The 72089-nt window shown below is 41.2% G+C and overlaps 1 protein-coding gene across 1 annotated transcript; it reads right to left on the bottom strand.

Moving 5' to 3' along the window:
* Window positions 1-46745: 46745 nt before the first annotated feature.
* On the bottom strand, window positions 46746-65101 carry LOC131237486 (protein NRT1/ PTR FAMILY 5.4-like). Its single transcript, XM_058235278.1, has 4 exons — window positions 64875-65101; window positions 64562-64779; window positions 48855-49369; window positions 46746-47737 (listed from the first exon to the last, which is right to left on the bottom strand). Exons 1-4 carry the CDS (start codon window positions 64996-64998, stop codon window positions 46915-46917), a joined length of 1680 nt encoding a protein of 559 aa, XP_058091261.1. The 5' UTR covers window positions 64999-65101; the 3' UTR covers window positions 46746-46914.
* Window positions 65102-72089: the final 6988 nt, after the last annotated feature.

Below are 72089 nucleotides of genomic sequence, written 5' to 3'. Positions count from 1 at the left end.
CCACTTTAAAAGGGTGTTGTAACCAAACCGTCCAGCGTTCAGGGACGCTGGACGTGGCCATAAGTGATGTATGAACTGACAGCGTGGTGCACTGACATGCGAACCAAAGTAAAAATATCAGGTTGAATTGAAACTTTGGGTGGACCGCTCATACAGGCTCCACCCTAATGTATGACTTTAATCCACGTCGTCCATTTCATTCCCTAGCTCATTTTAGGCGTTGAGCCAAAATGTGAGGCCAATCCGATTATCTGGCGGGCCATTTCATAGAAAACAATAGTTTTTACCATTAAAATCTACTCTGATGTTTTTATACACCAAAACACATCAAATATTGGGCTTGTTTGGTCTGTCTTGAGCCATGGAATGCAATGGCTAGACAGGATTCACTTGATGAGGGCCTCACCTAGGAAAAATCGTGAAAGAACAATTTTTCAAAAAAAATAAATAAAGAAATAGCAGCAGGCGCTGCTGCTCGTCCAGAGGACGTTGCAGCAGCGTCCTACGTAGGCAGAAATGGCCAGGGACATGGATCCTAGTTGTGGGCCCCACCGTGATGTGTGAGAACATTCACACCGTGCATTTGATGGGGCCCCTTTTCTAACAGTGGGCCCCCCAAAATCAGTCGTATGTGAAGCTCGGGTGGCCTACATGGCGGGAAACAGTGTTGGATTGATCGTCTGCCATTAAAACCCTTTTGTGGAGTCCAGACGTGCGACAACCCCCACAGCAGCAGTAACGACCACAACACCAGCCTCCTGTACCTCCCCCGCAGCAGTAGAGGTAACAGATCAGGTCGCCACAGTGGCAACATCAGCAGCAGAGACCTTAGAGGGGACCTGTACCTCCCCAACACGCCTAAGGTAGATTTTATGCCATCTAGCAGGACCCTTAGTCATCAAGAGGGGTCGTCGAGGGTACTCTCCCTATTTCTGCATGCATTGCACATGTATTGTTTGATTCTGGTGCATCGCATTCCTTTGTATCCAATGATTTCTGCCGAACGACCGGTTTGCCGATGGAGTCTGCACGTGAAGGTTTGTCGGTGTCGACGCCTTTGAGAAAGACTGCAGTGATAGACTAATTTTACGCATCTTGCCCCATTCTGATTGGGATATCTTTTTACCTGCGGAACTGTTCGTATTGTTGATGTCTGAGTTTGATGTCATCTTGGGCATGGATTGACTCACCAAGTACCACGCCATATTGGACTGCTCCACGAGGATAATCACGTTCTGTATACCCGGCATGCCAGAGTTCCAGTTTGTTGTCGAGCCCAGAGGAGTGTAGCTTTCTTGCTTGTTGTCGTGTGCCGTTGAGGAGTCAGTCGCTTTGAGTTTTGATCAACTGCCGGTCATTTATGGTTTTCCTGATGTGTTTCAGGAGATTCCGGAATTACCACCTCGTCGGCACACTGAGTTCTAGATTGATCTCGTGCCCGGTACCACACCTATTTCGAAGACCCTGTATCGTATGGCACCATTGGAGTTGCGGGAACTGCAAAAGTAGTTGGACGAGTTACGCGAGTTAGGCTCTACCCGTCCGAGCAGTTCGCCATGGGGAGCGTCGATAATCTTCGTGAAGAAGAAGGATGGCTCATTGAGGCTTTGCGTAGATTACCGCGAGCTCAACAAGGTCACGATCAAGAACAAGTACCCACTCCTGAGGATCGATGATTTGTTTGATCAGCTGTGGGACGCGCAGTTCTTTTCGAAGATAGACTTACGATCTGGTTATCATCAGGTTCAGGTCCGAAATGAGGATATCCCAAAGATATCCTTCAGGACGCGCTATGGTCATTTTGAGTTCCAGGTCATGTCCTTTGGACTGACTAATGCGCCCGCAGTATTTCTATAGTTGATGAACAAGGTCTTCCATCCATATCTCGACCAGTTTATTGTGGTGTTCATTGACGACATTCTGATATATTCGAGGACTCGTGAGGAGCATGAGCGGCATCTGAAGATTACCGTATAGACCCTCCGTGCACACTAGCTTTAAGCGAAGCTGGAGAAGTGCGAGTTCTGCCAGGAGGAGGTGAAGTTCCTCAGTCATGTGGTGACAAGGTAGGGCATCACAGTGGACCCCTCAAAGATTGATGCCGTGCGTCAGTGAGACCATCCCACGAACGCATCCGAGATCTGCAGTTTCCTTAGTTTGGCGGGCTACTACCAATGTTTCATTGAGGGATTCTCTCGTATTGCAGCCTCGTTGATCAGGTTGACCTGGAAGGGTGCCGAGTTTGTTTGGAGTGACGCTTGTGAGCAAGTATTTATGGAGCTGAAGGACTACCTCATGTCCGCTCCTGTTCTTACTCTTCCCTCTGGGAGTGATGGATTTGTTGTATTTACCGATGCCTCGCGAGTTGGCTTGGGTGTTGTCCTAATGCTGCACGGGAAGTCGGTGGCTTATGCATCTCGCTAGCTCAAGGTCTATGAGCTGAACTACCCCACACATGATTTAGAGCTGGCAGCAGTTGTCTTCGCACTGAAGGTGTGGAGGTAGTATCTCTATGGGGTGAGGTTAGAGCTCTTCTCTGACCATAAGAGTTTGAAGTATTTGTTCTCTTAGTTTGAGCTAAACATGAGGCAGAGGCGTTGGATGGAACTCCTGAAGGACTATGATTTTGATCTTTAGTACCACCTGGGTAAGGCGAACGTGGTGGCGGATGCCCTTAGCTGTCAGCCATGAGGCCTGGTGGCGCACATGATGATTCAGTAGTGGAAGATGCTTGAGGATGTGTCAACATTTAATTTTCAGATCAGCTTGCAGTCTTCTATCGTTCAGCTATCGAGCCTTGCGATTCAACCCTCTCTTGTCGCAAGAGTGATCGGGGCTCAGTAGACAGATGAGTTAGTGCAGAGTTATCGGGCTGAGACAGCATCTGAGAGTCAGTCAGATTGGTAGATTGGTTCTGATGGTGGACTTCACTTCAGAGGCTAATTATATGTCCCGGATATTCCTGAGTTACGCTGAGATCTTATGACCAAGGCACATCGATCGCGGTTCTTTATCCATCCTAGCTCGACGAAGATGATCACGATATGAGGCGTCAATATTTTTGGGCGGGGATGAAGCTCTAGATAGCCAGTTTTATGTCCGAGTGTGACACATACCAGCGTGTCAAAGTCGATCATTAGAGACCCCCTGGTCTATTACAGCCGTTGAGAGTCCCGATGTGGAAGTGGGAGCACATATCTGCCGATTTTATCATGGGTTTACCGAGGACTCAGCATGGTCATGACTCCATCTGGGTTGTCGTGGATCGCCTGACAAAGTTGGCACATTTTCTTGTGATTCGTGAGACTTGACATGCGGACCGACTCGCCAAGCTGTTTGTTGATGAGATCGTGAGACTGCACGGTGTACCTGTCTCGATTGTTTCAGACCGAGACCCGAAGTTCACATCTTAGTTTTGGGAAAGCTTCCAGCAAGCGATGGGGACTGATTTGCAGCTCAGCACAGCGTACTATCCGCAGATCGATGGCTAGACCGAGAGGGTCAACCAGATCCTTGAGGATATGCTTCGGGCCTGTGCGATTGATTTCTCGGGTAGTTGGGACGATCACTTAAGATTGGCTAAGTTCGCGCACAACAATAGCTATTAGGCGACCATTGACATAGCTCCTTTTAAGGCATTATATGGCAGACCGTGCAGATCTCCGAGTTGTTGGACCGAGGTCGAAGAGCGGCGTCTTCTAGGTCTCGAGCTTGTGCAGCAGACGTCAGAGGTAATCAATATCATCAGGCTGAGGATGCGCATAGCTCAGAGCGGACAAAAGAATTTCGATGATCGTCGGTGTCGTCCCTTTGAGTTCGATGTTGGGGACAGAGTATATCTCAAGGTCTCACCCATGAAGGGCGTGGTTCGATTCGGAGCAAAGGGCAAGCTTGCCTCGAGATTCATAGAACCTTTCGAGATCACTAGGCGCGTTGGTGCCGTGACCTATCGGCTTGCCTTGCCATTTTAGTTGTCTGGTGTCTATAACATTTTTCATGTCTCTATGTTGAAGAAGTGTGGGTCAAATATCATTTCCATTATTGATTGGCAGCCATTGGAGGTTCATAAGGACGCTTCTTACATTGAGCAACCAGTTCATATCCTTAATCGGAAAGAACAGGTCCTACGGACCAAGGTCATTCCCTTGGTGAAGGTACAGTGGGACCATCATAGTGTGGATGAGGCGTCTTGGGAGCGCAAGGCAGAGATTCGAGAGCGTCATCCCCATCTTTTCGATGCTTAATTGTATGTTGTATTGTGTTTTGATTATATATGATGTTATGTTTCCTATTCCCTTTGAGTTATGATTAGCTGCGATGGTAATATAAATTTCGAGGATGAAATTTTTATTAGGTGGGGAGAACTGTAAGGCTCATATCTTAATCCGTACTGTTCCGTCGACTCCCGCGATCCTTTCCGTCGAATTCCGGCAACCTACGACTTATAATCGACGTTTGCGGGCAATCCTAAGTTATATCCTATAGATTTGAGTCGGCTTAATCTGAGACCTGTACCATTGCGACCGCACCGTTGCCGTGGTTCCAACGCTATATCTTGCATACCGATCCGATACCCAGGCCGGGAGATGTGGGCCGCGTTAAGTTCGTGGAAAAACATCGCGCGTTTGCAATCTTAAGAGAATCTCTACAGCATGTACCATCAATCAATCAATCAATAAATAAATTAATCAATCAAAGTACACACCCATGCTTTCTTTCTCCCCAAGTTAAGCAACCACCATAAGTCAACTCTTAAGTTAAGTACACTATCACCTCACATCCATCACTCACACCCATCATGTCATGCCCCAAACCTGAAAATCGGACTCACAAGAACTCCGATCGCTAAATTTGGTGTCGACAGCATCCGTAGTATCCCATTCTTGGCTCCCAGCATCTATACGCTAGATTCCAATCTTGGGATCGTACAAGGAGGAATTTTTTCAATGTACATTTATCTTGTAATAAGCATAACCACAAGTATACCCAAATCATAATGGCAACATCATCATCACATATCTACTAATATAAATAGTTGAGTACAGTATTGAAAGGGAAATACATATGTCAAAAATTAAAGCTCCGTAAATACGCTACACGCTCCAAGCTCAATGCTGCTGCGACCTAACGCCACCTGCACGCATCTATCGTGCATAAGCTTATAGAAAGCTTAGTGGGTGGTGAAAGTGTGTGCACAGGGTAAGTGCCAAGTAAGCAATATCAGAGTAATCAGAGTAAGCGAAAATACTGACAGGCTCATAAATCATACAATATCAGAGTAATGCGAAAACATACTGATAGACCCATAAATACCATCAGCCTTATTAATCTATGAGATGCAGAAATATAATAAAAACAATATCATATACTGATGAAGCAGTGTATATCAGCTATGCAATGCGGAGACAACAAGCCAAATATCAGATGCCGATGATGCAATGCAATATGCAAATCCTGATGAGTCCATGAATACCGTCAGTCGTATCTAGGCCGTATAAATGTAGAAACATAGTAACCCAAAATGTCATATGCTGCGGATGTAATGCAATATGAGGTGCGAATGGAATGACTATGCTGGAGTGTGAAGTCGGGATGATAGTACATAGTATCGCAGGCTATGGGGTCCACACAAGGGACTTCTTTCCAAACCAGTCCCATACCTAAATTTGGATAGTTAGATTCAATGTGGTAAACTCCTGATCTCAGGTTAGTCACGCGTTCCAATCGAAATCCTGGCCATTGTGAAGGTACACGTAACAAATAGTTACGCACCACTAGCACGAGTAGATAGTGAATAAATGAATGAATGAGTACGCAACTCCTGCTCAATAAGTCCATATATCAGTACGGTTCCTCTCTGGGAAATCACTGAGGTCTATTACACCCCAAACCAGATTGCCGCCCCATCGCGTACAACAAGGTGAGTGGAAGAGACCTCACTATCCATCTGCCAATATCAGACCTAGCTCGTCGATAGCGGACCTATTCCTCGAGATGGTTAAACTCAGCCTAGCTTTGCCCACTCCTCTCGGGTAGGTAAGGCTGCACCCCCTTCTAACTGACCACGACACAGTGGGAGTCGCGGCCTAACGGTATACGACCCTCATGCGCTCATGCATCCACTCAGTCTAGATATTGGAGCAACCTCTGGAACCAAGAGGGTTTAGAGACTTTCACTCAGGGATATCTATAGCACCCCATGTAGAGCAGATTTTTGGTGTCCCATTTGGCCATCCATGATATGCTTATGGAGGCTACGGCCGTGATGTCGCTAGGGCGTACAGTAATCATAACACACAATGCAAGATGCATGGGTCAATAGTCCAATCATATATCAATCCTTCGCATACCGAACGCTCATGTGGGGCAACTCTGCCTATTAGGGAGTCTCATGAATAACCTGCCATATACGATGGCCAACCACATCTCATAATCAAACATGCAGATGATGCGGATGGGCATGTATCATGATGCTATGCTGTCACATACTCAGAATCGACCTTGATACTTGAAATCGACTTCGACAATCGGAATCGGCCACAACTATCGAAGTCGGTCACAACGATCGGAATCGGCCTCGACAATCGAAATTAGTCTCGATAATGAGAATCGGCCTCGATAATCAAAATCGGCCTCGATACTCGGAATCAGCCTTGACAATTAGAATCGGCAATTGAAATCGGCCTCGTTAATCAGACTTGGCCTCAAAAATCATAATCGACAATCAGAATCGACCTCGATAATGAGAATCGACCTCGACATACGTAATCGGCCTCGACAATCAGACTCGGCCTCGACAATCGGAATCGACCTCGAAATACGGCCTCGACATTTGGAATCAACATCGTTAATCGGACTCGGCCTCGACAATTGAAATCAGCAATCGGAATCGGCCTCGACAATCGACCTCGACAATCGGAATCGAACTCAATAATGCGAATCGGCCTCAATAATCGGCGTCGACATACGGAATCTACAATCTGTGAGAATGGGCGTAACAAGGCCTAAGAAAAGGTCACAACGTGGACATCCAACCATCATTGCCCATCAATGTGGACCTTCAACCAACATTGCTCCCAAGGAGTGGCCCACATAGGGTTAAACATATAGTGGGCCCGTGGCCTCACATAAAGGCCTAATACACATCACAATAGGCCTCATACAAGGGCTACATATACATCACTATGGGCCACATCACATGGACCTCGAATACATCACAATGGGCCTCATACAAGGGCTACATACCATCACTATGGGCCACATCACATGGACCTCGAATACATCACAATGGGCCTTACTCATGGGCCTCGAATATATCACATTGGGCCTCGCCCATGGACCTTAAATACATCACATTGGGCCTCGCCCATGGGCCTCAAATACATCACATTGGACCTCACCCATGGGCCTCAAATACATCACATTGGGTGTCACGCCCCAAACTCGGAAAACGGGCTCACAAAATTCTCGATCCCCGAAACCGGTGTCGACAGCCTCCGTAGTGCCCCATTCTCAGATCTCGGCACTCACATGCCAGATTTCGATCTTGGGATCCTATAAGGAGGATTTTTAGTGTGATTTTTTTGGTAATGGAGCATAACCACAAGCATATCCAAGTCACAAAACAACATCACCACACATCCACTATATCAAAAACTTTAAGTATAATGTGGAAAGGGAAATACAGGGTGATAAAAAACTCCAAAATGATCAGATGTGCGCTCCTGCCTCAACGCTGCTGCTGTCCAACGACACCTGCAAGCAACGATCGTGCAAAAGCTTACAAAAGCTTAGAGGGTGGTGTAAGTGTGTGCACAAGGCAAGCACCAAGTGTACATTATCAGAGTAATGTGGAAATATGCGGTAAGCCCATGAATACAACCAGCCGTACCAAGGTTGTTATGCAAGGCATGAATGCTATCGGTTATACCAAGACCATGCAATGCGAGGCCTATGTAGCCAAATGTCATATGCAAGATGCAAAGCAAGCATGCCAGTCCTCATCAAGTACACATATCAGTACAGTTCCTCTTTGGATATCACCGGGGTCTAATATACCTCACACTGACTGCCTCCTCCCTAGCTGGACAGTCAAGCAAGTGGAAGAGACCACACTATCCGCTTGACCAGTAGTCTACCAATACCTGCCGGCTCGTCGGTAGCAGACTCATTTGCGAGCTGGTCAAACTCAGCCTAGCTTATAGCCCCCTCACTCGGGCGGATAAGGCCACACCCCCTCCCAACCGACTACGACACAGTGAGAGACGCAGCCTACTGGTATTCGGCACTCGGGCGCTCATGTATCCACTCGGTTTAGACATTGGAGCATCTCCTGGTACCAAAAAAGTTCTGAGATTTTCACCCAAGGACATAACTGCCCACAATGCTAGAACCAATATTTTCGGTATCCGATACGACCATCCACGATGTGTCTGTGGAGGCCACGACCCTGATGTCGCTAGGGCGTGCAGTGATCAAGTCACACATATGCGATATGCATGGGTCACACTGTATAATCATGCAGCAATCCTACACGTACCATGCGATCATGTGGGGCACCCATCTCATAAGGAGTCCTGTAAATGTTTCAGCCTAACGGCTTATGCTATGGTCAAATATTTCTCATATCAAGCATACATATGATGCGTATGGGCATAAATCATGGAATTATACTAAGCATGTTATAAAGTTGTGAACTATCCTTACAATGCAGATGGGCCTAGACGGCCTACACACAACAAGTTTGAGCCTATCAATGGGCCTTAAGGAGAGTTACAATGCGGACATTTAACCAACATTGTACTCACAATGTGGGCGTCAAATCATCATTGTTCCCTAGGCACGGCCCGCCATAAAACATCATTACACAAACCATGGAGGAATTACACATTGCAATAGACCCTAAGGACATCCTGTTGGGCCTCGACCCATGGGCCTTGAATACATCAAATGGGCCGTATCATATGGGCCTTATATAAATCAAGTGGGCCACATCAATGGGCCTTATGTACATTGCAATGGGCCATATCCCATGGGCTTTTGAAAACATCACAATGGGCCTTGTAACATAGGCCTTATGTACATCAAAGTGGGCCTTATGTATATCAGATGGGCCACACCAATTGGGCCCCATATATACATCAAATGGGCCACAACCAAATATAAGTGGTGGTAATTACTTCCACCATTAAATTCCCTAAGGCCCACCATAACATTTATTTCCCATCTAATCTGATCATAAGGTCTCACAGACCTGATTTAAGAGGAAAAACCAATATCATATTTGGCCTAAACCTAGTAGTCCAAGGGTCTTAATGGTGGACGTTCAAACGCACTACTTTCTATAATGTGGTCCACCTAATTCTAGATCTAACTTAATTTTGGTCTCAAGCCCTAAAATAAGCCTTTAAAATGGTTGGACAGATTGGATGTAATACATGCATCATGGTGGGTCCCACCGTCCAGGTGTGGATAGAACACATACATCTCAGGGTCCCATGTGGGGCCCACCATAACGTTTGTTTTCCAACCAATTTGTTGATAAGGTCGTACAGACCTGGATGAAAAGGGGAAACAAATTTCATATTAATCCAAAACTTATGTGACCCAGGAAGGGTTCCAATGGTAGACGTTCAATCCTCACTGTCTTTGTAGTGTGGCCCACTTGATAAATAGATCTGCTGTATTTTTAGACTTAAGCCTTGAAATGAGCTTTAAAAAATGGTTGGACGGCTTGGATGCAACACATGCATCATGGTGGGTCCCATATATGGATAGTACAGGGGGACCCACAGAGCTTAGTGATGCCATCCCTGCTGGAGTGAGGTACACCAGCCATCCCACCCAAGGATGGCATGGGATACAATACATGCACCAGTGGGTCCCACGTGGGACCCACCACAATATTTATCTGGCGTCCAATCTGTCCATAAGGTCACGCAGACCTGGATGCTGAGGAAAAATAAATTTCGTAATGATTCAAAACGTTTGGACATCTAAGGAGTTCCAATGGCAGACGTACAATCACCACTGTTTCCGATGACATGGGCCACCTGAGCTTTGAATGTGGCTGATCTTTGGAGGGGGCCCACTTTTAGGAGTGGCCCACCTAATGAACGGCGTGCATGGTAAACACGCATCATGGTGGGGCCCACGGCTGGGACCGTGGGTCCCTGGCCTGTCCGCCCACAGGTAAGTCACCTGCGCGTCCTCTCCTTGTCAGTAGCAGCAACAACGCTGCTGTTATTTTATTTTATTTTATTTTTTTTTGAAAAATAAAAATTTGAGGTTTTTCATACGTGGGGCCCATTCCAAGTGAATCCACTCCAGCCATTGGATTCTACAGCTCATAACAGATCCAACGAGCCCAATATTGAGTATTTTTAGGTGTATAGAAATATCAGGGAAGATTTCAACAATGAAAACCACCATTTACTATAGTATGGCCTGCCAGAACCTCGGATTGACTCTGTTTTTCGGTTCAACGCCTAAAATGAGGTAGGAAAGGGGATGAACAGCTTGGATGAGATTGATACATCCAGGTGGGGCCTACACAAGTGGTTCACCCCAAAGGCTTGTAGAACCAAGCTAATATTTGTATTTTCTTTCCACGTCCAGCGTCCCTAGACGCTGGACAGTCTTGGCATAACACATGCATAAGGTGGGCCTTGCTCCAGTGGGCCACCAAATGGATGAATGGTATGGATAAAACATACATTAAGGTGGGATCCATCCAAGTGGGCCACACCACTACATCATCACATAACAAGAATAAAAGAAAGAGAGGGAAAGAGAGAGAGAGAAGGAGAGAGGGACACGTGTGATGGAGGGACCCCGGCACTATGGGCCCTCCTTTGCATAATTTAAAACATACATCAAGTGGGTCCCATTGCATGTGGGCCCACCAAATCAAAGATCAACGGTGGAGATCCCTTCTCCACCAAGATGTAAGGTCTAGATGACCCCTTTTTAAGCTAGAAAATAAACATCATGATGGGGTCCATGGAGAATGACCCCATCATGGAATGATCATAAAGATCAAGGTGGGCCATCAGCCACATCTTAGGGTCCAAAGAGAGATCCATACCATCGATCAGTAGGCCTCACTTGGCCCATCATCAAAACAATGAAATCTAGCCTATGGAAGCACCCATCATTCGATCTTCTCGGTCCGTTGGAACGTTGGTCTCCTTGTGCTTCACTTTGATGGAGAGGATGAGAAATGAAGGGTGATGGATTTTTGGGATGAAAATTGGGCCACACAACTCACTTTTCTCTCATGGAAGAGCTTGGATGTGGGCTCATTTTGGTGCTTGAAAAATGTGAAGAGAAAGAGAGAGAGAGAGAGGGTGGTTGAAAGAGAAGTGATGGGAGATGGGTGATGGGTGAGGTGATGGATTGGTTAACTTTTGGGTTTGCTTGACTTATGGAGAAAGAAAGCATGAGTTGCTTTGTACTTGACATGAGGTGATTGATGGGATTGATTTGACATGTTGTAGAGATTCTCTTGGGATTACAAACACGCGGCATTTTCTTTGAAATAAACGCCGGCCCACATCTCCCTGCCAGGGTATCGGATCGGTGCACGAGACGCGGCACCGGAACCAAGGCGACGGTGCGGTCGTAATGGTACAAGTCTTGAATTGAGTCGACGTTGGTATGTGGGACCCGTCTTAGGATTGTGCGCAAACGTCGGATATGGGTCGAGGATTGCCGGAATTCGACAGGAAGGACCGCGGAAGCTTATGGAACGGTACGGACTAGGATACGGGTCTTACAACTGGCCTCACCCATGGGCCTTAAATACATCATATTGGGCCTCGCCCATCGGCCTTAGATTCAAATGGGTGGGCCCTATCACATGGGCCTCAAATACAAGGTAGGTGGGCCCTATCACATGGGCCTCAAATTTAGAATAAGTGGGCCTGCACCTTCGAAATGGACGACCCAAATGATCAGCATAGATGAACAACACATATAACAGTGGGTTGCACGTCCAGCGGACTAGACGGCGTGGTTATAACACATACATCTAGATGGGCCCCATTGCATCTCAAGGTGGGCCCAATGAGGCAACCCATAACACTGGAAATTAGGTGGACAGATTGCCTAAAATGCATGCCTCAAGGTGGGCTATTGCACCACCAAAATGGGCCCAATGGGCAGCATATAATCCAGGAAAAATGGATAGGCAGCTCGGATATACAGCGAATTCATCCAGGTGGACCACTGTCCTGGGCATTGTGTGTATCCAGCACATGGATCATGGTGGCCCTACGTCCCACAGACTGTACAGATGTACATCACGGTGTGGTCCACATCCAGTCCCACAGACTGTACAGATGTACATCACGGTGTGGTCCACATCCAGCTGAACCGCACGGCAAGGATGAAATACATGTAGCATGGTGGCCCATGTCCAACCCAATGGGACAGGTGGTTGGATATACAATCATACATCAAGGTGGGCCGCGGACGGACGACGTGTAAATAAAGTACATATATCAAGATGGGCCACATGCAGATGGAAGGCATGACATACAACACATCATCAAGGTAGGGGACCACATAGCCCAAAATGGGCAGACAGCGTGGATGTAAAACAGATACATCAAGGTGGGGTTCACCTGCCCACACGTGCGGGATGGCCCCTTGTCCCAAAACTGATGGACGGATCGAAAAACACATACATCGTGGTGGAATCCCACCGTCCTTGCATTGGATGGTGAGGATACAACACTTACATAATGGTGTAGTCCACGGATGACGTGGATAGAACACTTACATCGGGTGGGACCCACGCCCATGTATGGACGGGGTGGATTAAAACCCATATATCATGGTGCACGCCACACCAGCAGATGGACGACCTGATGAAAATGAAGGTGGACTCCACACAGCACTGTCCAGTCCTGGATGGGGCGGATACAGAATACATATAACAAGGTGGGCCCCACCCCACACATGCAAGGGGGGGCCACGTCCTCTAGATGGATGGACAGTGTGCTGTAACACATCACGGTGGTCTGCACCGTCCATACAAGGACGGCGTGGATATTAAAACACATACATCACAGGTGGGTATCCACCGTCCAGGCCTGGTGGATGGCTGGGATATATAATAAATCATTAAGGTGGCCCCACCAGAGATTTGAATCTACCTTAGTTTAAGTGAGGTGGGTCCCACGAGGGGCCCACATAATATAATATAATATTATATAATAATATATAATATACATACATATATATTATATAACACAGGGGGTGGTACGTCTAGCATTTGGTGAGTCCCACCGTCCATAATAGTGGATGGTGGGGATGTGTCACACACATCATGGTGCACTACGTGAAAAATGGAAAAAAGGACGGATTTCGAGACGATTCTGGACCGTCTCTAAAATTGCTTGGTTTAAAGACACTTTAGAGACGACCGTAAACCGTCTCTAAAATTTTAGACGGCCCCTGACCGTCCTTAATATTGTCTTAAAAATTTGAACGTCCAAAAATCATTTAAGACGGTCATTGACCGTCTTATATGCGGTCATTTGAGACGGTCATTGGCCGTCCGCATTAGAGACGGTCCTTGACCGTCTTATATGCAGTCATCTGAGAGGGTCATTGGCCGTCTTTTACTTGTAATTTGAGACCGTCAAAGACTGTCTCTATTAGAAACGGTCCTAAACCATCTCTATTAGAGACTCTCAAAGACCGTCTTTATTAGAGATCGTCTCTATTAGAGATTGTCAAAGACCGTCTCTAATGCTCAGATCCACCACCAGCCTCAAAAAACTTTTGAATTTTGAAAAAAAAATAGTTGAGAAGCTTAGAAAAATAATTAACAATGTTTAAGAAAATTTTAAATTTTGAAAAAAAAAACTGTAATTTTATAAAAATCTAGATTTTGAAAAAAAAATTAAGAACTTTGAATAATGTTGATAATTTTGAAAAAAAATTAGATAAAAAATGATATTTTGAAAAAGAAAATTTAAAAAATTAAATAAAATTGTGAAAAAATTGACAAATTGAAAAAAAAAATATATTTTTTAAAAAAGAAAACTAGATTTTGCATTTTGACAAGAAAAATTGAAAAATTATATAACAAAAGTGAGATTAAAAAAATGATATTTTGAAAAAGAAAATTTAAGAAATTAAACAAAATTATGAAAAAATTGACAAATTGTAAAAAAATATATATTTTAAAAAGGAAAACTAGATTTTTTTATTTTGACAAGAAAAATTGAAAAGTTAGATAACAAAAGTGAGATTTTGATGATGTGTTGTATATCCTTGCGGCCCCTATGTTTTTCCAACCCATTTTTGGGCCGGGTATAAAAAATTGTGTAGATTTAATTCTTAAGTGGACCACACCACTAGAAAGAATAATAATATAGTACCTCGCCATTAAAAATTATAAAGAGCCCATCGTAAGGTTTTATTAATGTTTATTTGCAATCTAACTTGTTGATAATGTAAGGAAGATCTAGATGAAGGTAAACTACAAAGATTAAATTGATCCAAAACTTTTGTGGCCTTTAAAAGGTTTTTAATAGTTATTCATCATTATTTTGATTGGTATGGCCTACCTGAGATTATTGAGTTCTTGTGATTTGAAATCACATCCTAAAATATAATGAAAAAAATATATGGACGGTGTCGATATACATAAAATATATCAAGGTGGGCCCTACACGATTAGAGTAACACCCATGAAGGAGTTACTAAATAGTGAAATGGTACTATAAGATCACCTCATGGGAACTTCCCATAAGGTTAATCCGTGTGCGCCCCACCATGATGTGTGTAGAACATCAACACCATGCATTTGAAGTGTCCCCTTTAAGTCCAAAAATCAGTCGTATACAAAACTCAGGTTGGCCATAGCATCTAAAACTATGCGAAGACATCCCTAAAATATATAAAAGCATTTGGTGGGGCCCACATGAGTTTTGGATGTGTATGAAACTTGGTCTGACTCCTCATCTAAGTGGGACACACATAATGAATGGGCTGGATTTATGAACCACATCTAGGTGGGCCCAATAAATGATTATGAATGTTTTAATGGGAGGGTAACCCTCTCAACTATAGTATGTGGTGTGGCCCACCCAAGTCATGGATTGACTTTATTTCTAAGCTCGTGGCCCACCATGGAATGGTGCATCTGATTGACGGGGTAGATCCAAAGTTCAAGTGGACCCACCATAGAAAAGAGTGGGACAGTGACACCCACTATTGAAACCTTCTTAGGGCTCGTCGCGATGTTTATTTGAGATCCAATCTATTTATAAGTTAATATAGATATGGATACAGTTGAAACTTGGTCTGATTCCTCATCCAAGTGGGACACATATAATGAGTTGGTTAGATATTTGAATCACATTTAGGCAGGCCCAATATATGATTATGAATGTTTTAAGGAAACCCTTCTCTACTACATTTAGGTGAGTTACTCATTACTCTTACCAGAGTAAACTCTATGGGGTCCACTGTTATTTATTTATTTTATGCACTCCATTTATCCATGTTAACAAATAATTTGAGGTCTAAAGAACAAAAAGGAAGCATATCCAAAGCTTAAGTGGACCACACCACAGGAAATAGTGTGATTGAACCTCTACCATTTAAAATTTCTTGGAGGCCATAGAAGTTTTGGATCAAGCTGATATTTGTGTTTTTTATTCATTCATATATTTTTGATATTATGAACAACCTTTAACCATTTTTGGACAATCTGATCAGTCCAGATTGAAGAGTAATAACTTCAGATGTTTAAATCAAAATTCACTCAAATTGTTGATTAATCTTGTTTACCCAATATCTTTCTTATATGTAGCATGATCGGGGTGAGTAACTAGTCATATTGAGAGTAATGATCAGTAAAATAGAGTGAGTGGACCAGACATGTAAAATGGGTTAAATATTCTAGTCAAAATTGTGACCCAACTTATTGACACCCTGAGATTTTAAGAATTAATGTTAGTAAGTTTTGTGGGGCCCATCATGATGTGTATCGAACATCAACACTGTGCATTTGATAGAAGTTTTGGATCAAGCTGATGTTTTTGTTTTCCCTTCATTCATATCTTTTTGATATTGTGAACATGTTGGATGGCAAATAAACATTACTGTGGGCCCAAGGAAGGTATCAACGGTGGAAATCATTATTCCACACTATTTTGTGTGGCATGGTCCACTTGAGTTTTGGATTTACCGAAAATTTGGGATCAACACACACCGTTCATCCATTTTTTCGAGATCATTTTATAGAATTATCTAAAAATTGAATCATATTCAAAGATTAAATGGACCACACCACAAATAAGGGAAACAGATTGGCTACTCCCCCTACACCATCCATTGGCTAGTGGTTGGTGCTATGTGGCCCCACCATGATGCATGGCCCCACGATCATTTTTTTTTATTACTTTTGAACCAGTTGGATTTCAAATAAACATTACAATTGGCCTTAGGATAGTTTCAACGGTGGGAATCATCCTCTCATTATTTTCTGTGGTGGGGTCCACTACAGATTTTTATCTGTCTCATTCTTTGGCTCGTGACTTAAAATGATATCTCAAAATGGACGGACGGTGTCGATATAACAAATACATAAAATATTATATATATATATATATATATATATATATATATATATATATATATATATATATATATAGAAAAGGTTCTATACGTCGAGCTCTTGGGAACTCCCCATGAGGTTGAGCAGTGTGGGCCCACCATGACGTGTGTCGTAAATCAACACCGTGCATTTGATGGATCCCCTTTAAATTATGGGATATCCCAAAAATCAGCCGTATACAGAACTCTGGTGGGCAATACCATCTAAAATCATGTGAAGACATGCCTAAAACATATAAAAGCACTTGGTGGGGCCCCACCTGAAATTTGGATGCGTCTGAAACTTGGTATAACCCCTCATCCAAGTGGCACACACATAATGGATGGGCTAGAATTGTGAACCACATCTATGTGAGCCCAAAAAATAATTATGAATGTTTTAATAGAGGGTAACCCCTCTCAACTTTTGTGTTTGGTGGTTTGTGGGCCCCACCATGATGTATGTGTTTCATCCATGCCGTCCATCTATTTTTATAGATCATTTTATAATATTGCAAAAAAAAAAGAGTTATATCTCAATCTCGAGTGGACCACATTATAAGAAAAAGTGTTGAATGAATGTCGACCATTAAAAACTTTTTGGGAGACATAATAGTATTGGATCAAGCTGATCTTTATTTTTTCCCTTCAACTAGGCCTTTATGACCAAATCAACAGATTGGATGTCAGATAAACAGTACAGTGGGCCTTAGGAGGATTTAAATGATGGATATCCAATCACTATTGTTTTCCTGTGGTGTGGTCCACCTAAGATTTATATCCTCTTATTTTTAAGATAAGAGTCTAAAACGATCTTTAAAAATGGATGAACGGATGGGATGAAACACATACATCATGATGGGGCCCACAGCCCACCGAACACCGGCCACGGGTTGGTTTCAGGGAAGCGGATTGCATACCGAGTAACTCAGTACGGTAAGCATATTGAGTAAACTCCGTGGGCCCCTGTGTCATTCATGCATTATATCCACTCCGTCCATCTCTTTAAAGACATAATTTTAGGGCTTTATCTCAAAAATGGAGTATATCCAAACCTCAAATGGACCACACCACCAGAAACTGTGTGAATTGAACATCTACCATTGAAAAATTATTGGGGACAACAGAGGTTTTAGATCAAGCTGATATTTGTGTTTTCCCTTCATCCATGTCCTTCTGATCTTATGAACAGGTTGGATGACAAATAAACATCACTGGGGGCCTTGGAAAAATTTCAACAGTTGAAATCAATAGTTCCACCTTTTCCAGTGGTATGGCCCACTTGAGCTTTGTATATGCATCAAATTTGGGTTGAACCCATAAAATGATCTAGAAAAATGAATGGACGGCGTGGATAAACCACATGCATTCGCGGTGGGCCCAACTGAGTTTACTCAGTACAATAAGAGCGTACTGAGTAACTCAGTACACAATCCGATTTATGGTTTCAGGGGGAGTAGCCAATCCATCCCGCGCACATGACCCCAAATCCCTAAAATCTCTCCCTCCCTCCCTCTCTCTCCCTCTCTGCAATCTGCTCTCTCTCTCTCTCTCATTGGTAGCTAATCCTCGTCCCCTTCTCCTCTCTCTCTCGCCCTCCTCTTCTCCCTCCCTCCCTCTCTCTCTCTCTCAACCTGTCAATAGCTAATCGGCGTCCTCCTCTCTCAACCTGTCAGTAGCTTATCCGCATCCCCCTCTCCTCTCTCTCTCTCTCTCGCCCTCCTCTTTCTACTCCAAACCCTAACCCATCATCCACCGACGATGTCCATTGTCTTCCCCATCGGCGGTAGCAGCGGATCAAGTCCTAACGCATGGCCGCCCAACCTCCATCAACAACAGCTACCGTCAAATCGAAGGCACTCTCTCTCGATCTCTCTTCCTTCATCTCTGTGTATGTCACTTCCCCTTTCGATTTGGGGATTTTAAGTCCTAGAGATTTGGGGATTTTAGGGCTTACAGATTTGGGGATTTTAGGGCTTACAAATTTGGGGATTTTAGGGCTTACAGATTTGGAGATTTTAGGGCTTATAGATTTGGGGATTTTAGGGCTTATAGATTTGGAGATTTTAGGGATTTTAGGGCTTACAGATTTGGGGATTTGAGAATCAGAGTTGTTGGCCTGATGAAAAGCTTGGATCTAATCAGGGCAAAACTCAGTTGGTGATTATTATGAAACTTTAATTGGGTTTCATATTTTCCTGGTGACATGCATAGTTTTGAATTGGGGATGGTGTTGCCTATGTGATTTGTGAGAGGCCGTCGATTTGTTTGAGTGTTTTGCTGCTGATTTTGCAATGGGTTTTGGTGATTTTCAATGATTTTGGTCTCTAATGATTTTTCCTTTGATTCTCATGGTAAAGTTGTATTTTGATTTGGGAACCAGACCATGGATGAAGCATATTCATAAATCACACTTACCAGATAATCCTAACTGTCAAATGCCATTAAATGGGCTGTTGAAAGAACACATTTAGCAGTCCAAATTCATCATGTGAAATCAGGTGGTTAAGATCATCAGATCAGTGTGATTTTTGAACTGCTTCCATGCATGCCATGTTATGTTGAATGAGCAACAGCTTACCATGTTCTAGCTCTTTGCTTTTGAATAATGCTTGTGTATAAACCTTTTCGAAGGGCTTCGTGTCCAGCAATGGAATGTCCTAGTACTGACTAGCTCCTGTATGCAAAATCTGCAAAATATGGGAAATTTTCATTGTAATGATGATGATTATGATGATTTATTTGCTATTGCACCTGGTTATGACAATTGGTTTGGGTGTTTATATAGAAAGTAATGAGAGTTTTTTTTTTTTTATGAGTTTTGTTAATAATAAAGCTAGAAAATGTAGCTTTTTTTTGTTTTTTTAGTAAAAACTTTGATACTCTGGCAGAGTGTGATGGTTGATATGCAGGCACTAGGAAATTCCATACATAGTCAAATTAAACCGTTCAAATTGTGTAATCCGGTGTAGATTTATAATCGCACGAAAAATAAAACTTCTTTATTTATCTGAATATTGGATTGGTAGACATTTATTGGATGGCTAAAAGTGAAAAAAAAATACAATGCTCCTATTGCCACATATTGAGCTGTATGATTGTTCATTTCAATATATTGATTGATTTCCACCCTTTCTTAGTCCTTTCATTTGTGGTCTTCTCTCATTTTATGGGCTACAGGTCAGGTAGATTTTCTATGCTTCAAGGGATTCAATGCTCATCAGGCCCATGACCAGCCTTATACAAACCAAACATAACCAATTGTGCAACAATCATTTAGTTGTTACCATCCATCTATAACACCAACCCAATTTGAAATCGTGTTGGGTTCATGTTGAGCAACTTTCTGTCATGTTAGGTCCGTTTTTGAACAATCCCTTGTATTTGGGTTGAGTATCAAGGAATTCAGGTTGGCTCGGGTTATGGGTTGGATCCTCTTGATGTTGGGTTAGGCCTGTGAAAATAAAAATAGATGAATGGACCTACATTCACACGCCAAAATTGTTACAAAAAGTACTAAATGGTGTTTGATCAGCTCACTGTTTTCTATGGTTGTATCTTTTTCTGTTGATCCTTTTGGCATGGATTGAAAATTTGATGTGTTGGCATGTCTGCCACCTATTTATGTCAGAATCAAAAAGAAATTTTGACTTCTTTTACACAAACATGCCGTAAATGAAGGTTCTTTTTACTTAAATTTTTTTTATTGGTGTACAAAACTTAAATGGCTGCATCTCACTTGATGAAAGTGCCTTGTTAAAAATTAAAATGCTTCAATCTAAAAAGGATTTTCATTTATTTCTTTATCATTTGGTACTTACTAGACACATTTAAGGTCTTTTCAATTTCTTTGTATTTTCAGTTGATGTATTGCCTGTGAAAATTGAACCATACCCATTTTTCAGAAAAAAGTAAAAAAAAAAAAGAAAGTAGAAATGTCCTTTCTTAAAAAAAAAACAAACTTTCTAGGGTAATTTAAAGTTAGTGATTGGTTGTCATAATCCAATATTGATAGAAATATGTGGAAAGTGAGAAAATCGTGCTAAGGATCTGATCACTTTGATTGGGAACTCTGGGCGCATATGGGGAGTGGTAAGAGAATTCAACTTAGGCTAGTTACCTCTACATCATATGGTTTTGTTTTGAATTACAAAATTTTGTGCAGGCAATGCGATTTACTCAAGGTTCTTCAAAACCAATATTCATATCGTTTGGACATCGCATATCTCTCGATGCATCTGTCAAGGTTAATAAAATGTGTTGTAAATACTGTGTACTAGAGCAAATCTGGCAAGTACAATTTATTGCTTTGTTTTGTGCTCACATAACACAAGAGTCTGTCTTATTTCAGTTTGAACTTTTTCAAATTTTATTCTAGTGATTTACTTATTTTAATCGCCTCATTTAATGTGAAATTTGAGGATTTGATTTTCCAGGAGGCATATGAAGTAGCCAAAACTCTTCATAAAGACGGAGTGACTAGAGCATCAGTCATTGCCTGCTCTTAGTATTCAAAAGGTTTGTGAGTACTATTTTCCAACAGTTTCCTATATAATGCTCTCCATGAATCAGAGGTTAGGATTGCTCAACCAATTTGATTTTGGGACTGTGACTTAGCGATAGTAGATTCCATGATTTAGTTGGTTTAACTTGAGTTAATGTAAGACGTGTACAATTTTTGAGTGCCTGTGTCTCTAGCACCATGCCTTGTCTGAGTATTCCCAAAAACAAAAGAAGTAGACGTTGCAAAACTGATGATATTACAAGTACCTTAATTTTCTAAGTCTGCGTTTGGTAGAAGAACATATGAATTCAATTATGAATTCAATTCAATCAAGGAAATGACAAAAGTTAATGGTATTCACTTGAAATCAAGAAAAAAAAACCTGGGTATGATGAAATTACAAGTACCTTTATTTACTAAGTTTGTGTTTGGATGAACAAATGAATTTATTATTTACTTGAAATCACAGCGAGGAAGTACCTTTCAAACTATGGTTTTGCTTTGATCTTTCAATCATTCTCTAATTTAATTTTCAATATCTTGCTAACCTTCATTTGTGGATGATCTTAGCTTCTGCTTAGATGATTTTTGTGCATATTCAGCATTCCATCTGGAGCTGGAATGGAATGTGATTGGTAAGTATTTATATGTGTTCTTCATCCTTTTGGCACTAACATGTACACTTCTTTTCTTTTTACAGGTGGTCACTTGGTCATCATATTTGTAGTGTAAGAGTTCCTATTGTACCTTTTAGTGTTATAAGTCTTAGGCTCCATTGGGTCATCACATCAATTTTTATGAATATATATTTTTTTTCTTAAACCAAATGGAGCTTAAGCCCTTTTTTAACTTCGCCAATGTAACTTCTTGCATTGCCGATCCCAAGCTTAGGTAAAGGAGGAGGGAGAAAGGCGTCAAGGTGAGTTGTGTCCTTTTCTTCCATATTTCTTTAATACAACAGTGCTAGCAACAATTTGATTGGCCCACTTCTTATTCTCTGTTGTAGGTGTCAATGTTGAACCCTGGGCTTGAATGGGATGCATCAATTTTTGATGAACCGCTTTAACACCAATCTTTGCAGCTCCTTTTAGAGCTCTGAATTGCATTCTCATATACGAATGTTATCTTTTCACTTTTTGTCCATGTTTATGAAGCATTTGAATCATATCAGTTCCATTGTTAAAATAATTCTGCTGAAACATTCATCATATGTTACATCATGGCTATAGAGTTGTTATCTTTTCTTATTCCTTATATTGTTTTCCAGTTATATTTGTGTTGGTTTTAGAGTACAGGTACCAATAGAAAGTGTTGGTCGATTGTGGCTTATAGACAAAGGGATGAGTAACCAACAATACGAATATGGGAGGCCTTCCCCAGGTACCCAGATACTTTTAGATATAATTATGTTGTTTTTAAATGTATTAGCTCGAAATTGATGGAGCAAACCCGGATGTGCATCGGAGCTATCTGGATGTTGAGCGGGGATCCCTGGAAGGTGGGAACCGCTGTTATGACCATGATGAAGCTGTCCATTTCCTATGGACAGTATTAGAGTGGCCTGACCATTTGCACAGGCCATGTTTATGTATTTAATCGAAATTGATGGAGTAGACCTGGATGCGCGTCGGAGCTATCCGGATATTGAGCGGGGATCCCTGGAAGATGGGAACCGCTGTTATGACTATGATGAAACTGTCCATTTCATATGGACAGCAATGGAAGGGCCTGGCCAATTAGAGCAAGCCATGTTTATATCTGTATTTGCAGGGACCATACCCTTAACCTATAACCTAAACCTATTCTCAAATCCCAAAACCTATAACTACAACCTAAACCTAAGCCTAAGCCTAAACCTTAACCTAAACATAAACCTAAACCTGTAACCTATAACCTAAACCTAAACCTAGAACCTAAATGTATTCTCAAATCCCTAAACCAAAACCTACAACTAATCCTAATCTCAACTCCCTAACCTAAACCTAAACCTAAACTTGAAAACCCAAACCTAAACCCGATCCCGAACCCGAACCCGATTTCCTAAACCTAAACCTTAACCTATTCTCAATTCCCTAAACCTATAGCTTATAACCTAAACTTAAACCTAAACCTTAACTTAAACCTTAACCTAAACCTATAACCTATAACCTTAACCTAAACCTAAACCTAAACCTGTAACCTATAACCTAAACCTAAACCTAAAACCTAAATGTATTCTCAAATCCTTAAACCTAAACCTACACCTAATCCTAATCTCAACTCCCTAACCTAAACCTAAACTTAAACTTGAAAACCAAAACCTAAACCCGATCCCGAACCCGAACCCGTTTCCTAAACCTAAACCTATATCTTATAACCTAAACCTAAGCCTAAACCTAAGCCTGTAACCTAAACCTAAGCCTAAAACCTAAATGTATTCTCAAATCCCTAAACCTAAACCTATACCTAATCCTAATCTCAACTCCCTAACCTAAACCTAAACCTAAACTTGAAAACCAAACCTGAACCCGATCCCAAACCAGAACCCGAACCCGATTTTCTAAACCTAAACCTTAACCTATTCTCAATTCCCTAAACCTATAGCTTATAACCTAAACCTAAACCTATAACATATAACCTAAACCTAAACCTAAAACCTAATGTATTCTTAAACCCTAAACCTAAACCTACACCTAATCCTAATCTCAACTCCCTAACCTAAACCTAAACCTAAACTTGAAAACCCAAACCTAAACCCGATCCCGAACCCAAACCCGATTTCCTAAACCTAAACATTAACCTATTCTCAATTCCCTAAACCTATATCTTATAACCTAAACCTAAACCTAAACCTAAACCTATACTTATTCCCTAAACCTATTCTCAAATCCCAAAACCTATAACCTAAACCATACCCCAAACCTATAACCTATAACCTGAACCTATAACCTAAACTCAAGTCCCTAAATCTTAACCTATAACCTAACCTAAACCTATTCTCAAATTCCACAACCTATAACCTAAACCTATAACCAATAACCTGAACCTATAACCTAAACTCAATTCCCTAAACCTCAACCTATAACCTAACCTAAACCTATACTTAAAACCTAAGCCTATTCCCAAATCCCAAAACCTATAACTATAACCTAAACCTTAACCAAAAACCTATAACCTAAACTTGAAAACCAAAACTTAAACCTATCCCGAACATGAACCCGATTTCCTAAACTTAAATCTTAACCTATTCTCAATTCCCTAAACCTATTGCTTATAACCTAAACCGAAACCTAAACCTATACCTTAACCAAAACCTAAACCTAAACCTATAACCTATAACCTATAACCTAAACATAAACCTAAAACCTAAATGTATTCTCAAATCCCTAAACCTAAACCTACACCTAATCCTAATCTCAACTCCCTAACCTAAACCTAAACCCGATCTCGAACCCGAACCCGATTTCCTAAACCTAAATCTTAATGTATTCTCAAATCCCTAAACCTAAACTTACACCTAATCCTAATCTCAACTCCCTAACCTAAACCTAAACCTAAACTTGAAAACCCAAACCTAAACCCGATCTCGAACCCGAACCCGATTTCCTAAACCTAAACCTTAACCTATTCTCAATTCCCTAAACCTATAGCATATAACCTAAACCTAAACCTTAACCTAAACATTAACCTAAACCTATAACCTATAACCTTAACCTAAACCTAAACCTAAACCTGTAACCTATAACCTAAACCTAAACCTAAAACCTAAATGTATTCTCAAATCCTTCAACCTAAACCTACACCTAATCTTAATCTCAACTCCCTAACCTAAACCTAAACTTAAACTTGAAAACCCAAACTTAAACCCGATCCCGAACCCGAACCCGATTTCCTAAACCTAAACCTATATGTTATACCCTAAACCTAAGCCTAAACCTAAACCTAAACCTGTAACCTATAACCTAAACCTAAACCTAAAACCTAAATGTATTCTCAAATCTCTAAACTTAAAGCTATACCTAATCCTAATCTAAACTCCCTAACCTAAACCAAAACCTAAACTTGAAAACCAAAACCTAAACCCGATCCCGAACTTGAACCCAATTTCCTAAACCTAAACCTTAACCTATTCTCAATTCCCTCTACCTATAGCTTATAACCTAAACCTAAACCTAAACCTATAACATATAACTTAAACCTAAACCTAAAACCTAATGTATTCTCAAATCCCTAAAACTAAACCTACACCTAATCCTAATCTCAACTCCCTAACCTAAACCTAAACCTAAACTTCAAAACCAAAACCTAAACACGATCTCGAACCCGAACCCGATTTCCTAAACCTTAACCTTAACCTATTCTCAATTTTCTAAACATATAGCTTATAACCTAAACTTAAACCTTAACCTAAACCTAAACCTAAACCTGTAACCTATAACCTAAACCTAATTATATTCTTAAATCCCTAAACCTAAACCTACACCTAATCCTAATCTCAACTGCCTAACATAAACCTAAACCTAAACTTGAAAACCAAAACTTAAACCCGGTCCCGAACCTGAACCCGATTTCCTAAACCTAAACCATAACCTATTCTCAATTCCCTAAACCTATTGCTTATAACCTAAACCGAAACCTAAACCTATACCTTAACCTAAACCTAAAACTAAACCTATAACCTATAACCTATAACCTAAACATAAACCTAAAACCTAAATGTATTCTCAAATCCCTAAACCTAAACCTACATCTAATCCTAATCTCAACTCCCTAACTTAAACCTAAACCTAAACTTGAAAATCAAAACTTAAACCCGATCCCAAACCCGAACCTGATTTCTTAAACCTAAACCTTAACCTATTCTCAATTCCCTAAACCTATAGCTTATAACCTAAACCTAAGCCTAAACCTAAACCTAAACCTAAACCTTAACCTATACCTATAACCTTAACCTAAACCAAAACCTATGACTTAAAACCTTAACCTTAACCTAAACCAAAACCTAAACCTAAACCTGTAACCTGTAACATAAACCTTAACCTAAAACCTAAATGTATTCTCAAATCCCTAATCCTAAACCTACACCTAATCCTAATCTCAACTCCCTAACCTAAACCTAAACCTAAAGTCGAAAACAAAATCTAAACTCGATCGCGAACCCAAACCCGATTTCCTAAACCTAAACCTTAACCTATTCTCAATTCCCTAAACCTATTGCTTATAACCTAAACCAAAACCTAAACCTATACCTTATCCTAAACCTATAACCTATAACCTAAACATAAACCTAAAACCTAAATATATTCACAAATCCCTAAACCTAAACCTACACCTAATCCTAATCTCAACTCCCTAACCTAAACCTAAACCTAAACTTGAAAACTCAAACCTAAACCCGATCCTGAACCCAAACCCAATTTCCTAAACCTAAACCTTAATGTATTCTCAATTCCCTAAACCTAAACCTACACCTAATCCTAATCTCAACTCCCTAACCTAAACTTAAACTTAAACTTGAAAACCCAAACCTAAAGCCGATCTCAAACCCGAACCCGATTTCCTAAACTTAAACCTTAACCTATTCTCAATTCCCTAAACCTATAGCTTATAACCTAAACCTAAACCTAAACCTAAACTTAAACCTATATAACACATAACCTAAACCTAAACCTAAACCTAAACCTATATAACATATAACCTAAACCGAAACCTAAACCTATACCTTAACCTAAACCTAAACCTAAACCTATAACCTATAACCTAAACCTAAACCTAAAACCTAAATGTATTCTCAAATCCCTAAACCTAAACCTAAACCTACACCTAATCCTAATCTCAATTCCCTAACCTAAACCTAAACCTAAACTTGAAAGCCAAAACCTAAACCCGATCTCGAACCCGAACCCGATTTCCTAAACCTAAACCTTAACCTATTCTTAATTCCCTAAACCTATAGCTTATAACCTAAACCTAAGCCTAAACCTAAAACTTAACCTAAACCTAAACTTAAACCTAAACCTGTAACCTGTAACATAAACCTAAACCTAAAACCTAAATGTATTCTCAAATCTCTAAACCTAAACCTACACCTAATCCTAATCTCAACTCCCTATCCTAAACCTAAACTTAAACTTGAAAACCAAAACCTAAACCCGAACCCGATTTCCTAAACCTAAACCTTAACCTATTCTCAATTCCCTAAACCTATTGCTTATAACCTAAACCAAAACCTAAACCTATAACCTATAACCTAAACATAAACCTAAAAGCTAATGTATTCTCAAATCCCTAAACCTAAACCTACACCTAATCCTAATCTCAACTCCCTAACCTAAACCTAAACCGAAACTTGAAAACTCAAACCTAAACCCGATCCCGAACCCGAACCCGATTTTCTAAACCTAAACCTTAATGTATTCTCAATTTCCTAAACCTAAACCTACACCTAATCCTAATCTCAACTCCCTAACCTAAACCTAAACTTAAACTTGAAAACCCAAACCTAAACTCGATCTTGAACCCGAACCCGATTTCCTAAACCTAAACCTTAACCTATTCTCAATTCCCTAAACCTATAGCTTATAACCTAAACCTAAACCTATATAACATATAACCTACACCTAAACCTAAAACCTAATGTATTCTCAAATTCCTAAACCTAAACCTACACCTAATCCTAATCTCAACTCCCTAACCTAAACCTAAACCCAAACTTGAAAACCCAAACTTAAACCCGATCCCGAACCCGAACCCGATTTCCTAAACCTAAACCTTAACCTTTTCTCAATTCCCTAAACCTATAGCTTATAAACTAAACCTAAATCTAAACCTAAACCTAAACCTTAACCTAAACCAATAACCTATAACCTAAACCTAAACCTAAAACCTAAATGTATTCTCAAATCCCTAAACCTAAACCTACACCTAATCCTAACCTCAACTCTCTAACCTAAACCTAAACCTTAACCTATTCTCAATTCCCTAAACCTTAACCTATAACCTAACCTAAACCTAAACCTATTACCTGCACTTATAACCTAAACCTATAACCTAAATCTAAGCCTAAAACTTAAACCTAAACCTAAAATCGAAATGTATTCTCAAATCCTTAAACCTAAACCTACACCTAATCCTAATCTCAACTCCTTAACCTAAACCTAAACTTAAACTTGAAAACCTAAACCTAAACCCGATCTTGAACCCGAACCCGATTTCCTAAACCTAAACCTTAACCTATTCTCAATTCCCTAAACCTATAGCTTATAACCTAAACCTAAACCTATATAACATCTAACCTAAACCTAAACCTAAAACCTAATGTATTCTCAAATTCCTAAACCTAAACCTACACCTAATTCTAATCTCAACTCCCTAACCTAAACCTAAACCTAAACTTGAAAACCTAAACCTAAACCCGATCCCGAACCCGAACCCGATTTCCTAAACCTAAACCTTAACCTTTTCTCAATTCCCTAAACCTATAGCTTATAAACTAAACCTAAACCTAAACCTAAACTTGAACCTAAACCTAAACCTTAACCTAAACCAATAACCTATAACCTAAACCTAAACCTAAAACCTAAATGTATTCTCTAATCCCTAAACCTAAACCTACACCTAATCCTAACCTCAACTCCCTAACCTAAACCTAAACCTTAACCTATTCTCAATTCCCTAAACCTTAACCTATAACCTAACCTTAACCTAAACCTAAACCTATTACCTGCACTTATAACCTAAACCTATAACCTAAACCTAAGCCTAAAACTTAAACCTAAACCTAAAATCGAAATGTATTCTCAAATCCTTAAACCTAAACCTACACCTAATCCTAATGTCAACTCCCTAACCTAAACTTAAACCTAAACTTGAAAACCCAAACCTAAACCCGATCCCGGACCCGATTTCCTAAACCTAAACCTTAACCTTAACCTATTCTCAATTCCCTAAAGCTATAACCTATACACTATAACCTATAACTAAAACCTAAACCTAAACCTATAACCTAAACCTAAACCTTAACCTAAACTAAAACCTATAACCTAAACCTTAACCTATAACCTATAACCTATAACCTAAACTTATAACCTATAACCTAAAACCTAATCCTAAACCTAAACCTAAAACCTAAAACCTAAGCCCTAAACCTAAACCTCTAACCTAAATGTATTATCAAATCCTTAAACCTAGACCTACAGCTAATCCTAATCTCAACTCCCTAACCTAAACCTAAACTTGAAAACCCAAACCTAAACCCGATCCCGAACCCAAACCCAATTGCTGTAATAATGTAGCCCAATCACATGGCAAGAAACAAGAATGTATCCCTTTTAACACATGCCCCTTTTTACAAAGCTTTAATTTTTGTTGTTGTTTCTATTAACTTGAATTAAAACACTTTTTTACATTATTTGCTTGTATTAGTTTTTAGTTTAATTTTAATGATCAATTTTATTTTAAAAAAGTGCCCACTTTTTTGGAAGAAGTTTATGCAATTCTTCATGATTCTGAATTATAATGTTTTATTGGTTTAATATTTTTTTTTTCAGATGAAAGTCACAAAAAGAAAATTGTTGCTGATTTTTTTCCTTTTCTATTTATGAAGTTAAACTTATATGTATTTATGCGTTGATGAATGTAATGTGGATAAGATTGTTTGTGTTTGGATGGATGTAGTTTATGTTTGGATGAATGTACTTTTTGTTGGATTTACGTAGTTTGGGTTTAGATGGATATGAATGTGAATATGATGAAATATATTATATAATAGGTGTATATCAGAAAGAATACAATGAAATATATTGTAACAGGTGATCCTCTCAAATTCGAAGCTTTAAAGGCTCATAAGAGACGGTCCATGACAGTACTTTTTAAGGACGGTCCATGACCGTCCTTTTAAAGGACAGTCCATAGCCGTCCTTTGAATGGCGATAAGAGACGGTCCATGACAGTCCTTTTTAAGGATGGTCCATAGTCGTCCTTTGAAGGCTCATCAGAGACGGATTATGATAGTCCTTTTTAAGGACGGTCCATGACTGTCCTTAAAAAGGACTGTCGATGGCTGTCCTTTAAAGAGTCATAAGAGACGGTCCATGACTGTCCTTTTTTCGTCAATAAGAATGACAGTTTTCGACCGTCCTTTAAGTAATACGACACGTCAAAATTTGACGGCCCTTGGACAATCCATGACCGTCCTTTTTGGTCATTTGAGACGGTTTTGGACCGTCCTTTTTTCGCAGTTTTGGCGTAGTGGTGGTCCACGTCCTGATGATGGACGGACATGATAAAATACATACAACATGATGGGGTCCATGCAGTGGATGGTGTAGATAAAACCCATACAGCATGGTGGGCTTCCACATGCCAGACAACATGTATGTACAACACATACATCTAAGGAGGGCCGCACAGATAGGCAGTGTGGATCAAACCCACACGCCGCACGCAGCAGCAGGGACCCATCGTCTGAATGGATGGTGTGGGTAAAACCCAACATTTCGTGGGGTCCACAAAGCTGGTTACGTCATTGCAGTAAAATAGCTGGTTTGCACCGTCTAATCTCGTCCAGATGAATGGACGGTTAAGATACAACACATGTATCAGGTGGTACCACCGTTCATGCATTGGACGGTGTATATTTATGTACATCAAGGTGGGCTCCACCAGCCACCGTCTTGATGGACGGACACATACATCATTTGGTGGGCCCCACCCAGCTTGCTGACGTCAATACATCAGCTAATCAGCTTCCCATAGTTGGGGTCCACATGCATGAGTGGACTTAGAGTACATCATAGTGCTCCACCATCCAAACAAGTGGACGATGGATCTAGCCCATATCTGGTGGGACCCACAGGTCAATTGACAGTCCAGCAGCTACATGCTGTTGGGCGTGTAACTGAGGGACGGCTCGGGTTCAACGTAAACATGAGGTGGGTTAACACGTGTGGGACCCACTAGAATATCAAGCCGATATTTGTGTTTTCCATCCAGCGTCTAGGCAAGACGGATGACCTGGATTCAACATATGCAAGAAGGGGTGTCACTGTCCAGTTTTGCTCGACGGTGTGGACCCAAAACATACATCATGTGGGTCTCGTTGTGGGCAGCAAGGCGGACCCCGGATGGACCACGGTGTGGATAAAATACATACATCATAGGTGGGGTCCACAGCACCGTCCATCAAGGTGGACCATCACACAAGGAAAAAAATAAAAAGGAGAGAGAGAGATAGAGAAAGAGAAACGGATGGAGGAGGGGCCTCGCCCCTATGGGCCCCTCAATGCATGCATACATCATGATGGGTCCCACTACAAGTGGGCCCTCAAATCACAAAATTAAATAATAGAATCACCCACCTCAAGATCTCTCTGTCCTTCTTCCATCAACGCGTTCTATAGCTCCAAAGAACGTGATCCAACGGTTGAGATGAGACTTTGATCGTGGAGATGAGAGGTAGGAAGGTGGGCCACACGGCTTCTCTCATGGAGAGCCATGGATGTGTGTTGCTTGGGAAGAAATGAGAGAGAGAGATATGAGAGAGAGAGGTTGTAAGAGAGAAAGAGATGGGTGAGTGATGGAAGAGTTGACTTTAGGGTTACTTGGGGATAGGGTTGTACTTGACATGTTAGGTAATGAGTACTTGATTGATGGGATTTGATGTGATGTTCTCTTGGGTTTTGCAACCCGCGGTGTTTTCCTTGATTGAACGCGGGCCCATATCTCCTGGCCTGGGTATCGCCTCGGCGCACTAGACACGGCATCGGAACCCCGGCGACGACGCAGTTGCATGGGTATAAGTCTCGGGTCAAGCCGACTCTGAATAATGGGATATGACTCAGGGTTACGTGCAAACCTCGATAATAGAATGCGGGTCGCCAGAATTCGACCAGGAGGACTGCGAAAGCCTACGGAACGGTACGGGCTAGGATACGGGTCTTACACATCACCTCTCTCTTACAACCACCCCTCTCTCTCTCTCCTTCTTAACACACTTTCCAAGCAACCAATATGATGGACGTCCAAGCATCCCAAGAGAGAAAAGTACATGTGTGTGGCCTACTTTTCACCCTAAGATCTATCATCCTAGCCCTTCATTTCTCATCCTCTCCATCAAAGTGAGACACAAGGAGATCGGCGTTCCATCGGACCAAGAAGATCAAATGGTGGGTATTTTATAGGACTAAATTTAATGATTTGATGATGGGCCAAGTAGGGCTTACCGATTGATGGTATGGATCTCACTTTGGACCCTAGAAGTGGCCGATGGCCCACTATGATCCACATGATCATTCCATGATGAGCCAAATCTCCATGGACCCCATTATGATTGTAACACCCTGAAAATTGGGGGTCGAGTAGAAGTCTAACTCCCGAGTTCCAACGCATCACTTATGCAACATATTTAATGATGATTATATGTTGTCTGTATTAGTGCATAAAACATGAATAAGATTAAGCCAAATCAGCAAAACATAATCCAGGACAGTTGTAATACGCAAGCGGAAGATTGACTCAAATATGTATAACTTTATAAATCAGTACAGGTCCCCAAAGTATATATGCATTGCTAGGTCAATAATTACATATGTTGTTTCAAAATATAAATTCCTAAAAAAATGTGATATTCCACAAGTATGACCCTGAAGCCTCGCCGATCAGAGCGGTCTATATAAACCCGCCTGAATACTATATATATGAGAAAGCATCCTCATCGTCTAGGAAGTCCGTCGCTGCCTCATCAGTCGGGTCTCCATCTGTAACTAAGACAGAGTCTGGTTGGTGTTTAAAACACCGTCTCGTAACGTGGGAGTGAGTGATCAACTCAGTGGAACAATAAAGCAAAGGTTAACATGTTCTCAATTTAGTCAAGTAGTAATGATAAAATAATACAATCAAACATCCCTAAGTACTCTGATTAATGCAAGAATGGTATGTATAAATGATACATGCCCTCACCTGCACTCCCTCTGCGATCTTCATCTAACGGTCGCGCATGTCAGTCACTTCCTCGTGCTCTATACTCAACGCCAAACGGCACATGCAGTGTGGTGCATGAGCGTGATTACCAAGTTCTTATTAGTCTTTTTCATACAGCAGGATTGGGAAGCTAATTTACCTCCCTTGTATTAATTCCCAAATGATTATCCATTCTAGGGTCGTTAATCCTAGTAAATCTCATACGATGTTACGGTTCTAGGTCGCTACAAAGGGCTCGTCACCTTATCAGTGTAAGCCTAGTTTGTACTCTTGTTGCTATGGAAAGGCTCGTCGCCTCTACGCAGTCTTAGCGTACGCTCGAGGTCACTACAAAGGGCTCGTCACCTTATCAGTGTAGGCCGATAGCTCGAATACAGTGTCCCACCGTATTCGTCTCACGAGGCTGTATTGCTCACTGGACAGTACGGGGAGGCTCGTCACCCCAGCGTAAGCCGACAGCTCGACCACGGTGTCCCATACCACCATGCCCGGCTCATGAGTCTTAGCGGATTAAGGTACCAAGGTTAAAGGGATTTTCACTGGTGAGTTTGGTACCTTAGATTCAAGCAGTAGCGTCCATACATGGTGAACATACATCGGGTCAATCGGGTTACTTGACGAGCTCGACCGGTACGAGCGTACATCGAATTGACCGACATGGAGTGCACGAGCACTCCATGTGACCTAACCACTGTCGACAACCGAAGTACAGCTCAGACTCATCGAACACGTCCTGTGGGGCGAAAATAACCTTAGCCACCAATTCAGGGCCTGTTACCGATTGCCTGGACTATATCATAGTCTCAATCACACTCAGTTGCAGTTTATATATCACATATGATATGCATAGCAACATTACACAATAGTTTAACCATTTCAAGCATTTAAGCATTTCATGAAACATATAGTACACATGTTATCTTACCTAGGCATTACTTTCATAAATCACATAGTAGGAAGATAGGTTACATGAAGGAAACTATAGTTATAGAGAGGAGGATTGAGAATCCTATATCAACACCCTCATTTCAAACATTTAAACAAGCATTTCCTCATACAGGCATTTTATCAAACACTTACACTACACATATCACATACATAGATTAATTTACTTAAAACGTATATTATAGTAAATCCTTTCACATAGGAGTTGCAACACACATAGCGATCATATATTACCAAACATCCATCATTACTGGTACTAATCATAATTCCATATTCATTTAGACATTTCAACAAACACTTAGTCTACACACTTTAACATACATGACGTATGTTGGTTATAACAGGTGTTAGGGCAAACCCTTTCACCACGGAGTTGTCACATATACAACAACCATATATCCACAACGGATAATCATGGCAAGCGCAAATCCAAATTTCATACTCATTCAATCATATCAACAAACACAAGAATACACTATATTCAGCATAGTTCGTTTATATGTGTAAAGTGCGGGAAACATCGTGTCTAAGCATGTGATAGCAATTCAAGTCAGTCACAAATCATTAACTGACATTGAAAGCCTTGAAATCCATAACCTAAACATTTATAATCCGCACCTTACACCGGTAAACGCGTAACGGATTCATTTTAGACACTTAGCCTTTGTCAACGGCGGATTGGCAACCTACAGTATGAAATAGGTTAGCTATTCCATTACTTGCAATGTCTGAAACCCTATAACAAGTTAGGGTTAGGTTTTCTTACCTAAGTACGGAGTCGGAATCGCCGGAATAGTGATGTAGAAGCGGTAGTTAAACCCGAGGAGCAATGGGATCGAATCCCAAGAGGAATCTCCAACTCACTCTTTGACTTTCTCTCTCTTTCCTTTCCTTTTTCTCTACTCTCTTTCTTAGGGTTTTAGAATTCGTTTAGAATATGAGAGAGAGAGAGTTTAAGGCCCTTATATAGGCCCAGAACTGATGGGAATGGCCCCAGGGCTAAGATATACTTGAGTTATATCCAAAGGGCGTCTGTTTCAGCCCATCGTAGCACTTCTGGTGGCCTCTTTTCTACGTACGGTTGGACTTAAGCTCCCTGACATTGGATCTAGGTCAGGCTGAGTTTTCGCTCCGATCGGGTTTGCAGATCGACCGTGGCGAACCAGTTTCAGTTTAATGGTCACGGTCACTCGATCAGGGCCACAAGTACATGGCCATGTATGGGATATTTTTCCTGATCCGAGGGTGTATTTAGGTCAGATTCTAACGGTCTGAATCCTTATATTTGGCCCGCAAGCGACACAACTCAGATTACTTAAATTCGGATTCCATTTCTAAAGATATTCACATTTCTCACACACTTTGCTTTAGGCTCAAGTTGTGCATTTCTAGACACAATTAAGACTTGATTTTTGAGGGGTTTTCAAGTCCAGTAATGCGGTCATAACTGTATAGTCTTGCAGTCATCGGACTTTCGACGTGTGGTCCAGGTCCGATACGGAGTTTCGGTGTGCTCTCGAGAGCAACCGGATTTAGGGATGGATTCTAGATTTCAGGATAATGTAGCGTCAATGATATTGTACAGTTTGGGTCTTGTAGATCATATTTAAAGTGATTAGTGCTAATTTGATAAGTACTCTATTTTAACACTTGCTAATATTAACTTAATTTCTAAAGGTTTTGGTCCTGGGTAATTTCTGCCTGAGGTGGTACTCGGGTCCTTGTACGGATTTTTCTGAGATGTTACAATGATGTTTACTTTCTAGTTTAAAAGAGGTCATTTAGGCCTTCCATTTTGGTGGAGAAGGATCTCCATCATTGATTTTTTCTTTGGTGGGCCCATGTGTATTGGGACCCACTTGATGTATGATTGAATGCAAGAGAGGGCTCATAGTGGTGGAGCCCTCCATCACACGTGTCCCTCTCTCTTTCTCTCTCTACCTCTCTTTTTTTTCATTTTGTATGATGATGTGGCTGTGTGGCCCACTCGGATGGACCCCACCTTGATGTATGTATTATCCACACCATCTAACCTTTTTAGTGGCCCACGTCTGTAGGTGGGGCCCACCTTAAAAGGGTGTTACAACCAAACCGTCTAGCTTCCAGGGACGCTAGACGTGGCCACAAGTGAGGTATGAACTGACATCATGGTGCACTGACGTGTGAACCAAAATATAAATATTAGGTTGAATTGAAACTTTGGGTGGATCGCTCATGCAGGCTCCACCCTGATGTATGACTCTAATCCACGCCGTCCATTTCATTCCCTAGCTCATTTTAGGCGTTGAGCCAAAATGTGAGGCCAATCTGATTATCTAGTGGGCCATTTCATAGAAAATAGTAGTTTTTATCATTAAAATCTACTCTGATGTTCTTATACACCAAAACACATCAAATATTGGGCTTGTTTGGTCTGTCTTGAGCTATGGAATGAAATGGCTGAACTGGATTCACCTGATGCGGGCCCCACCTAGGAAAAATCGTGAAAGAACAATTTTTCAAAAAAATATAAAGAAATAACAGCAGGAGCTACTATTGTGTAGGCCGAAAAGGCCAAGGACGTGGATCCCAGTTGTGGGCCCCACCATGATGTGTGAGAACATCGCATTTGATGGGGCCCCTTTTCTAGCAGTGGGCCCCCCAAAATCAGCCGTATGTGAAGCTCGGGTGGCTCACACGGCAGGAAACAGTGTTGGATTGAGCGCCTGCCATTGAAACCGTTTTATGGAGTCCAGAAGTTTGGGACCGTTATGAAATTTGTTTTTCCTCTTCAATCCGGATTTGTGTGACCTTACCAACAGATTGGATGGAAGTTAACATTATGGTGGGCCCCACGTGGGACCGCACCTTGATGTATATGGTCCACACCGTCCATATGGCTGGACGGTGGGCCGTACCATGATGTATATGTTCACTCCACCGTCCAGATAGCTGGATGGTGGGCCTTGCTATGATGTATATGTGGTATTCACACCTTCCATCGTATGGACCCCACCATGGGGTATGTACTTTATCTATGTCGTCCATCCCTATGGGACCCACCATGATGTATGTGTTACATCCAAACAGTCCAACCTTTTGGCAAACTCATTTTAAGGCTTGAGACTAAAAATAAGACAGATCTAGGATCAGGTGGACCACATTATAGTAAAAAGTGGGTTTAAAGTCCACCATTAAACCCTTGGGCTTCAAAGTTTGGACCTATATGATATTTGTTTTTCCTCTAAATCCAGGCCTTTGTGACCTTATGAATAGGTTAGATGAAAAATAAACCATATGATGGGGCCCACTAGAACTTAACCGTGGAAATCATTATCAACACGGTTAAATATGGTATGGTCCAGTTGATCTTTGATATGGTTCATTTTTATACAATGCTCTATAGTGACCTCTAAATAGATGAATTTTGTTTGGCCCAGGCCATTCACCTTGGCCCATTTAAATCGGCCTATTGATTCGGCCCATATGATTAGGCCCATCTTGATGTATTTATGGCCCATCCGTTGAGGCCCACCTTGCCATATGAGGGCCCATTGTGATGTATTCAAGGTCCATGGGGTTATAGCTCATTGCAATGTACATAACGCCCATTGGTGCGACCCACTTGATGAATATAAGGTCCATGTGATGCGGCTCATTTGATATATCTAAGGCCCATGGGTCGAGGCCCAATGGGATGTATATAAAGTCCATTGTAATGTGTGATTCTACCATGGTTTATGTAATGATGTTTATGACAGGCTATACCTTGGGAGCAATAATGGTTTGACGCCCACATTGTAAGTACAACATTGGTTAAATGTCCGCATTGTAACTCTCCTTAGGGCCCATTGATAGGCCCATACTTGTTGTGTGTAGGTCGTCTAGGCCTATCTTTGTTGTGAGGATAGTTCATCACTTTATAACATGCTTAGTATTATTCCATGACTCATGCCCATACGCATCATATGTATGCTTGATATAAGTGGTGACTGATCATAGCATATGCAATTGGGCAGATTATTTATGAGACTCATTAATAGGAGTTACCCACATGAGCGCGTGGTATGTGCAGGATTGCTGCATGACTGTATGGTGTAACTCATATATCTCGCATATGTGTGACTTGATCATTGTACACCCTAGCGACATCAGGGCCGTGGCTCCACAGGCACATCGTGGATGGCCGTATCGGATACCGGAAATATGTGGTTTTAACACTGTGGGCACTTAGGATGTCCTTGAGTGAAAGTCCCAAAATCTTTTTGGTACCAGGAGATGCTCCAACGTCTAAACCAAGTGGATACACGAGCGCCGAATGCCGAATAGTAGTAGGCCGCGTCTCCCACTATGTCGTGGTCGGTTGGAAGGGGGTGTGGCCTTATCCGCCCGAGTAAGGGGGTTGTAAGTTAGGCTGAGTTTGACCAGTCGCAAATGAGTCCACTATCGACGAGCCGGGTAGGTATTGACAGACTACTGGTCAGGCGGATAGTGTGGTCTATTCCACTCGCTGGGGTGTGCGGCTAGAGAGGCGGCAGTCAGTGTGGAGTGTATTAGACCCCGGTGATATCCTAGAGAGAAGCTGTACTGATATGTGTACTTGATGATGATTGACATGCTTGTTTTGTATCTCGTATATGACATTTGACTACATACGCCTCGCATTGCATGGCCTTGGTATGGCCGATAGCATTCATGCCTTGCATCACATAGTCTTGATATGGCTGATAGTATTTATGGATTTACCATATATTTTCGCATTACTTTGATATTGTATACTTGCTACTTACCTTGCACACATACTTACACCACTCTTTAAGCTTTTGTAAGCTTATGCATGACCGTTGCGTGCAGGTGTCGTTGGATCGCAGCAGCGCTAAGGCAGGAGTGCGTATCGGATTATTTTGAAGTTTTTTGATCACCTTGTATTTCCCTTTCCGCATTGTACTTAAAGTTTTTGATATATTTGATATGTGGTGATGTTGTTTTGTGACTTGGTTATGCTTGTGGTTATGCTCCATTATAAAAAAAATTTCATATTTAAAATCCTCCTTGTAGGATCTTAGGATCGAAATCTGGCATATGAGTGCCGAGATCCGAGAATGGGGCACTACGGAGGCCGTCGGCGTCGGATTCTGCGATCGAAAATTTTGTGAGCCTGTTTTCTGAGTTTGGGGCATGACAACAAGACTATGTCTTGACATTTGAGAAATTAGGGGCCAAGTTAGTAGGTTACGTGGATTCTGATTATGCAGGCAATATGGATATTAGAAGGTCGACTTCCAGTTACTCGTTTGTGTTAGCAAGAAGCTATGCCAGTTAATTATGTCAGCGAAAGCGTGATCAATTTGGTTAAAAATTATATTTATCATTCACATACTAAAAATATTGATGTTCGTCACTATTTTATTCGACATGTGCTCGAGTAAGGAAGCGTGACTCTAGAGAAGATTCACACAAGCGTGAATTCGACGGATATGCTCACTAAGATGGTTCCATTAGAGAAGTTCAAGATTTGTACAACTTCCGTGGGCTTGACAAAGGCACAAAAGTAAGACTGAGGATGCACTAGAAGTAATGATGGAGCTATGATGCAAGGCGGAATTAGATAAGAGGACAATAAGCTGCAAAGAATGAAAATTGAAAACATGGTAGAGATTATTGTTGATGTCTCAAATATTTCAGCAACAGGTTCTGTCGATGCCTGTTCGATGTCATTGACAACTGCTCGATGACATTGGAAAAATTCAGAAATCTCATAATTTGTTGCTGGACACTTTTAGTATTCTACTCGATGCCATCATAATGGGTTTGATGCCATCAGCGAGCCGTCGATGACATCAAAGTCCTATCGAAAAAATTCGAAAAATACATGTTTAATCGCTGGAACGTTTTGGTGTTTAGTTAAATAACATCGAAGAGGTTTGATGCAATCGAAGGCTATTCGATGTTATCGAATGATATCACAGAGTTACTCAGAATTGCGCAAGTACTGAACCAAACTTGACCACACTTTCCAATTGACCATTCCCATTGAGAATCATTTAATGAACCTCGTTAGTCCAAAGCGTGAGAAAGTCTCTCTCCTTATTTGTTAACTCGATTAGCAAAACTCAGGTTTTAGTTGAATTTTGATAAGTATGTCATGGTGTGGTTCAACTGGGACGAGTGAGCCGTGGTTACATTGTCCAGTACTGAACCAAACGGAATGTTTGGGTCTGTTCTTGGAAAATGTCTGTTAGTTAGACTTGAACCAAACAGAATATTGGGTCTGGTTCTGTCCTTGAGAGTGTATCTTGTTGCCAAAACCTCACCTTGCTAGCCTCCATACGCAGCATATGTGCCATATGAACTGGTCTATTGGACATCTGATCTGAGCCATACACGAGGTGGCCCCCACTGTGAAGATTAACATATTCTGGATTCAGAAAGTTCTACCATCAGTGTCGGTCACACACTAATGAGGGGCCCATCTGATGAGTGCCCAGCCATCGTCTCGGTATGGTCATTGTTACAGCGGGGGAAACTTTACCTAGGGGTGGTAATGAGATGCCCGCCTGGCCTGACCACAGAGTCACACACCTTTCACCTCCATTCTTCAGGTTCTGGACCATTGAATTATAAATCGAATTGCATAGATTAATGGTCGTGATTTTCATAGCCTACATTCACTTCTATATTTGCAGGTTCAAATATCGTTCTGACCAGTCTCACTCGAAAATTTGATTTCTCTAACCTACCTACTTGATATACAATTTACATTGAGTACCTTTTTCAAAATGATTTTTAAATTTAAGTAATTATCAGTGGAGTCCCTTTTGCTAGATTTCTTATGTGAAATCCACTCCAACAAATGGGTGCTTCCCCTGTGTTAGGCCTAGAAAATCAGCCCTATTTATGACTCAGGTGGGCTAAATTATTAGAAATAGTGTTTAGGGTACTGCTTGTCTTCCAAACTATTTCCCGTATTATGGCTCACCTGAATCACGAATGGGTCTGGTTTTTGAGCCTTAGGCCTACAATTTGGTTTGTCATCTAATAGTTGGAGTAAATCGAATTTATAAAATCATCATGGTGGGCCCTATATAATTCAAGGGTGGATATCTCTATCAACTATTTCTTTTTGTGTGGCCCACCTAAATCACGGGTTAGTCTTTTTTTTTTTTTTTGGCTTTGGGCCTATTGCGGGGTTACCATCCACTGGTGAGAGTGGATTTCACATCTAAATCAAGGTGGGCGACATAAAATATCCAGTGGGCATCCCTCCCCTAATTGTCCCTTGATGAGTTTATGGGATGCCCACCCTTCAGTTTTGGTAGGGCCTACATGATGTGTATCTGAAATCCGCTCCAACCATTGGATGTATACTCTCACATTAGGCTGGCATGGGATTCATGTTGGCCACGCCAAAGAAAAAGTTGGGAGAGACGTCCACCCTTGATTTTTACGGGTCCAATGTGATGATTAAATGTAATCCACTCTAACAATTAGATACCACACCTAAATTTAAGCTTAGGCCCGTAATTATGCCCATAAATGATTTATGTTGGCCACACCAAGGGAAATGCTTTGGAGGGTTAGTGACATCTTGCACATTGTTTCAATCATGTGGACCACCTAAATCATATATGATGCTGATTTTGAATTTGTTCTTAGACACACATGGGGGGGGGGGGGAGGGATGCATTTTGTAGAATTCCCTTAATTGAAAAGAGAGACAATTTGTAGAATTCCCTTAATTGAAAAGAGAGACAATTAAAAGCTAGCCTGTTTGATAGCCACTTAAAAATTGAGCTCTTTTCCTCCAATTAACAAACTGTCATAGTTTTTATAGGGATTAAAAATATTCCTGATAATCAACTATTTATATAAAGGTTTGCAAAGCTTACACATGCATACAAGTCAACTAATGCACACAGATCGTATGGGCCAGCATGGGTCAAGTGCGATATCCATGCCATATTTAGGGTATGACTAGCCATTTAGATTCCCTTTCTCAAGAATCAGGTTGGTCCATTTGCCGGTGGGCCACAATTAACTAAATAAATGTATGGTTGTGAAAATCAGCTGAAAGTTTTCTAACATATCAACTTTTTTGTAATACCATTGCACACCTGCTTAGTGGACCACTTTCTTTTGTGGGCAGTGATATCTATACAGCGAGACGTACCAAATGGATGGCTTGGATATTTCACCCGTTTGTCATGCAACCATATATACCATATGCAGAGAGAGAGGTGCGCTGCGCGGGCACCTGATTTTTTATTTTTTTTTCAAAACTCATCTCCCATGAAATGAGCCCAAACTCTGAATAGTCTATGATATAGCACCCCATGGGACCCTTGAGGCCCAACTTTCACCTTGATTTAAAACTTTGGTGGGCCATGACAAAAGGAAACAATTTCCTTTGTTGATTTGTCTCTCTTTTGCCATGGCTCACTAAAGTTTTGAATAAGGGTAAAAGTTGGGCATTGAAAGTTTCATGGGACGCTGCGTCATGTGGTCCATTCGGATTTTAGGCTCATATCACAGAAAATGAGTTGTGAAAATGCTCTCTCTCTCTCTCTCTCTCTCTCTCTCTCTCTCTCTCTCTCTCTCTCTCTCTCTATATATATATATATAGTAATGCTCACACACAACTAGTTTTACATCCAACTAAGTAGCATGTAGGGGCTATCATGGTGTTTGTATGAGATCATGCTGGTCTAACAAGATTGTTTTACTATAAAAATAGGATGCACCTAAAATCTGAATGATCCAACCATTAAAATGGTATGCTTCAGGTAAATGTGGAGTTTTTAGGTGTTGTTTCATGGATTTCTATGGTGTACCCCCCCTAATAGTTGGATCAACCTGGTTTTGGGGGAAACCCATTTTCATGATAGGATGATCTTGATGAACAGAGAAGATGTCGTACAAACACCATGGTGGGCCCCACACACCAACTAGTTGCGTGTGAGCATTATTCACACACATTTGTATATATATATACACACACAGGCTTAGCATAGCTCCTTCATGGGACATTAACAACGTTCCTAGGTAACGCATGTTATTAGCAAGCCTTGATTGGAAGCGTTCATTCATTCCTACAACTAGAGTAAGCCATGGAATAAAAATCACACCAATTAGATGATCATAAACATTCAATCAATCAAGTAGGGAAATAAAATAGGTTTAATCATTATCTTGAAACAACCATGCGATAAATCCAGCTTTATATTGCTTATGATTCCTTAGTAATGTATACTTTGGTTCGGTGATTTTAGCCTTCTTATTTATGGCCTGTAAACAATGAATGAATGTAACAAATCATCTCCATTTGAGAAGTAGTATCATCCCAGTGGTGTGATCCTTGCACCCTGGCTTACTCCAAATGGAACTATTAAATGAAAGCCCCGTCAATAATTGGGTGTTCCATGTGTTATTGAAAATGTAGGAGGATGTTGCTAATATTTTAAGGAGGGTACCATTACACGCACAGTACATGTGTATGTGTATACTTACCTATTGAAAAGGTTCTCTATATGTATGGGAAAAAAGTTCTATAAGGTCTACCTATCCATGGTTTTGCTAACCCTCTTTATCAACCTTCCCAAACCTTTTAAAGGTCATAGTGGATTATATATTGTCAATCTAAATCATTAATTGATCCATACAACTAGGAGTAAACCAAAATGCAAAAATCACGCCAATCAGGTGATCTCAACCCTTCAAATAGAGTCAGTTGTTTAGGAGCCCTAAATTACATGGATAAAATATTCAAATTAAAGTATTACTTGAGAATAATAAGAAATGCAAAATGACATCTATTTAGTAGATGTTTCAAAATGATAATTTGACCTATTTTGTTTCTTGGTCAATCTTAACTAATTTTCATGCTATTGGATTGGAAGCTTAAAATCATATATTTGGTGTGATTTTGCACAGTACGGTGCTACTAGTTGAATAAATGGACAATTTAGAATGATGATAGGTGACCCCTTCTGATCCTGAAAAGATATGGAACAGCCATGAAGGTGGGGAAGGTTAACCAATTAAATCCCCACAGCTAGCTTTTAATTGAGACGTGGGATTCCTACTCATAAGATATAAACATACATAGAGTGCGCAATGTGCCAATCGGATGATCCTCATCCGTTGAATGGAGCCAATTTTTTTTAGAGCTGTCCATTGTTTAAGAGCTATAGACTGTTAGTTTGACATGTCTGTGATTATCCACCGTCCTTAGAACTAAGAAGAGTCGTTGTTTACAGTTGGCCCCACAACTTTTAGATTAATTTGGGTTAATGTATGATATGTTCGTGCGTATCAACCCAGATTATCAAGTAAACTTGAACCCTTGATGTGGCCCGGCTAGGGCTGGGGGAGCGGATGGGTAACATGATTAGTGGGTGTTTCCATGACCGTGGGGGCTCACCTTGATTATGTGTTTTATATCCATACCGTCCATCAATTTTTCTACATCATTTTAGGGCACAATCCCAAAAATGAAGCAGATCCTATTCTCAAGCGGATCACAACACAGGAAACAGTGGTCATTAAACACCCACCGTTAAAAACTTCGTTGGGCCCAACATAATGTTATTTTACATCCAACCTGTTGATAAGGTCACACAGACTTGGATGAAGGGAAAACATAAATATCACTTGATCCAAAACCTTTTTGTGACCCACAAGTTGTTTTTAATTCTCAATTACCACTGTTTCCCGTGGTGTGATCCATTTGAGATTTGAATCAGCTTAATATTTAGGATTGTACTAATATGAACTAAAAAAAACCTGATGAATGGAGTGGATTTAAAACACATACATCAAGGTGGGCCCCACCGTCATGGAAACACGCACTACAGTGTTAACCGGACAACACCTGATCCTCTCCCCGGTTTTCTTCCTACCAGATTTTGAACTGATCAAGCGGGCAGATGGGCCAGACCTATTCAAAATTTTAAGTTTGCTTGGACCAGGCCCCACCCATTGAGATCTCTAGACCTGGCCCATCCCACTATCAAGAAATATGCCAAGGCCCAGGTCCACCTAACCCAATGCACATGTATTCCGCCGAACTGTGTTACATAAGTTGGACCAGACAAGGCTGGTTAAGATGTATCCAGGAGTAGGCCAGGCCCAAATTATTTATTGGGCCTCATGCATCACATGACGGCCATCCGTGGGACTTTAGCCACAACCAAATCCAGTGAAACAGACCTAGATTTTGGATGGGCCCAGGCTTTTCAGGCCCACATTCACCTTTATAGAAAGAAAAGAAAACCATGTCAACGGTACTACTGTCTGATTGTAGCCCAATTCCTGTAGGCCCACCAGTGTAAACATGTCCGGATTGAATTCGGGTAGGGCAATGTACGAATCATGTGCCATTGTGTCCATCCGTATACTGGACTCAAACATGTAGGCCCACCATTGTAAACATGTCGGGAACTCGGGTAGGGTGATGTATGAGTTGTGCGCGGTTGGGTCCATCCATATGTTGGACTCATGCAAGGGATAGCTTGAGACTTTCTGCGATAGCCTATTAATTAGATTAGCCCATTGTCAATTTTCTTTGATTTTAACCTACCGAATATTTGACTGTTAACTATTTTCATTTTCTGGAGTGGCTTTGATGGACGGATTGGATGTCAATAAAACACTAGGGTGGGGCCACATTGTGAATGAAAAACAGAGATGGGCTTGTAGATGTCTATATGGCAAAATCTGATTATGGACCTGGATGAGCTGGCATTGGATTCACTGTGGGACTGTTAGGAGCTCGATAAGGTGGAAACGGTGATGGGTCTTAGTTCGTGGGCCCGGATCATATCGGGCCTAGACACATATGGGCCGTTTTCTGCCATATTCCTCGTGACAGTACAGCGGGCCCAGATTTTTTTATTTTTTATTTTTTATACCTGCACTAGATAGATTTGGTGCTTCACTAAGAGTGGGCTTGGGCCAAGAGTAATGGAATCATGAGCTGAGATTTGGGTTTTTTTATTTCTAGGAGCACTTAAATAAAAATAAACTCCTTTTTGGTAATATATATATATATATATATATAGACTTCAAACTTATAACTAAAATATCCAATGAAACTGGAGAGTTGTGGGTTCCAAATTAGATATATCATAAATTGAAAAAAGAAAAAGAAAAAAAAAGAAAAAAAAAGAAAAAAAGAAATCTAGTCCAACCCGTTGGACAAATAGTATGGTCCACCCAGCATATAGCTTCCAACCTACTAATACCTGCCACATCCACACCCACAGGCTAATTATACACTACACGCAATTATAAAGGTGGAACGTTTTATTATACACAACATGCAGATGTCGATCATACATGGAATGCTATAATGCTCTGGAACACTTCAATTATCGGCTACATCACTAAAATCACACCAATATAATGATCCAAACTGTCGAAAGGTTGACCATCTAATTGGATGGTTAAAAAAACATTGGTAAGTTGCTTGTTTGTGATCCTTATGTTTGTAGCCCACCCATTACTTAAAATTTTCTCATTTTTAGCTAAAGAATATATTTCAACAGGCTTAATACAATCAAATTGTTAAATATCACATATGTACACTAATTAGAAATATTAAAGCTAAGTTGGGATATTATATATGTTCTTATAAATATATTGAAAAATTCCAATGCATTCCAATTCCTCCCATTTACTCCCCTCCAAACATAATATTTAAATTTCAAATGCATTTCATCATTTACTCCCATCCAAACACACCTAAGTCATTTGCTCCCAATTCATTTTCCTCCGATTCCATTTTCTATTTACTTCTATTTACCAGCTCCCAAATGAACCTATAACCAATGCAAAGGAAATACATTTGGGCTAGTTAAATTTTCTCTAACTGGTACAGTAACCATGATTTGAATGTACATCCAAACGGTGCCCTAGCGAAGGGCATCATTGTTTTGCTTGCATACAAAACATTGGGCTAGACTCGTATAAAAACCAAGCCACAGAGTGCTCAACCCTGCTAGAAGCCAATAGTAATAATCCAAATGTCCATGATTGAGATTGTTCGCTAACCATTTGCCGTTGATCATCTCCAAAAAAGATAAGATAAAGCCGCTCAAAAAGTTTCCGACGCCGAAAATGCTAGCAACAGCTGCAGACCCCAAACTTCGCATCTCATCCGGCATCTGATCATAGAAGAACTGATTCAAACCGGCAACAGTAAGCACGTTTGAGACTCCACAAATCACATCTTGTGGAAGCAACCACCACACACTCATAGGAATAGTCGCATTTGGGATATCAGCAAGTCCATGTTCTCTAGCAATTCTAAGCCTTCGTGCCTCTACTAGAGCGGCCATCACCATGCAAGTCACAGAGAGAGATATCCCAACTCCTATCCTTTGTAGCAGTGTTATCCCAGATGAAGTCTTGGTGATTGTTCTTAGTAGTGGAACGATAATCCAATCGTATATCGGGACTGTCAGGATCGCTGATAGGGCGATGGACAGTTGGAAAGATGCGGGAGTCACCTCGAAGGAGGACCAAATCTTTCGGTCTAATGTGCTGCATTGCTTAGTGAAGAAGGTTGATGTCTGTGCAGTCACCACTGGATACATTAAGCAACTGAACCAGATGGGGAGAAGACGGAGAAGTTGTTTCGCTTCTTCTACTTGAATTGTAGAACATAGCCTCCATGCATTTCTACCATCACAGGACACATCGAGTTCGTCTTTGATGGTAGCTTTGTCAAGAAATCTACAACAGGTGTTAGTAATATATAATAGGACAATTCATCACTATTGTTGTTGTTGATCTTATTATTAGTGGATGGTATATGGTTGCATTATCCAAGTTATCCATCATGAGTTATGTCCCACTATGTAGATTATCTGATCTAAAAATGTGGTTGATCCACTCATCAAGTAGGGTACACTGTTATAAAGAAGTGGTTGCTTAGAAAAAAAATGGTTAATTTCTTTGTTGTCCACTTTTTCAAAACCAAGGTCACTTGATCATTGTACCAACCTAATTCCTGGCAGAGACATTTGCGCAAATGGGCCCACCTGATGAATGGTTTGTATATCTCTCGTTTGCGCCACGTGCACATGCCTAAATGGGATGTTTGTAGAAGCATGTTGGCTTAGCAAACCACTGTCGTTGTCATTATCATTGTTATGTGTATGTAACAAAAAACTGCTAGTAGAAACATACTGGAAATTGATCATTATTATTATTCTAATGGGGAAATTGATCATTATTAAAACACTCAAACTTCAAGGGTCCACCCTGTTGTCGGCATGATATGTACTCCATCCATAAAGTCTCTTAGATTCCACTGTATGTAGGCTTACTCCCTCTGTGAACTATGGATTGGAGTCCTCTACAACACCTACTTTTGCAGCTTCAAATGCTCAAACTTCATGTGCCAAGACACGAATTTCGTCCATAAAGTCTCATGGATTCCATTGTATGTGGGCCCACTCCCAGTGTGAACTATGGACCGGAATCCTCTACAACAACAGTGGAGGATTTCCAGTATGTTTCTACCAGCAGTTTTTTGTTAAAGCACTCAAACTCCACAGGTCCAATGTTGTCCACGTGATATATAAATTGAATTTTATATTATTAATCTAACGGGCCAAACTAGGGACAAGGGCTGGCCCAGAAGCTCCCAAACTACATAACAATGACCCTTCCAGCGGTTCCAAAAAATAGATTGTTAAAAAATAATACAAGGGCATGCTGGAGCCAATCCCCATACAAGGTTGAGCCCTGCATATCGAAATTCTCATCCCACTCGCACAAGCTAGGGGCATCATGATAGTACAATTCCTTAATTGGTAAAACATCTAGAGGCATAGAGCTCACTTACCTGAATTGATTGCCATCGATGAGTGAACCATTCATAGGTAGATAAACCGTTCTTCCTTCTTTTCCTTCCTCTTGATCTACTTCAACAAATGGAAGGTGCCGCTTGCGAGCTGCTGCAACAAGGACTTGGGCGACTTGGGTTAGTGGACTTCCAGTAGGAGATCGTCGGCAGTACGATGTCCTCCCAATGAGGAAGGTCACAAGTGCAATGGCTACTGCAATGGCGGGAATACTGAAGCCGATGGCCCACCCTACATATTCTTGAACATAACTTACGATGATGATGCCTGCAACCACACCGCAGGTTGTACCAAAATACCACCAATTGAAGAAAGAATTCATGGCTTCCATCTCTTGTGCACTCTCTTCATTGAATTGATCCGCTCCAAATGCTTGTGCGCATGGCTTTTGTCCTCCTTGTCCTATAGCCAACACATACAGTGAAATGTAGAAGAGTGATTTTTGAAACCGATGTGGAACCACAGGCGTAGCTGACAGCGTCAATGTGGCAACTCCCTGCAACCGATGCTTCTTAATCAAATATTGGTTCCAACTTCACACATAAATGTTGTGTTTGGATGTGTCGTGGACTTAAATTACTATATTTTGTATAATAAACTGAAAAAACCAAAATAGTATTTTCCTTGCTTGGTGTTCACATAAATCATCTACATCCAATTTTACTTTCATGAGACTTTAGTAAGGTGTTGTTTGATTCTTCAAAATGTAAGATGAATAAATGCCTCTTCTAAGGAAAACAAAACTTTCATTTTTATTAGTACGAGTGTATCATAATTCATGGTCCTTTGGATTGGCACACATTTTTATGTTTATAAATAATAGTGCTGAGAGGGAGAATCCTGATGCAGGGATGAACGTGATGAGGTTGATCACCGTCTTCCTCAAGGATAACTACTCCGAATCCACGGAGCTTCTCTGGACTCCTCACATAGACTTCTCAAACCCACGAGGAAGACTTCTCGAATCCACGAGGAAGAAACAAGAAAATAGAAATAGTATTAATGAAAATTCATAAATTGATTGATTGATAGATGAAATAAACGAGTTCACAACCATTTAAATAGGGACAGTAAAAGCCAACTATAACTTAAAACTCCCTAAAATTCATAACTTACTATAAATAGTAAATTTACTTTTATAGTAAGTGTCTTATGTGGCTTAACCATGTTATTCTCTTAATTATTCTAAGCACTTTTCATGTTGGACACAACTCCTAAAGCCTAAGGGATGAAGAGTTATAATCAAACTAAAACTTACTATTTATAGTAAAAACGGAACTAAATATGAAATTCGGCTGTCGATATGATGGAATCTTACAAATTTGGCGTGAGCAACCCGGTTAAGGCTAAAGTAGCTCGGCCTACCTCAAAATCATATATGGTACATCGAGTAACTCATTCTGGTTTGCGAGATATGTCTGTTTTAAGGTTCTGATGGTCTTGATGACTTCTATGCGTAGCAATAGCATCAATATTATTTTGCTATGGCCGACCAAGTAATATATGACAAATTTTCATATCGAATATGTTACAAAGTACTTGATTCTTATAATTTTTACCAATAGAAAACGAGACAGAGCATTGTTCGGTTACCTCTGTTTTATTGACCTCCTTGATCCATCCAATTGTGTATGGAGATGGATGCTTTTTTGTTTTCAGTTGCAGTTTTTCTACCATTATTTTCGACATGAGATTCTCACTGCTCCTGACATATTCGATGATCACATTACAAACGTTTTGGCTTACAGTGCACCTCGTTCAAAAGATATTGTCTTGATGTAATTCTATTTTTGCTTATGGCATGTATAACGGCTTCCTCATGATCAAAGTGGTGACCTGCAATTTACCATCATCTGATGGTACTCTACAGAAATCAAGGTTTTGTTGTACAGCGACCACGGGCAGTTGAGCAACTTTGAACTGGGGGCGGAATTAGCGCATTCGCGTTGAGAGTTGCTTCCTACCCCAAAATCATATGCGGTATGTCGAGTAATTCATTCCGGTTTGCGAGATATGCTTGTTTTAAGGTTCTAACGGTTTTGATGACTTCTGCCTTTGATCGGGCCTTCTCTGGTCCATCTTGATCATGAAAGTGTCTGCGACCTGCTCTACATCAAATCCTATACCTAAAATTTTCACCAAAAATATGGTATCAAAGCTAGGCCTCTAGCATTGGAAAATAAAGAAAATAATAAGCTAGGGTTGCTCTCTCTCTCTCTCTCTCTCTCTCTCTCTCTCTCTCTCTCTCACGGAGCAATGAAAAAAGAAACATTGCCTATTTCCAGCTGCAGTACCACTTACCGACAGTGATGCTACCGACCAAAAATGGCAACACTACAAATCACTAACGTCCACTAGTGGGCCTGATGCCATTGTAACCCATCGCCCATCACCCGTTGTCTGTCACCCTTGCCACTCACCACTACTGGAGTTGCAAACCAAAACCCATTTCCAGCAACAGCTGGTGTCTGTTGAACTTCCAATACAGTAGTAGCAGTTCTCAGGCAGCTATTTTGGAAGATGCAGAGCCTATGTAGTTTCTAGAAATATTAAATGTTGGAAGCAACTGGTAGGGGTATTGTAGTCTTTTCACCTCTCATGCAAAAATCTATATAAAGGGGTCTTGTGTATCGGGTTGAAGCAAGAAGTGAAGCAATAAAATTGTTTGAAAGTCTTAAAAAAAAAGTTTTCTGTTTGTTTATTTTTCTCTTTCTTTCTTCTATATAATTAGATTTTCTGAGTTGTCTTAAGGCTTTGTAAAGCCAATAATTTTGTTCTCTTGAAGCAAATAAAATCTAGCTTGTACACAATTGAGTTGGATTCAGGTCAAATCTAGTAAGGTGAGTCATCTCCTATGATTTTCACATTGTGAATTTGATTTGTAATTATTTGATTTTAATATGGGAATCAAATTTCCTAAAAACCTAACCCTAGAACTAGATCATAGATCAATTACCCATAAATCGTAGATCAAATACCTGTAGATTTCATAATCGAAGCCCTAATGCCGATCCTAACCATACAATGTTTGTAAAATTTTGTTAGGATTCAATCTTAAATTGCTTCCACACATTCTACTAACAATAGAATGAGATTTGACTCAAGAGCTGAGGATATTCCTTCAAGCTTTTTGCTGAATTTGTAAACTAGTTATAACTTATTTAATTTAGTCATCTTAAGTTAAGTTTCACAATTCATGATTAATTTTCATGATTACGGTATTTCTACAATTTTTTATTATGATTAGAATTGAACCATATATGATTTAGATTTACTTTAATGTGAATTAGGCTTAATGTTGAATCATGTGCATTGTTTGTTTACATGATAGGGATTTTGAATATTTTATGTGCTAAAAAAATGATTTAGTGATATTTATGAACTAAACTATGTACTTTGTGGTATGATTACCCATGTCCATGGTTCAATTTGAGACATGATCCATGTGAAGGATGTGTGTGGAAAAACAATTCATGATAATAGTTGTGTTGCTATGTTGAAAAACACTTCATTGAAACTATACCCTGAAACTTAGTTAGTCTGTTTACCTATGAATTTAATACCACGATGATTTGTGTTTTTTACCATCATTTTGTGACTTGTTGAATACCTTAAGTGTTATGGGTGATGAGTCCTTATTTTGTTTTCACTCGTGACTTTTTTTAGTACCTTAAATGGTATGGGTGACAAGCCCTTTGATTTATGTCCATGATTGGACTTGTGATTTCAAGAACTATTAAATTGATCATGGTATTAGTTGATGCCTAGTTTTGGTCATCCTAGTCGTGCCTTAGGGAACCTGCATAAGGAGAACAACAATGGAGACCCTGACTAAGACAAGGGACCCTTCAATGCCTAAGTTAGACTAGGAATCTGGGTTTATGAGTATTAGGGTTTTAGTACATACGTACCTTTCTCTGTAGAATGGACCTCTATTTATAGCCCTGGGATACCCTCTTTAGATGGAAAGCTTCCTTACTTGGCAAGTAGTTGTCTTCCGAGATCTTTGGCATGGATCTCGGAACAACCTTAGTGATAAGATCAATAGGTTAGAGCACAAAAGGGACCACATTAGATGGTCGAGGCTGACTAGACGATACCGATCTTAAGGTTAAAAGTTCGGGGCTGTCATGAGGTAGATATTGAGTCATAATTGAGATTAGCCTTGATGTGTACCGACCAATGCGGTAGTTCGTTAGAAGGTCCGAGCTTGATAAGAGCTCAGATTTCTTCACTGATAGTTGTAGTGTCAAGTCATTCGTAGGGCTTGGGCCTGTTGGTTAGAGTTGTATTCTTCTTCTAAGGGCACTATTGTTTATCTCACACAAGTCATCCTTGGTCGGTCCCTTTTTACTCATAATAGTATGTAACGCCTCAGATTTCGAGGGTCGAGCAAAGCTCAACTCCCGAGATCCAACGCATCACTTATGCAACATAGATAATGATGTTTAAATGTTGTTCTTATTAGTGCATTAAACATGAGAGGGATTATACTAAATCAGCATATCATACTCTAGAGTTAATGTAATTAAGCAAGTAGAAGACTGAGATAATTATATAAAGTATATACGTGTTTTATAACTTCCAGAGTATGAGGGTGCTACCGGGCTGAATATACACATGTTTTATTTCGAAATATACAAAATGTCAAAATGTGAATGTCCGACTAATCCATATAACCCTGTGATCCCGTCGATCAGTGCATGGTCTACATAGACCCGCCTGATAGCTGTACATAGGAGAACTCCTCCTCCTCGTTAAAGAAGTCCATCTCAGATGTATAGACTCCGTCATCACCTGCATCTACAACAGAGTCTGGTTGGTGTTTTAAAACACCGTCCCAGAGTGGGAGTGAGTGATCAACTCAGTGGTACTATAAGGCAAAGGTTAACATGTTATTAATTCAGTCAAGCAGTAATGATAAAGCAGTAAAACAATCATATCTTAAGTACTCTTATTAATGCAGGGATGGTATGCTGTAATGATGCATGCCCTCGCACTATTCTCCCTCACAACCAACTCCATCAACCATTAAGCATGAGAAACTCCCTAAATGTGCCCTTCATCGCCAAAGCACATGTAATGCAGTGCATGGTCGTGTTAGCCAAGTATTTAATTAGGCTTATTCATACAATAAATTTAGGAAGCTAAGGCACCTCCCTTTATATCACTAACTCCAAACGGAGATCCATCTAGGGTCGTCAATCCTAGTTAATCACATACGATAGGCAAGTTATAGGGCATCACCCCTAATGAAAGCAGTGGATAGGCAAATTTAAGTGTTTATACTCGAGGTCACTATGGGGAAGCTCGTCACCTTAGCGTAAGCCGACAGCTCGAATACAGTGTCTCATACTACTGTATTTAGCTCATGAGTTTTGGGTTACTCACTGGTCACTACGGGGAGGCTTGTCACCCCAGCGTAGGCCGACAGCTTGACCACGGTGTCCCATACCACTATGCCCGGCTCATGAGTCTTAGCAAATCGTGGTACCATGGTTGAATTGGATCTTTCCATTGGAAGGTGGTACCTTAGATTCAAGCAGGGATGTCCATACATGGTAAACACACAATAGGCCAATCGATTTGTTAGATAAGTTCGGTTGGTATGAGCACATACTGAATTAATCGACATGGAGCATGAAAGCACTTCACGTGGCCTAACTATTGTCGACAATCGTCGTACGAACCGGATTCACCGAATGTATCGAATGTGGCAAGACTAATTCTACCACTCAAACAGGAATTGTTACCGATTGCCTGGGCCAGGTTATGGCCCAAGCTTACTCAAGTGCAGTAGACAAACACATGCAATAATCATAACAGCATTTAACAAACAATTCAAATACAATTCTCATTTGAGCATTTTATCAAACACATTGAACATATTACCAATATTTGCATTTCATCCATAAATTGCGTAATCGAAATTATAATTACATGAAGGAAGCTATACATATAGATAAGGTAATTGAGAACCCTGTCTCAATACCCTTATTAAATACAAATCATCAACAATTTCTCATTCAGAAATTTAATCAAACACTTAGACTACACAATACCAAATACATAGATTGGATTAGTTACGACATATATTATGACAAATCCTTACACAGAGTGATCGTAATACCAATGACAAACATGAATCCTAGGTTTACAGTCATGACAAGTACAAATCATAATTTCATGTTCATTCAATCATTTCAACAAACACTTGGAATGCATCATATACTCAACATAGTTTACACATGTATAATATATCGAAAACGTCGTAACTAGGACAATATGGCAGTATTCCAGTAAAAAATAAATCATTAGCTGACATTGAAAGCCTTGAAAACCATAACCTAAATGTTTATAGTCTGCACCTTTTGTCTGAATACTCGTTTCAAACTCGGTTCGAATCCTACGTTCCCGAATATAGCACAACGGGTACCTTATCATTGAAATAGGTTAACTATTTCGTCGATCTCTCAATTTGGATTCCTAAATCAAGATTAGGGTTAGGATTCCTCACCCAAATCATAGTTGAACAAGTCATGTAGCGACGTGGAAAGGCGATCTAGTGCGTGTAGTCGTGGGAGAGAAACACTGCCACGATCTCCCAATGTTTCTCTTCTCTTCACTCTTTTCTCTTCTTTTCTCTCTTCTCTCTCCTAGGGTTTAGAGCAAATTCGTATGAGAGAGGAGTGGGGTGGTTTAAGGGTATTTTATAGGCCTAGAACTGATGTCAATGGCCTCAGGGCCATGGTATACTTAGGTTATAGCCAAAGGGCATTTGTTTCGGGCAGATGGGACACTTTTGGAGGTCCATTACCTGTCTATGTCACAGAGTAAGTTTCCTGACAATGGATCTAGGCCAGGATGCGATTTTGGTTAATAAGATTAGCGGATTAACCGTGGAGGACCCGTGTCCTATCAACGATCGTCGGTGCTCGATCAGGGCCACAAGTATACAAATATGTGAAGAAAAATTTCCCTGATCCATGGGTGAAGTTCGGTCAGAAACTGACAGTCTGAAATCTTCAATTTCGCCCGTGAGTGAACGGTCCAATTTACTTAAGTTCCATTACATTTTCTAAAGATATTCGCATTTCTCACACACTTCGCTCAGGGCTCAAGTTGTGCGCTTTTAGATACTATTTGGGCTCGATTCCCGCGATGGTTGTCAAACCTAATAAGGCGGTCATAACCCTATAGTTTCGTGGTCATCAGACTTTTGACGTGCGGTCCAGGTCCAATATGGAGTTTCAATGTGCTCTCAAGAGCAACAGGCTTTTGAGATTTTTCCTACGTTCTCAAGCAGTGTTGAGTTAGCGATTTTGATGGTTTTGGGTCTTGCCGTTTGTATAAATAATGGTTCATGCTAATCCACTGATTAATTTACTTTAGTATTTAATTAATTTTCATCTAATTTCCACAAAATACAGTCTTTAGGTATTTCTGCCTAAGGTGATACTTAAGTCTTTGTATGAATTTTTTCGAGAAGTTACACAGTAACCCCCTACTTTCGAACTTGTCCCACAAGTTCAGGAAGTAAGGTGGTCGGGACTGACCTGTAGTGTTTTTCGCATGGGAGGCCGAGTCGAATCATTATCATTGTAGGAAGTAAGATGGGACAACGGACACGGAAGCCGAAGCAGACCCGTAATGATCGAGGCGGCGCACTCGAGGAAGCATGCACTGGCATGACACCACTTCTGCTTTCAACCAATAACGTGCAAGCACGTGGCGTGACCTCGGAGATTGGGTTGGAAGAGTAAATAAGAAGCCACCATGTTGAGGCTTAGCCAAGCATTGCTCCCCTAACAGTTGCCCCTATTGGGGGCTTCCAATTGTGCTTTTTTGTCCATGGTTGTCTTCTTGGTAGTTCTCAGTAGCCTCCTCTTTTTTTTCTTTTTTTTTTTAACTATGTATGTCATTGATCATTTCAAAAAAAAAAAAAAAAATCACCTATACATCTGGGCACCCCTATACATAAAATAGGGGGCCCATCATGGAAAGTACCAAATAATTATAAAAAAAAAGCAAAGGGAATCACACCACCTTAATCAATCCCAATCTAACCTTATCTAGAAAGATAGAGCCTTTGACCTGATGTCGAAGCTCCGATTGCTGATTGAACCAAGCAGAAGATTGAGAAACACTCCCTAACTGGGCCATAAAATCCGCAGGCGAGTTCCCTTCCCTTAGGACATGCACAAATCTGATTCTGCCTCTTCTTTGCAGCTGATGTATCCTATATAACCATGCCTTCCATTTCCAACCTGGCTTAGCCACTCTGTTGAGCAAATCTACAACCAGTCTAGAATTTGATTCTAGAATGATTTGACGAAAACCCCTTTGTATTCCGAGTGAAAGGCCGTCATTCATCGCATGAAGTTCTGCAATGGTGTCAAAGCCAACACCATAACCTACTGAAAATGCAAAAAGGAAATCACCCTTCTCCCCTCTACAGATTCCACCCCCTCCCGATCTTCCCGGATTTCCTTTGGCTGACCCATCTACATTAATTTTAACCCATCCCGACGATGGCCTCTCCCATTTAATCACTATTGCTTGGCCGCTAGGTCTAGTGTTAAGCGGCGAGACACCTCCTATCCTTGTCCTATCCGTCCACCCTGCCCCAGGCGCACATCCTTCATTGCAAGATTTGTTGAGTAGTGCGACCCACCACCTGATTTTAGCTATAACTCGATCACGTGAGATCGATAAACTGTCAAAAACTACAGCATTGCGAGCTCTCCATATCTCCCAAATAACAATGCATGGAATAAGCATTTGGGTCACCGATTTTTCCTACTTGGATGAGACGCCGCCTACCACTAAGATAGCCTTCCCCCGAACGAAGTTGCTGCCATTACACTAATTGCAAACTAGCCACCAATAGCTAACTATACTCTCTGCGCTAAGCTGCTTGTGACGAATGGGTGAAGCAGAGTCTCGATGTTGTAGGACTGGGATTCCTAAAGGGCGCAATAAACACATCTGGATGCTAGCTAGACACCCTAGGATCGAACCGCACTAACCACTGGGACTGCTTTTTGAATGATCTTCCAGACGAGAAGCAAGATTTTGGGTGGCAATTTAGCATGCCATACCCATCGTGTCTAGCTCCGGCCCGGACCTGGGACCCTGCTCATCGACTACGCTGACTTAACTGAGAATTCCCCTGAAGGCGTGAAAGGCCAAATTGGCAAGTCAACGTCCTTTGAGATACAATACCCGGCCTGAAAAATGTGATGAATAACGTTCTGAGGAAGGAGAAGTAAAGCAGTTGAGGAGGGGAGAGGACCAACCGGTCCCAGCACCTGACACACCTGAGTGTCTTACAAACCTTCTGTCACCTCTGCTTCAGCTAGCTACTCTAGAGGGCCGAGGCCGGTCTAATTTGCCTTCCAAAAATTACATTTTCCTGCATCTATTTGCCATTGAATTCTAGATTCTACCAGAGTAATGAGCTCCCTGATTCGCTTCCATAGGGGAGAAGATACTGCCTTGATCTGTCTAATGCACTTAGAGACAAGTCGTGGTGATACTTAGCCGTCATGAAAGGCCTCCAAACATTTTCCTCATTCCCAAATTTAATCGTCCATGCCATTTTAAGGTGAAAATCTCTCATAATTTCCACAAGCTTTCTGAAACTCCTTTCTCCCCTCCTCCTTTGGCGAAGCTAGCAAATTCTAATTCTTCCAGTGATACTTTTGTTTCCCTTCCGACCAGTCTCAGAAAAAATTCGCCATGTGCCTCTTAATTGATTTCAACACCTGATAAGGAATATGGACAGCCATCATAAAGTGGACCGGAATACCTGACTTCTCAGTAACCTCCTTGATTAAGGCTTTCTCTACATGATAGGTGGGGTCCAGGTTTTTTGTAGGTCCCACCTGAATGGTTGTAAATTTTTTCTTCTATTTATTCAAAGAAGAATATTTCCAAAAAAAAAAAAGTAACGTGTGCTGTAACATTTCCTTTGCCGCGGCATTAAATGCGAGCAATAATTGCTTGTGGCCGAGGATCCTTATAAAAGGGGGAGAAGCCTTAGAAGCCCAGTCATTTGTTCCCTTTCACTGTTGCCACTTCTTCAAGCTTCCTGGACTAAGCGATTTCTAGTAAGTCTGAACTCTTCACTCCGGCAAGCTTCTGTTCTTCTTCCTCTTTTTTTTTTCCCCTCTTTTCCTTTGTTCATTGACCTGATATGTCTGATATCTTAGATGAAGAGCCGGAATCTAGAGCTTTCCAAGGAGATTTCAATATGGAAAGCATAAATTCTCGACTTGGGGCACCCTTCGATCCTCCACCTCCCATACACTAGGCCACAGCCGGACAATGGAGCCTGTCTCAATAGAGAGAGTGGCAGCTCAAACCTCGGTTGAGCAATAAATCAATATCGGTCCCTCTAGGTCGACGTTGAGGGAGATCAACTTGGTCTAAATCAGATCTGAGTACCAAATCCTGAACTCAGCAGGACTTTGAGCTCCTGAGCCTAGTGAAGTCCTTGGTGACCCTCGTGAGGGTGAGGTGGCCAACTACTTGGCCGTCTTGTAGTGCGGTCTTTGCCTCCGCCTTCATCGGATCTTGCGAGAGGTTACCTCTTGCTTGAGGTTGGCCTTGAGCTAGATTATCCCGAACATAGGGAGAGCTCTGCTGGGGACCTTCATCCTCAACTGGTTCCAGCTCAGGAATGTTGATCTAACGACCGAAGAGTTCATGCATTTATACTAGCCCAAGGCTAACCCGAAGCATCTGAGCTGGTGTTACTTCTTAGCGTGGGTGAACAAGGGTCATGCCCTTATCACTCATAACCCAACTTCCAAAAAAATGGAAGAATAAGTGGTTCTGGTCATCTGGAGGATGGGAAGCACTAGCTATTGAATTGGCCTAGCTGCGAGCTCAGGTCCACACCAAATTGACACTCCATGTTGGATATCGCTGAGCTATCAGACTCAAGATTTTTCCTTATATTTTTGTAGTCACACCTGCTCACCATCGATAAGTTTTTATAGGCTTTTCCAAAACTTCACCTCTTATTTTCGACCTTTAGCTCCGCCAAGTACACAGAGCAAAGGTGACAAACGTAGCTCACCAAGCCTAGAGTGTGCTAATCACACTTGACCTTCTCTATTAGTCCTAACTCTTCCAACCTACCCCTTCTGGTATGTAGCAGATCATAGATATGTTCAGATTAAAATTTCTCTCATAATTTTCATTAAGGTGAAGTGTCCTGTTGTGCAGACATGGCCAACCAGAGCTGGAAGAAATCCCGACCGTCATCTGTGGTCGAGATGGCTAAGAATAAAATGAAGAGGAAGAGGGCTGTCATACCTCTGGTGAGGTTGGTAGGCTCCTCGGCTACAAGGGCGAGGTTGGGGCCCATCGGCGAAGGGCCTTCTGCGGAGCAACCCTCGTAGGGCACTGCTGGCGAAGGAGCTTAGGTGGCTCCTTCTTTTCTTCAACCACCTATTATGGAGGTGGTAGATCTGGGGGAGTCTCCCCTGGCTCATGAAGTTCCTCTCCTCGAGGAGCTTGCGCCCCCTGAAGAATTTCTGCTCCCTGAGGAGCTTCCGCCTCCACAAGCTAGGCACAGGCTTAGGAGGGCAATGCCTTTGGCTAGTCGGCTGGTAAGGTTGAGGAGCCGGGTCCTATGCCTCCTGGATATCCCATGAATAGTCTCGCTGAGTGGATGACTCGACATGTTTTTGAGGAGCAGATCGTTGAGTTGGTAAATACCCCACCCGGTGACCTTATTGGAGGACATTGCTGCGTACTGCTATGAGGTAATCTAGTTTACCTCATCCATGATGTTCTTTCATGAATTATCAATTCTTTCTAACTTATTCTTCTCTGTTTCAGCTCGGCCCATCTCTTTTGTCTGCCTGTGCATCAGTGAGGCAGGTAGGCAGGGAGTGTGAAGAGGCTGAGGCCGCCCTTCGGGAGAAGATAGCAGAGGATGAAGCCTTCCAAGAGGCTTTGGAGAAGTTTGGGGGGGGGGGGCTCTGAATATCCAACTAGAAGAGGCTCAGTGGAAGGATGGCTTGTTAGTGACGGAGCTAAAGGAGATGAGGTCGCGCCTTGTTGCTTTAGAAGCTAGGGCCACAAGTCTAGAGGCTGAGATAACAGAGGTAAAGGCTTCCTCGGTCGTCAAGGTGGTTGAGATCGAGGCCACTTCGGCTGCCAAGTTGGCCGAGGTCAAGGCGTCCCTTCTGTCGATCAGGGTTGCGACAATAGAGGAATACAAGGCCTCGAAGGAACGAGAAGACAAGGCTGAGACTTGCTGTAACTATGGATATGAGAAGTGCCTCGAAGACGTGAAGGAAAAGTATCTCGAACTTGACCTAAGCAACTTCAAGGAAGGAGCTTCTCAAGATCCGGCCTCAGACATTACTAGATCCGAGGACCCCCATCAAGCCGATTATTCTCATCATTCCTCCTTTACTTGTAGCCCCTTATATTTTCTGTGCTTTGTATATGATTAATGAAAGATAGCATTTTGCTGTTCTTGTCACGCATGTTTGTTTTATTTTTCTTTTGGTGGATGTAGCATAGTAGGTCGGATACATCATACAAAGTAGGTAGGTTGGTCAATATGTCGATCTTAAAATAAACGATATTGTGGTAGGTCGGGCATTAGGGGCTCTTTATTCCCGCATAGGGAGAAGTCTTATGAGTCGATCATAAAACTTAGACAGTAGAATCCGAAAAGGACTATCCGCCCCTAACCTGGGGAGGCCCTTTTGTGGTAGAATCTAGTGGAGAACTCTTTTGCCTTGCATTAAGGTCAGTCCTCATGGTTGATCGTGTGACTCAGGTAGTCGAGAAATTAAAAGAAACCCCCCCCCCCCCCCTTGAGCTGGGGGATTTTTTATTGTTGAATGAAAAAACGTAGACAAACCCTTTTTCTTTTTAGGAGGGGGTCGCTCCATTCGAATAAAACAATAGTAATGTGTTGAGCACCTTTTTCCCTTTAAGAAAGGGGGGTCGCTCGTAGTCGAGTGGATTGGCCACATGATGCAGTCTTAGTAGAGAGACCTGCAAGTCCTAAGGGTAATAGGTCTTCAAGTGCTCGGCGTTCCATGGATGAGGCAAGGGTTGCCCGTCCATATCCTCAATTCGATAAGCCCCTGGTCGTGATGTACCTGTTATCTTATAGTGTCCTTCCTAGCTTAGTCCCAAAGTCCCCGAGTTGGGCTCCTTTGTGTTCTAGAATGTCTCAGTAAGGACCAAATCTCTCACTCAGAATCTTCGTATTCCGACTCTAGAGTTATAGTATCGGGTCATATGCTGTTAGTGGGTTGTAATCCTTAGTTGTACTTGTCCTCTTTCTTCCTCGAGTAGGTCTAGGGCCAACGCCATCTGCTCGACATATTGATTTTTGTCATAGGAGTCGATCCGTGCAGTGGGGAATCCTATTTCAACTGGCACCACGGCCTCTGCATCGAAGGCCAGGGAGAAGGGGGTTTCCCCTATTGATGTTCGAGCAGTGGTTCATTATGCCCAAAGGATGTGTGGCAGTTCCTTAGCCCGGGCCCCTTTGGATTTTTCAAGCTTGGTCTTGAAGTGGTTCTGTATGATCTTATTCACTTCTTCCACCCGTCCATTGGCTTGGGGGTGCTGAGGTGATGAGAAGGCATTGCGGATTCCCAGCCCTCACAAAGACCTTGGAATCGTGCATTGTCAAAATGTTAACCATTGTCCGATACGATGGTATGTGGGATCCTATACCTGCAGATGATATTTATTCAGACAAAGTTGGTAATCTTCTTCTCGGTAATTTTAGCTAATGACTTAGCCTCTGCCCACTTGGTGAAATAGTCGACTGCTACCACAACGAACTTGGTTTGGCCTTTCCCCATTGTCAATGAGCCTATGATGTCAATCCCCCATTGGGCGAATGGCCAAGGGCCGGTCATAGGGTATCAAGGTGAACCTCAAACACTTGTCACAATTCTGCGCGTACCGTTTAGCATCTTCTTCGATAGTCGGCGAGAAATATCCTTGTATAATCACTTTATGGGCTAGGGCTTTGCCACTCGAATGGTTGCCGCAAACTCCTTCGTGGACTTCCTTCACAACGTACTTGGCCTCTTCAGGTTGGAGACATCTCAGATAGGGCCCCTTTCTCATAGAGGACATCCTCAATCATAGTGTACCGAGCTGCTCGTTTCCGGACTCTCCGTGCCTTGTGCTCATCGTTGGAAAGCTTGCCTTCTTAGAGGTAGTCCATGATCGGGTGCATCCAGCTTGGAGCCAAGACCGTAAGATACACCTTTGAATCAAACTGGTCAATTCTAGGCTCAGGTAGGAATTTAGCTGGGATCGATCTAGCGATGTCATCATCGATAGCTCGAGTGGTAGACTCTCGGGAGTTTCAACACCCGGTCAAGGATTCGAGCATCCATAGGTGGTGAAATCCCACTGCGGCGTGAGTGTGTGAAAAAAAAAAGAAGGAAAAAAAAGAAAAAGAAATAGAAAAAGAAAAAGAAGGGGTCTCTCTCCAATCTGTCTTAGGCGAAGAGGTGAGAAAGCCTCTATTAAAACCTCTAGTAGGTGTCAAGGATGACATGCTCCTATATAAGTGGACCCCACATGATCACACATGTTGAGAGAAGCAAGATAAAAAGGGGGGTTTGGAACTTCCTAGTCTCTCTCACTCTTTCTTCAATGTGATATTATTACATAAAAAAGTAAAGGTTATGATTTCAGAGGTGTTCCGCTCCCCTACAAATTTGTAGGTATAACACACACTGTGAAAGAAGTCCATTAATTCACTTCATCCACGAGATATTCATAATATGATCCTTCTACTGTAATAATCATCTACTAGAGATTTATATCACATGTTGATCAAATGTAGACCAATCAAAATTTCAAGTACGTTATATGTGCCACGTGTTAATTAGTGTGTGCATGCACTATAATGCAATGTATAACCAACCAACGCAAATTGTGTCGAGCAGGGCAATGGACACCGCTCAACCAATGCTAATTAAAAAGTGTCATGTGTGTGTTAAGATTAGGACTCACATTGAAAAGGTCAAAATTATTATTTCTTTAACAGATTTTTTACTTCAAAAAAAAAAAAAAAAAACTTTTCATGCCTGGCACGCATGCAAAATACTTTTCTTCTATTGGTGGGCATAATTCACAGCCTTCGTCATCATCTTTTAACTCTCCACTAGTTCCTAACCCAAGTGCTTGACAAACAACACCCATATACAAGGAACATTGCATTGCATGGCCCACATGGAATGTGCGTGAGAGCACACAGCTACAGCCAAAAAAGAAGAACAAGTACACTGGTACATGACTTCCCGTGCATCCAAACAGCCCCTAAGGCTCCTAACACACTTCAAAATAGGCTTTCGAAAAACCCTTTTGTGAAAATATTGTAAATTCCTGCTAACAGTCTTTAAAATATGGTGCATGATATGTGCGCACTGGATTCTCCGATGTGTACTGAAGGTTTGTGATTTGGGAAAGAAGCACTCAGTAATTTCACCATTAGAGAAAAGAGATGCTGTGGGTTCGAATACCCATTGTGGTGAAATCCCACTGTGGTGTGAGTGCGTGCGTAAATGAGAGAGAGAGAGAGAGAGAGAGAGAGAGAGAGAGAGAGAGAGAGGGAGGAGGAGGAGGAGGAGGAGGAGGAGGAGGAAGAAGAAGAAGAAGAAGAAGAAGAAAAGCTAACCATGAGATAGAGCAACGATGAGAAGAGGATGGTCATGTATCGACCCATGTAGGTGTCAGCAACAAATGCTCCCAACAGTGGAATCAAGTTGCCGACTCCGGACCAAATATTCACATTCTTGGCTGCGGACAAGGCAGGCTCGTGGAAGACATTGGTGAGGTATATGATGACATTTGCTGAGATGCCGAAGTAGGCGAATTGCTCAGCGATTTCAACCCCTGCTTGAGAAGAGATGGCTTGACTAAATGAGTGAATGATTGAATTAAGTACGATAATTAGAGGAATGGAAGGAGGCCTTGTATTGTAATCCTACAAATTATGTAAATGGCAGATCTCCACCCTCCGTGTGAAGAAGGCTTTCGATCCACTCCGTCCGCCACACAATTCTCCTTGAGACCACTGCTACTCAATAGAGGACATGTTTGGGAGACGTCCATAGCTCTAACTCGAAAGCCTGGGATGCAGTTTGGAAATTTGGAGGTTTGCTAGTCTCACGTGTTTTTATAGACAACATTCCATGAGAAATAAGGCATATCCACAGAGAAGACGCCCTACAGTCTCTGAGATAAAATGGGTTGCTAAAACCACATGAAGAGTGGACTATTTATGGTGTTTTTTGGGTTAGGCAATCTGCAGTGTGTCCCACCTCATAGATGGATTGGATCACATCAAGGGACTGTATAGACCACCTAAGGAAAAAAACAGAGCCGTTTTGGACCTTTGTTTGATTGCCCAAACATTCATTTTAATTTAAATTGGCAGAAGAGAAAGGGTACGGTTTTGGTGGATCCCCAGTGGATCTCTAACTGTGGGGCCCATTTTGATATATGTTACTTACATCCACACAGTCCATCCATTTTGGCAGATCATTTTAAGGCATGGTTCGGAAATGAAGTAGATCCAAATCTTAGGTGGACTTTGCGATTGAATCCCCACCATTGAAAGCTTCATGGGCCACCAAAGCGTTTATTTGCCATCCAACCTGTTGATAAGGTCACAAAGACATGGATAGAGAGATCACACAAATATCAACTTGATCCAAAACTTTTGTGGCCTATAAAAAGTTTTTAATAATTAATTACCACTATTTCCAGTATTATTGTTTACCCGAGATTTGAATTTACTTTATTTTTGGATCACACCCTAAATTGAGTTTTCAAAATGAATGGATGGCATGGATATAAGACGGATGTAAGACGTCCCACCCACCTCAGTAGAGTGATCCACGGAAGCCGCACCGGAAAGGAAAGGAGTGTGACTAGGTGAGGCAAGAGTAACAACTTAGTGGGTGAGGGGTGCGGATTGCGTCCTACCCCCTCTTTCTCTTGCAACGAATGGGCGTTTTTCCCTTCTCTCAATCATTTTAAGTTATGTGCAAAAAAGTAGGCAAATCTAACGCTCAAGTGGGCAAAAATATAAAAAATGAGGTAGATCCAATGCTCAAGTGAACCACACCAAATAATAAACTTGGTTACATTAAATGTGCAGAGCGTTAAATGCATGTCCCATTAAACGTAAGAGTCATATGTAGTGTGGTCCACTTGAGAGTTTTATTTTACTCATTTTTGTGCAGATACCTTAAAATGATATTAGAGAAGGGATATATGGTGTGGATAAACATATACATCACGGTGGGCCTACCCACATAACTGCACGTTTCGTGGCTAGAGACAGCGGGGTATGACACACCATGGGTGAGGCTATGAACATAGGGTCCACTCTCTACATCTTATTTACTAACTCATTTTAGGATATAGTCATGAAAATGTGATATATCTAAAATCTTGAATTCTCATTGTTAAAATCTTCTTGGAGGTCACAAAAGTTTTGGATTGAACTGTTATTTGTGTTTTCTCTTCGTCCACAATTAAGTTTGACAGCAAATAGACGTTACAGTAGGATCTGGGAAATTTTTAGTGGTGAGCTTAATCGCCACTGTTTTCCTGTAGTGTGGCCTATGACAGATTTGAATCTAACTGATTTTCGGATCATGCCTAAAGTAAACTGGCAAGATGAATGGACAGCGTGGATATACAGCACATATATACACGTCGGTGGCCCTACGGCTAGGCCCTCACCTAATCCACGATCCAAAAGGAGAAAAGCTGTAAAATGCATCCATTGGCCTATCATACATGAATGCAGTCGGTAAACGGTTCCTTTGGCGTTTAGCAACGGTCGTTGATTGCGTGTTCACCTAACACCAAATCTTCTCGGGCGCACAGTGATATTTATTTGTCATCCAACCTGTTTATAACGTCACATGACGCTGGATGAACGGCAACACACAAATATCAATATCAGCTTGATCTAAAATTTCTATGACTGCTGAGAAGTTTTCAACGGTAATCGTTCAATCCCACTGTTTCCTGCAGTGCGGTCCATTTGAGCTTTGAATATGCTTCAATTTTGAGATCAGTTACTAAAATAAGCTTATAAAATGGATGGATAACATGGATAAACACACATCAATGTGGGCCCTACAGAGTCCTAACACCAGGTAGCTACGGGATGTTGGCGTAACCTCGTAATCCTTGGACTTTAACAAGGGAAGAAAGGGGACAAACATGCACGTGGCCCTCAGTGTCTACAAAATCATTTAATAGTCCATTTGTTGGGCCATGCCTATTTTCGATTAATTAAGACCGTTAACTTGGTAACCCCCACCCTAAACGGACTATATCCAATTTGTGACTTGTCACCAACAATACTAGCCTCTGGATCCATGGACAGATAAAATCATGGGAGGGTCCTCTATTTACATTAAAGTGCACTTTTGAAATGGTTAGGATCAGTGTTCGAAGTATCAGTATCACTACAAGTTTCGCTGGCCAGGGATACATAAACAATATTGATATCGCTGATAATATCGCTGATAACCGAAAATGCAAGGAAACATGGGAAAAATGGTGAAACTTTTAGCAAAACTTGAGGAGATGTAAAATGTACATATTTGCATTTTTGAAATTAAAAAAATAGCAAAAATAATGCATGCATAACAAGTTTCCATTTAGTAGGACCTTAAAAGCATATACTGTTGAAAGAAATCAGTCCAACCATCCCATCTGGCCTATTTAACCATCCAACCTTCCATCTAAATATCTATCGATATTGCAAAATATCAACAACACATGATATTTCACCAAGAAATCATTAACAATTGGAAAGGAAACGAAAGATTGTGATTTCAATATTGCACATGTTGTGAATTGCAACATCAGTAATATTGAGACATTATCAATATTATCAATGACAAATTGAACACTACATACAACCATGTGCCAATGAAAAAAAAGTTGAAATAATTTTTTTCTTAATAAACAAAATTTTGATAATATCAATATGTTGGCGATATTGTTGAAATATCATCAATACACTTATGATACAAGCATTACCTAGAATTTACATAGTCGAAAATATTGGCAATACATTTGCGGTATTTATGCATTGGCAATACAAGCGACACCTATAATTTACATAGTTAAAAATATTAGCGATTACATTAGCGATATTGATATGTTGGCGATACTTGGCGATATATTGCTAATACCTGAAATTTCCGATACTACAAGCGATATCGTTATCGATACCAGTGTTATCGGTATCGTTGAGCTAGAGATAAAGATAATATCGGAGATATTTCGATAATATCAGAGATAATTTGAACACTGGTTAGGATCATCTTTGAAGAAAAGATGTGTTGTTAAATATGTTGGAAATACCGTTGTTTTTTTTTTTTTTTTTTTTAAATTAAAATAAAAGTAAATTATTTCTTTTGTTTCACTATGTTGAATCACGTAAAAAATTATGCTTTCCTTAAAGCATTGATTTGTCCCTTATTAATTGATGATGGGTTACAAGCGAATTGCTTCCAAGATAATACAAGCCTATCTAGATCCTGTGTGCAACAATCACAAAGGATTCACTTAAGAACTATTCAACATAGTTGATCTTATGAGAGATCTATTGAAGTTGATTGGAATGGTCCAGTTTATATAGACACTAGGATAGTGGACCGTTACAAGGTGGCCATCGATGGTTTAGAACATTTGAAAAATGTTTTTGACCATTGATCATTAATTTAGGCAATTTCAGCTTGTTGGATTGAAAAATTTGACCGTTGGATCATCAAGGCCCATCCGTTTTCAGACCGTTATGGCTTTTAAGGCTACTAGCTATTTTCAACCTATGAAACCCAGACTCATATAAGTGCAAAGTGCGCCAACTAGCGCCACTACAGCCACATTGCACTCATCCTCACCCACGCCCACGCCCACGCCCACGCCCGTGCCTGAGTGCGAGCATGTGCACTGGAACATGCAACCTAAGCATCTCAATCTCCAAAACTTCAAGTAAGAATACTACACATACCTCCACATATAAACTACGAAATTTCTTTTCTCATTTCGGATGTGGGACAAAAGCACAAACTGTATTTTTTTATTTGAAAATTTTCAAAATCATTTTGGTACGTAGCAAAACAAAAATTTCAATATTTTGATTTTTCAAAAACCAAATTTCAACAAAGAGGTCCCTATGTTGTTGTAACTGGGGTAATATGATTTTGCTTCTGTAGTCCGAGGATTACCAGTCCTCTTACACTTTGTTTTGTGAATTGTGAGTGAATAATCGCAGAATGTGGGGAGAGAGTGGATCAGGTGTTAACCTAAGGGGGCGCAACTTCTAAGGTGGGTGAGATCCCTGGTCGTGGGACCTACTAATGTATGTGCTTTTATATCCAGGTTGTTTATTGATGTAGAGTGGGTTGCAAACAGTTTCATGGCCAAGATGGATAAAAAAAGGCCCGATCGACGACAGAAGTGATCCGGACCATCGGACCTTAGTTCGGGCGTATCTCACAATTTGGAATGAGTTATCAGGTGTAAAACATATGATTTTGGGGTAGAATGAGCTACTTTAGCCAACCAACCCCACTATGTTGGGTTATGCAAGCCGGATTTGCGAAATACCCCTAGATCGACTGTCATTTCCCTATTTTAATTCCGTTTTTACTATAAATAATAAGTTTTAGTTTGATTATAACTCTTTATCCGTTGGGCTTTAGGATTTGTGTCCAACATAAAAAGTGCTTAGAATAATTAGGAGAACAGCTTGGTGAAGCCAAATAGGACACTTACTATTTTTGGCCAAAAACCTTGTGCACTAGTAGACATCATGACCATTTATAAATAGTAAGTTTACTATTTATAGTAAGTTGTGAATTCTAGGAGTTTTAGTTGTAGTTTGCTTCTGATTTCTCTCTCATTGCTTGGTACCCTTATTTAAAGAGTTGTGAACTCATTTATTTCATTCATTAATTAAAATTAAAATTTATTAGAATTTACTTCTATTTTCTTACTTTCTTTCCTTGTGGATTCGAGAAGTCTCTATGAGGAGTCCAGAGAAGCTCCATGGATTTGGAGTAGCTATCCTTAAGGAAGACGATGATCAACCTTATCACATTCATCCCTGCGTTAATTGGTATCAGAGCGAGGATTCCCCTTGGGCCGATGCCAAGCAACGAAGGTATGAGCTAAAATCCTGTGTACGGTGATCTAGAGATTTATGATCTTGCAAAAAGAATGGAAGCTTTCCACTGGGAGAGTTAGTTGGCCATGCAAGGGCTGCGGGCAACCCTCGACCATCTTGCAAATGTGTTACTTCCTCCCCGAGCCCTATGCGGTGCTCCACCACTTATGGTTGCTCCACCGCCCGTGGTTACTATATGACACAACCCCGATTTTCGTAGAGCACTACCAGTGACAAACCGTAGGACGACACCAGATAATTCAAGTTCTAGCGACGAGGATAATAATGAAGGTTTTACTCGATGACCAATCCATGGAGGCGATCATTTAGATCGTGCTAAAAGAGACTATCGAGATAAGTATGAACTTCCTAGTTTTAATAGTTTATTACGCATAGAAGATTTTCTCGATTAGCTAGCTGATGTAGAGAGATATTATGATTATATGGACGTGCAAGATCATAAGAAAGTAAAATTGGTAGTATTTAAATTAAAATCTGGTGCTTTTACATGGTGGGAGCAATTACAACTCTCACGAGCCTGTTAGAATAAGGCACCCATCTCATCATGGCCACAGATGAGACGTTTTCTTCAATCACGATTTCTCTCCAGTGATTATGAGCAAATATTATTCCAACAATACCAGAATTACCGACAAGGAAATCGAACTTCACAAATTACATTGAAGAATTCCACCGGTTGGCAACATGAAACGATCTGTCAGAATCTGAGTCACAGAAGGTGGCACAATTTATAAATGGGTTGCGACCGATAATTCAGGACCAAGTTTAGATGTACCCAGTCGAGACTGTGGATGAAGCGGTTCAATTGGCAGGTAGAGAAGAAACGCAACTTGTGAGGGTTCCTGCTCAACCTTATCCTTCAACTCGACCCCCATGACGGATCCCACGCAGGGTCCAGTGCTAGCACGAGGAAAAGAATCAGTAGGAGAACGTCCTTAACTTCTTGCAACTGTAAGCCGTGATACGGGGAGCGGCTCATCCAGACCTCAACGTATAACACCCACAACAGTGGGCCCGAATAGGATTCCAAATCTTTATTCTCGGCCAAAGTCAAACAATTGTTACTGCCGTGGCCAACCGAGCCACTTATCAAACAACTATCATCAACGTCCCACGACACATTTGACCATAAATGAAGGGGGCACTCAATGTGAGGTCGCAAAAGAAGATCTTGGCTTTGATGAACATGAATAAACCAGTGAAGAAATAATAGATGGCGATGAAGTGACGGGTGAGGATCGTTGCGAATCTCTAATTGTGAGGTGATTACTGTATACCCCAAAGAAGGAATTACATCCACAACGATACAATATATTCCGTACGCGGTGCACTGTCAACGGAAAAGTTTGTGATGTGATCATAGATAGTGGTAGTAGCAAGAACATCGTGTCAAGAGTAATGGTGGATAAGTTGCAGCTACTAATGATAAAATATCCTTCCTCATATTCAATTGGTTGGATAAAAAAATGTGAACGAGACCAAGGTAACTGAACAATGCACTATCTCATTTTCAATTAGCAAAAATTATAAGGATCAAATACTCTGTGACGTGGTCGACATGGAAGCATGTTATAAGTTACTCAGTTAGCCTTGGCAGTCGTACTGTGATGCGACCCATCGAGGACAAGATAATGTCAATATATTCGTCAAGGATAGTCGAAAGATAATCCTTTCCCCTGTGGCACCAAAGAACCACTCCGAAGCCTCTAAAGTGGAGAGGAGTTCCCTCCTAACCATTCGAGATTTTATGGAAGAATTCAAGGAAACCGACAAGGTATATGCCATAGTGGTGAAAGGTGAGGAATTGGAACCCTCAAACATTACTTCAAGTTTAGGACTATTGCTAAACGAATTCAAAGAAGTTTAGCTTGAAGATTTACCTAATGGATTGCCCCCCGTGAGAGATATTCAACATCATATAGACCTCGTCCCTGGGGCAAGCCTACCCAACCACCCTCATTATCGGATGAGTTCGAAG

Source organism: Magnolia sinica, chromosome 2, assembly GCF_029962835.1.
Source record: "Magnolia sinica isolate HGM2019 chromosome 2, MsV1, whole genome shotgun sequence".
Taxonomy (NCBI): Eukaryota; Viridiplantae; Streptophyta; class Magnoliopsida; order Magnoliales; family Magnoliaceae; genus Magnolia; species Magnolia sinica.
Note: the sequence above shows the minus strand (reverse complement) of the source record. Positions and strands in the feature narration are given on the sequence as shown.

Excerpts from the sequence above, each read along its gene's own strand:
- LOC131237486 (XM_058235278.1), bottom strand. The coding sequence starts at position 64,998 with ATGGACGTCTCCCAAACATGTCCTCTATTGAGTAGCAGTGGTCTCAAG. Across the intron at positions 64,780-64,874 it reads ATCTGCCATTTACATAATTT|GGGTTGAAATCGCTGAGCAA; the intron begins GTAGGATTACAA and ends CTTCTCAAGCAG. Across the intron at positions 47,738-48,854 it reads ATCGATGGCAATCAATTCAG|ATTTCTTGACAAAGCTACCA; the intron begins GTAAGTGAGCTC and ends CACCTGTTGTAG.